Raw genomic sequence first — 72,089 nt, 5'->3', positions numbered from 1 at the left:
TCTTTAGTAACCCTGCATGAATTCTCATATTCTTTGCCCTCTCATTCAAGGTCATGTTCATTCTTTCAGCAACACCATTTTGTTGAGGTGTCTCAGGAATAGTTTTAAGCCTTCTAATTCCATTCTCAACACAATAATTAACAAATTCAATACTAGTGTATTCACCACCATTATCAGACTTTAAGCATTTAAATTTTAATCCTGTCTCATTCTCAATAGCAACTTTCCACTTCTTAAAGGTATTAAATACTTCTGATTTTTGCTTCAAAAAATAAACCCATACCTTTTTGGTGGAATCATCAATGAAGGTGACATAATATCGTGATCTTCCCAATGATGAGAGTGATGTTGGTCCGTACACATTTGTATGAACAAGCTCCAACTTCTCAACCTTGGGCATCCTCTCTAACTTGGCAAAAGTAACTCTCTTCTGCTTTCCAAACACACATGGTTCACAGAAATCAACTTCTACCTCTTTCAATTATGGAATCTTTCCCTTTGAGACTAGTATCTTCATACCCTTCTTGCTCATATGACCAAGTCTATGGTGCCATAGAGTCGAAGAGTGACCAACATCATTACTAACTAAATTTACTTCTTTTGCAGGTAATTCTACCATGTGAAGGGTTTCTTTCTTCCAGTTGCGAGCAACAACTAGATTACCTTTCACAACCTTCCACTGACCATCTCCGAATGTAACTCGATATCCCTGAACATCCAGCATACCCACAGAGATTAACATTATCTTGAGTCCTGGAATATATCTAATGTCCTTTAGTGTCCATACTGTACCTGCAAAAGTTCTAAGATTTATATCTCCCATGCCTACGATGTCTAAAGCGTCATCATCTGCTAGACAAACTTTGCCAAAATTCTCAATTCTGAAATTTTTCATCGAGTCCTTGTAAGGAGAAGCATGGAAAGATGCACCAGAATCCATGATCTAAGATTCAAACTTACTCTCAACGCAAAAAATTAACGCATCATCAATGTCTTCTTGTGTTGCATTCACTGTGTTGTCGTACCTCTTTTCTTTAGGGGCAAAAGGAGCAGTACACTAGTTTTTGAAGTGGCCATTCTGCTGACAATTCCAACAGATAATATCCTTGTGAGTTTTGGACTGTCCTTTCTTCTTTAACTTTGATCTATCATGCCCAGAACCTTGCCCCCTTTCAGGCCTTCTACCTCTACCTTTTGTGCTCAATAAGGAGCCTGTTGATTCTACGACGTTTCTCCTACGAACATCCTCACCAAGGATTAAATTCCTAATTCCTTCGAAGGTCAATTTCGTAGTTCCAGATGTACTAACGACTGCTGTGACAGTTCCTGACCAACTATCAAGCAACGAGGATAACAACAATAGGGCTTGTACTTCATCATCAAATTTAATATCCATTGATACTAATCTCGACAGTAAGGAATTAAATTCATTCACATGATCTGTATCACTAGCACCTTCTCCCATCTTCGTATTAACTAGTTGACGAATAAGAACTACCTTATTTGATGCTAATGGATTGTTGTACATGTTTGATAATGCCTTTATCAAACCATATGTTGTCTTCTTATTGACAATGTTATAGCTGACATTCTTCGCCAATTTCAATCTGACGACCCCCTGAGCCTATCGATCTAGCAAATTCCAATCTTCCTGAGACATTATTTTTGGTTTATTCTCGAACAGAGGCTGTACAACTTCTTCTAATAGAAATAATCTTCAATCTGCATCTTCCAAAATCTGAAATAACTCGCATCGAACTTGTTAATCTTCACTTTCCTGTCTTCTACCATTGCTCCCACTCGCATGAAACCCTAGGCTCTTGATGCTAATTGTTGGGGATTGCAAACACACTGACACACACAATTGCAAGAGAGAAAGTAAATTAACAAGACACAGAGATTTATGTGGTTTGGTTAGAATAACCTACATTCACGGCTGCACTAGATGGTATTTTCTATTTCATAATTAGGTTTACAATTACATGAGTATTTATAAAAAAAGAAAGAAAGCAAATGGGCCAAACCTAATAAACCCTTCAGACTCCACAAACTCAACATCATGGTAATAGCCGATCTTAAAAGTCCAATTTTTAAGATCGGATATTACAATGATCGATCTTAAAAATCCAACTTTTAAGATTGTCTATTACCATGACCAATCTTAAAAGTCTAGTTTTTAAGATCGGCTATTGGCGTAACCAATCTTAAAAGTCTAGCTTTTAAGATCGATTGATAATCGATCTTAAAAAGTTCAACTTTTAAGATCAACTCCTTTAACCGATCTTAAAAGTAAAAATGGTTGATCTTAAAAGTGTTTTTTCCACTAGTGTTATTTGGATTAAACTATTGTTCTTGATGAAGTATGATATGCTGAGATGTATAATTGGTCTTGTTTATGCTATATTATGAATCTTGGAGAAACCCTTAGGTTCCTATAAAAATTCTCAATTAATAAGACACATGAAGAATGAATAATACAAATAGAGACTGAGCAAATGGAGTATTAATTGAGTAACTAAGAATTCAAGAAAGTAGTATTAGGCTTTGATTTTTTATTTGATTGATTATAATGAATTGACAATTAAAATGATTGAATAATTGAGTTAAGGATGATATGCGTTGGTACCTTATAAGAAGAAAGATATACTAATTAATGCTAAAATATAAGAAGACTCAACAATTTCATTCCATAAGTTGTAAAAGCCAATACAAGGGATTATCATGAAATATATGAGGATTCATTTATTGTTATTAAATCGTAACATTTGACTAATATTTTTATAAGAGGAAAATAAGAAGGAAAAATGAAATGAACTTCTTCATAAGTTAAAACTAACTTAAACATAAGTGAAAAATAAGATTTTAAAGAAGCAAATAGATATTTTTTTTTACAAATTAGTCAATTTTAATTAAAGAAAAAGATCATTTCATTTTTTTTCTTCTTCTTTTTCATTCTTGTAAGTGTTTTTTTTTTTGGAAAAATTTATTCAAACAAATTGATTAACTAATTTTAATTTATAAAAAAACTTATTTTATTTGTCCTTCTTAATTTTCTTTCCTAAGAATATTTTTAGAGAAATTTCCTCGTTTACAAAATTTCACATCTATTATGTCAAATGAATAAATCCCTACTTATTTCTTTAAGAGTCTTTTTGAATCCAGAGATTTTTTTTAACAATAATAAACTAGACATCATCCCCTAAAATTCATGTAATATTAAGAAAAATACAACTTAAAATATTTAATGTTCGGAGGAATAATTTTCAAATTGAAAAAAACAATAAAATGTAGGTTAATACTCCGTAGTTTGATTCATCTTAAAGAAGTGTGGATTACATTGATGTTTTGTAAACTTCTATAGAATTTTTGGCACATTATCATTGTCGACTCGTTTGTCTTTTGTTTTGACCGTAATTTTTGAATTATTAGGTTGGCATATCATCACCAATTTGCATGCATGATGCAAATGTGTTTCTACCTAAACTATTTGAAATTCCTCATTATCACTCAAATCGAGTGCAGTGGCAATGTAACAGCATCTCTTGGGAGTACTTATTTAAGTTTTTATAAAAGAAATGTTTTATAGGAGAAAATATTGTTATTATATATAAAAGAGAAAGTTATATATATAATAAGATCCACAAATTAAAGTTAAAAATCCATTTGCATTGATGAGAATTTTAATAATTTATTTTAAAATTTGTGTGACATTGTAAAACCCACAAAAATAAAATAAATAACTCACTTACAAGCAAACATTAGAGATCCTCTAACAAAAAGCTGAAAACTAAGTTGCATAAAAATAAATAAACATCATTGAACATAAAGGATTTGCCCTAATATAAGTGTGTTAGGGTTTAGGGCATTACAAGAAATCAAATAACAGCCCTTTTTGAACACAAAGGATTTGCCCTAATATAAGTGTTAGGTATGGAAGGTATGAGAATATGCATAGACATTTCATGAGAAGATTTTTTTTTATTTTTTTTCTATTCTTACGAAAAGCATCTCCTTAAAGAAAGAGTTTATTCATAACCCACTAACTCTCTGAATTGTGGAGCTTACTCTCCACAATATTTTTAAAAAAATAACAGTCCTTTTCATCATAACACATACCAACTCAATTTAAAATACATATAAATAAAATGACATTTTATACCCGGGAATAGTCTTGTACATGTAACCAAGTAAAGTATAAAAAATTATTTATTCCATATATACATCAAACTATTAAATACTATAAAATTCAATAATGTAGATATTGGTAATGCGATTATAAAATTTGTTAAGTGAATTTCACTTGACAAATTTTATTATTTGTTGGTATTTATCAATATCTATATTAATCAAATTTTTATGTAGAAACAAGAATAAGAGCAAGCAGGTTCAGCCCAGTTTAAGATTAAGTAGAATTTAACATTATTTAAATAAAATTCTTAAATAATTTTAGAAAAAAATGAAATAAAATTTTCAATAAATTAAAAATAGTTTCTATATAAATTGGAAAAAAAAATATTTGAGAAGCTAATCTACAATTGGTAAACTAGTCTTAAGTTTTTTTTTAAATTTTATTTTATTTTTATTTTCTATTCATATAAATATTTCTTAAAAAAGATCATCTAAACAGACCTATATCATTATCAAAGAGTAGGTATTGAAATTTTCTACTAGTGATCTCATATGTCTTCTGTATTCTTAAAAGGAAAAGTTGCAAGTTATATATGATAGTGGGCCTTACGGCCTACCCTAAGGTTCATGATATATATACCTCTTTTTTTTCTATAAGTACATCTCTTTTTAAAAAAAAATTAATTTTTAAAATATTCTTAATTTTTTTAAAATTTTTTAATTTTACATCCATAACATTTAATTTTAGTACTTTTTTTTTACACATCATTCCTCTTTTTTTCAAATTTTACATGCACTCCCTTTACCTTTTTTTCACCCCACTTATTTTGATAGTATGTGAAAACTAAAAGAGAAAAAAAAAAGTGTGTGAAATAAAAGAAGAAAGTAAAAAATTAAAAGTTGGAGGTGTAAAATTAAAAAAATTAAAAAAAAATTATAATATTTTATAATTTTTTTAAAAAAAATAAAGGAGATGTACTTATAATATTTATCATGAGCCTAATCAGAGACTAACACTGTGGGCTGACCCAGGCCCAAAAAGAAGACCCAATAATCCTCCTGGCTGAGGGACTTTTCTTCTCTTTGCGACGACCCTGAATATCTTTTGCAGTAAAAGATTTATTTTTCTACCCTGGTTTTCTTTCTCTAACAGATGTAAATTTAAATATATTATTAATTAAATTTAAAATATTAAAATAAATAATAACCATGCAAATAGATTTTAAATAAAAATATTTGAATAATAATTTTAATTTTAAAATATTATATAGATTTTCTTAAAAAATTAACTACTTAAATAAAAATAATTTATATAATATAGTTAAAATTTTAACTTTTTGATTTAAAAAATTTAAGCAATTATATTAAAAATTATTTTTATAAAATGTGAAAATTTAATGTAACAGTTTTTTTTATTTGGACACAATTTACACTATATCTTATTAGTCTATGTTGAATACAAGACAAATGCATAATATAATGATATTACAATTAGGGATCACAAAATACCTCCACCCGCGGGTATCTGTGGACAAAATCCGCTATGGATAATAAATGTATAGGCTAATTGGGTACTTGTGGATAATTGGGACAAATAATTTTTTACCCATTTATAAATGGGGCGGGGGCGGGTATGATGATATACATACCCGCGGGTACCCGTTTAATATTATTTCTTAAATATCTTAATTATCCTTGCACCACATAATCCTAAAACTACACTCTCTCATCTTATTTTCTTACAAAAGTGAAGTTGATGAAGTTACCGACATGTGTTAAGCATGTTATAGAATTATGTTGGATGTAATTTGATTAATTTTCTAGTTTTGATTGGACCAATAAGATTTATATATTTTAAGTTGTTTATTTTTGTTTGAAATTATGAGATTGAACTATTGTAGCTTTGTGATGAGACTTTAATTTACTTGTGAGATTAATGTATTTTAAGTTATTGATTATCTTGCATTTTTATTCTTATTTCAACACAATTAACGTTAAATACGAGTCCAAAATTAACATTGAATTTTTATTTTTAATATTTCATTGACATTAAAATATAAACTTAAAATTATTTGTAATATAATATTTTTTAATTTCTTAAAAATTTTATAAATATCCATGGATATCCGTGGGTATTCAAAAAATTCATGGATACCCGCGCGGATATGGGGTGGGTATGAGACCAATTTTCATCCAGCGGGCGAGGGCAGGTTTACTATTACCCGTCCCCATGGGGCCCCATTGCCATCCTTAATTACAATTTGTATTATGATGTGTATTAATTGAGTATGATTAAAGTTTATTTTATTCTTATTATACCTTACTATAACTTTATGTAGGAGTGAAGGAATGAGGATTAGGGATGACAAAAATACTCGCACCCACGGATATTTACAGGTAAAATCTGCTACGGATAATAAATGAATAAGCTAATTGGGTACCTGCGGATAATGGGGACGGATAATTTTTTACCTGTTTATAAACGAGACGGGGGCGGGTATGATGATATCCATACCTGCGAGTACTCGTTTAATAATATTTCTTAAATATCCTAATTATCTTTGTACCACATAACCCTAAAACTACACTCTCTCATCTTATTTTCTTTCCATAGAATTATGTTGGATGTAATTTGATTAATTTTCTAGCTTTGATTGGACCAATAAGATTTATGTATTTTAAGTTGTTTACTTTTGTTTGGAATTATAAGATTGAATTATTGTAATTTTGTGATATGAGACTTTCACTTACTTGTGTGAGATTGATGTATTTTAAGTTATTGATTATCTTGCATGTTTATTACTATTTCAACAAAATTAACGTTAAATACAAGTTCAAAATTAACATGGAATTTTTATTTTTAATATTTCAATGACATCAAATATAAACTTAGAATTATTTATAATATAATTTTTTTAATTTCTTAAAAAATTTATAAATATCCATGGATATCCGTGAGTATTTAAGAAATTTATGGATACCCGTGCATATATAGGGTGGGTATGGGACTAATTTTCATCCAACGAACGGGGACAGGTTTACTATTACCCGCTCCCATGGGACTTATTGCCATCCCTAATAGGGACATGGACTCCTTTTTTTTAAAATGTATTTAAATGGCTATAAAAATATCCTTATGATCCCTAAAGTTTATAAAAAGTTATTAAATATTGATAAATAAAATTTATTATGTTAGTTGATACATAAGAAAAATAGAAGAAAAGAAATCATATAATTATGATTGATACATAATGTAATAAAAAACAGGACAGATAAAAAATTATAAGTGTTAGTAAAATATATATGATCTTGAAATGTTTACATATATTTTTTTTCTTCTTGATTTCAAGCTAAATTTTTAACTCCAGTCCTAATTGTATAATATTTAATTTCTTATTTTCCTATTATATCTGATCATATTGAATCATAACAATTATAGTTAATTGGCCATTTCTTTAAATTCGAATAGCTAAGCACTTAATTGGCCATTTCTTTAAATTATTATCACAAGAAATTTCTTTTTAAGTAAATCTGATATGCAATACGTGATGCTGTGCATATGATATCCGATATGTAGAGTTATTCAGAAAAATAAAAATAAAAATCAATATGTAGAGCAATTGACAATTAAGCCCATAACTTGGTTGTGCTTTACACTTATGACAATTTTTTTTTTTTTGCTGTATGTTAAAAGTGGTAAGAACTTGAAATTTTACATCGTGAAGTGTACACAAATAAAATATAATAATAACTATTAATTAAAAAATTAATGATAAAATTAATTATATATATAATAAAATTTAAAATTAACTATAATTTTATTATTATTATTATTTTTAAAATATTGTGTGAGAAGTGAAGTCCAATAACTTTGATACCAAACAAGCATTTATAAGGAGCCACGTTCAGATATAAAATTTGTTAACTCTGTAAAGGCAGCAATTATTACAATATTCAATAATGAATAATGACAACATAATTGCTTCAATACAGCAACAGATGTCACATTGTACAAATCTCAAGGAGGCTAAAGACAAAATTTGCTTGAATATAAGTTTAGAATTTTTAAATTTGAAAATAAAAACATTTTCGATAAAAAAAAAAGTTTTAAAAATACATATAATGTTTATTCAAACATGTTGGTATTTATTTTACATCTTATATAATTAATTCAAATGGAAACCATGCACAACATCTATTTTCCAACATGAAATGAAGTAGAAATAAAGTGAAAATAGTAAGTGATTTTACACTAGGAAAAACGTAAGCCACTTGTGTGTTTCATTTTCTGATTTTCCTCCATCTTTTTTTTTTTAATTTATTTTTTAGTTTTTTTCACTAGCTGTTTATTTGTTTTGAAAATGTTGATGACAGCGTTAATGGTTGGTGATAAAAGAATTAATCATTCACTCATTCTATCCACAAATAAATTCATTAAATAAGTGATTTATAGCCAACATCAATGACCTATTGTAGTAGGGTCATCTTGACATATAAGAGCTTAATTTTATAATTATTCTTTTTTATTTGCAAAGTAGTCCATTATTTTCCCATTATCTTAAAAACTGATGGATATGTAACGTAAGGTATTTTTGTCTTTGCAAGACAATATTACAAGAACTTTATAAATTGGTTAAGTGGGTTTGATCGAAAATTATGGGCAATGTCGTGTTTGGAAAGTTATTACTGAGACAGAAACATAGGGTTTGGATTGTGTTTCGTTGAATTTTATGGATATGCAAACACAAACTAAACATGTAAGAATAAGACAAGCATTAAAAGAAAAAGAAGATTAAAATTAGGAGAAATTTTTGACAAATATGTCAAAATTTAAATTGCCAAAATCAAACGTTTTAGGGTAGGGTAGTTTAGTTGAAAATTTAAAATTAATTTCCGTAGTTCAAATTAAAGAGTTGTCAAGCCTTTCTATTATGCACTAGTAGAAAAGAGAGACCCAATGTACATTGTTATGTTTATTTTTTTAGGAAATTTTGAGAAAAGATAATTTTTAAAATATGTAATATGTATTTAGGGATGATAGTGTTGATTAAAAAAGTGAAAAACAAAAGAAACTAAGCAAAATTTATGTTATTTATAATATGTATAAATAATAAATTCACTTATTTCACCTATCACCTCATGATCATCATGCATGAAGCACATTATCTTTCCTAACTCTTCTGCAATGTCAAGATAAATAGAAAGAAAAAAAAAAGCATCAAAACCCAATTAAAAATATATGTCCTACAGTTTTTGTATTTTTTTTTTATTTCAGGTGAATATGCAAAAGATTAATTGGATCAAGCAAAAAGGAAAATTTGGTTTGGAATCCTCAAGTATTTGTCAATGGTCGGTGAGTTTTAACTTCGAATCAATTTTGTTTTTCATTTTCTCTTTCCATTCTTTTGTACAAGCAAGTTAAAGAGAGTCGAGTTTAAGTTAAAGCTAAGTCCATTTAATTTGGTATTTGTTGGTGGGTTTTAACTTATAAATTGGGTTTATAAATACGTCAAGATCAAATCAATTTCAATTCAAAACATTTCCTAACCGAAACAAAAGGAAAGAAGATAAATGAAAAGAGGTTAAACTCAACTGCTCCACTCGGATAATTCACGCCAACTACGATTGATTTCTCTAAATTATTAACTTAAATGAAGTATTCTAATTATTCATGCATCCTGCTATGCTTTTGGGTTGACTGATAAAGTGTCACATAATTGAGTTTCTCAAGTATAATGATAAAAAAATATTTATGTGGATCGAGATGATTATGGTTGTAACTAATTTCTATATTAAATTAAAAAAAAAATTAATACATTATTTAGCGCTTGACTATTTTTTTAAAATTTTAATTTAGTTGCTAAACTGAAAAATCTGTAATTAGGCCTTTTATTTTATTTATTTATTTATTATATTTTTATAATTTAATTTTTAAAGTTAATTTGTTTAATGAAAGTTCACAAAATAATCTTTATTCCATTATACTTAGACTACCACACCATATTTTTATTTCATGTCATCGTCATTACACACGCATATAATGACCCGTTATATTATCTTTACATTTATTGAAATCGATGACTAGCAACGGAAACAAAACACACCTACTTAAGATTAATACAAAAATAATTTTTGGATATGCAAGAGATGATGTGTGTATGCATACCTACACACACATATATATATATATATATATATATATATATATATATATATATATATATATATATATATATATATATATGTATGTGCACAACTATAATAAACAAATATAGTAACTCAAAAACTATAAAGTATATTCCTAGATTGTTGGTCAAACAACATCTATACCAATAGTTATATTAGAGTAACCCAACAAAGAACCACAACAAGCCATCTACTAGCATGATTATCGCAATTCAATCACAAGGAAACATGTGAGGGTAAATTAGAGTAAAAAGAATACAACATGATACAAGTATAGAATAAAAGTATCAATACTAATAACCAATATATAAACCATACACAACATCACCTCGTAGATTATAACACTCACTACAAGAAAAACTGTTATTATCTACAGAATATTACCTACGAAATTTTTTCTGTAGATAATTTTTAGTTATCTATGAAATTTTTCTGTAAATAATGCTTAGTTATGTACGGATAAAATTCATATATAGATAACAACTTTCGTGGGTTATCTACGGGAAAACTATCCGTAGCTAACATTATCTACGGATAAAATCCGTAGATAACAACTTTCGTGGGTTATCTATGAAATTTTTTTCATAGATAATAACTTTCGTGGGTTATCTACGGAAAATTTTCTGTAAGTAACGTTATCTACGGAAAATTAGAAAATAAAACAAGAATAAATACATTTTTTGAATTTTATATCTTAGATTTAAGATGAATAAATATATTAAGTTAATTAATAATTTATTTAAAAAGTTAAAATTTAATTTATAAAAATAATATTTTAAAAGAGAAGGGTTATAAAAATAATATTTTAGATCTAACAGTTAGATTTACAAAATTCGCATTTAATATAAAGTTATTGAGCGATAATACTTAGTAAAAGTTACACCAGTATTATTATAACCCTTATCATTTTAAAATATATAAATTATTATTTAAACTTTTAAATTTATAATAAATAATTTAAATTGTATCATAATATTAATTTTAAATAGAAATAAGTAGATTGTTAATTATACAACTAAGTCTATATATAAATAAAGATTAATTAAATATAATATAATTATTATTATTGATAATATAATTATTATATTTTTTTCATATTTTTATAGCGGTCTGGACACACGAAAATGAGAGGGATCTAAAAATAGTATAAGTATGAGATTGTATAGTTGAAGATGAACTAAATGAATTAATTTGTACTACTTATACTAACAACATGCATCTGCTTTTCAGTAGCTTATCTCATCATAACTCCACAGTTAAACATGTTTGACTTAGAGTAATATAGGGATGGGTGACCTTCTGGGAAGTTTCCCAGAAAATGTGCAGTAAGGACAAAACAAGTTGAAAAGTGAAGTGTCATGAAATAACATCCTTGAGAAGCCAAATATGAGGGTTGTTACATTAATAAATTTATTAAAATTAAAAAAAATTTCTGAAGGTTATCTACAGATAAAATCCGTAGATAACAACTTTCGTGGGTTATCTACGGAAAAAATCCGTAGATAACAACTTTCATAGGTTATCTACGAAAAATTTTCCATAGGTAACGTTATCTAGGGAAAATTTTTCATAAGTAACATTATCTACGACCTTATTACCTATGGATTTTTGGCCGTAGATAATGAAGACTTATCTACGAATTTTCATGTTTATCTACGAATTTTGTAACAGCCCAAAATCGCTAGGCCAGAGGCCCAATTGATTGCCCGGAACGGGCCGTTTTGAAAGTGAAACGGGCCGTTCCGGAATAAGAAAAATGCCCAAAATTGGAGAAGTAGAACGAGCTGTTCTGGTTTGGAGAACGAGCCGTTCTGGTGAGAGAACGGGCCGTTTTGCTGGGATTGAGAACGGGCCGTTCTGGTTTTGAAACGGGCCGTTCCAGTTGAGAATTTTGCGTAGTTTTGAAGGGTCCAGAACGGCCGTTCCACTTTTGGAACAGGCCGTTCCGGTAGGTGAGCCTGAAATCCTATAAATAGCGCCCCTCACCTCTCATTTTCACACATCTCTCATTCTCTCTTCCTATTATCTTCTGTTCTCTCTTCTTTTTCTCTTCTTCTCTCTGAAGACCAAGGGGCATTTAGAGGAGGAGATCAAGAGATTCCTGTTTTAGTTCAACTGCTGTTTATCCAGGTACGGGGAAAAAGGATTATTTATATATAGAGTTACATAAGGAAATTGGGTAGAGGAAGAGTCCCTTAGGATCCCTTAGGATTATGAGTAATTTTATAATTATTTCTCTTTGGAGAATTATTGGTTTTATGTGATTCTGTATATATTTAGGACTACGAATATATGATTAATTTGTAAAAATGATGCTCTAGGAGAGAGAACGAAATTATAGAAAAGTGCCTGTATGTTAGGTTTTGGAAAAATTGGATTATTTCTGTTTGAGAAATTAATGATACCATTAGATTCTGTATGTGTTGAGGATTAGAAATATATATTTAATTTGTAAGAATAATGATCTGGGAGAGAGAACGAAATTGTAGAAAAGTGCCTATGAGTAGGTTTTGGAATAATCGAGGGTTTTACCATTTATGTTAAGATTATATTAATTGGTAATTCCATTGATTATTATATTAATTTATGAATGTTATTGTTATATTACTTGATAAGAATTGATGATCTAGATGTGAATTGCTTGAGGGGTGTGTAAACCCTTATTTTGTTAGACTTATCTGTTGTGTATATGAAATTGTGTATGTGATATGAAATTGAGATGAGATGTTGTATGGATGAGATTGTGATGTGATTGTGGTTCCTCAGATCAATGACTAGGGATGGCACAACCCCTGGGTAAGTGATGCTACAGGGAGGGCGTGACCCTGGCATGATGTGAGATGAGTGAGACAATTAACATGTATCACTTATGTCAGTTGTGGCGTGGCCTTGACATAGTGTTAATTGTAAGAATTATGTGGATTGTGATGTGATTGTGGTTCTTCACACCTATGACCAGGGGTGAGCACAGCCCGGGATTGTTACATGGGTATCGTGACCTTGGTTAACATGTCGGGGGTGAGCACGGCCCCGGGTTAGGGGTAACGTGACCTCGGCACAATGTTATATCAGGGGTGAGCACGACCTTGGATTGTTACGTGGGTATCGTGACCTTGAATAACATGTCGGTGGTGAGCATGACCCTGGGCTAGATATGCTACAGGGGAATCGTGACCTTGGCACAGTGTTATATCAGGGGTGAGCACGGCCTTGGATTGTTAAATGGGTAACGTGACCTTGGCATAATGTGAAGCGCAAGATTTGTGATGATTGGTGTGATTGCGAATTATGACGTGATGATGATGTATGATTGATCGAGTTATGATATGTTGAAATGTTTATGAATATTTTATTAAGTACATAGTCATAATGAGACGATATGTTCCATTTTCCTTATGTGCTTTATATATAGATGCTTTCTTTTCTCACCGTACAATTTGTGGATGTTTTAGGTGAGGAAGATTCGGCTATGAGTGGCATCTAGAATGTCAACAGTTGATTTATGGGTATGTTCTGATATTGTGACATCGGGGTAGAGAATTTCTAGGACATGAATTGTATTTGTACACAAAATACCACACCAATATATATCCACACTATAGGATATCCAACTTTTTAAAACACTCTCTCATCTAGTCCTAAGTCAATCAATATGCCTAAATGCATATAGTATTCTTGCCTCAACACCTCAACAAGTCAATAGTCATTCAACATATGATGCCTAAATGCTTAAAGTATTCTCAACATCAACACCTCAATAATTCAACAATCATAAACATTTATGTATATGTATATATATATATATATATATATATATATATATATATATATATATGTTATATTCCATATCAATATATATAAAACTAATAACATCCATCGACATACAACATGCAATAGATTCAGCTAACCTATCCATGTTCATCATTTTATCAATGAAACAACAAGAGTTTTCAAAACAAAACATGCTCGACGCCACACATCTAGCACCTAGCACCATTGAGGCATGGAGTCCTCTCCCTTGCTCACGTCCATTGCCCTTCAACTTGCACCTGACATGGATGAGTTAGGGGACCCCTACACACATAGGGGACCCCCACATACATCTAGAATTCTTATATTAGAGAGATTACAAGTGAATTTTGAACACATTTTGTAATCTCTTATGTTTTATTTTCCAAGTTTCATTTTAGAATATTTTGGATATTGAAGAATGTTTCTAAAGGTTTTATGTGAACCCTTTTACCTATTTTGAAAATTTGATTTCCTTAGTTTATCTATATTATTACAATATATGTGTTGGGGTAGTAAGGGTGTCACAGATTTCTTCCGTAGATAATCCTGATTTTTCTTGTAGTGACTTTCAACACCACAACAACTCAATATGGCATCGAGCAAGTTTGAAAGACAAGAAATTTAGGCATATCAAACTTATACCTCAACCATGTCATCTAACATACATCCTATAGCATATGAATAATCACCAAAACAACACATCATATGTATGCACCTCAACTAATGCATCTTCATACATTCACCTATAGAGATATCCTACACCAAGGTGTGCAGTTTAAGTGACTTAACCTTATCAAACCACCCTATCTTTTTACACCTGCTAGATCAGTAGCCAAATGGGATATCAATCCCTACAACATGATTTCTCAAATGTCATCACTTAAACTAAGAAAGTTTAGTACCATTGTCAAGTATAATATAGTTTGGTATGTACATCTCACAACTTTGGCATGCATGAACCAAGTCAATTATGAAATTAGTCCATTGAATATCCTCACAATACCACGCACCTCTCCAATAATTAGTTAAAGGTTTTAGCCCCTAACTTCATTCCTTACTCTAACATTAACTAAGGACTTAGACAAGATTCAACAATCCATTTTAAGAGATAATGCCTACTCAAGGAGAGATTTTCAACAATTAGGTTCACAAAGTACCACACCAATATATATCCACACTATAGGATATCCAACTTTTTAAAACACCCTCTCATCTAGTCCTAAGTCAATCAATATGCCTAAATGCCTATAGTATTCTTGCCTCAACACCTCAACAAGTCAATAGTCATTCAACATATGATGCCTAAATGCTTAAAGTATTCTCAACATCAACACCTCAATAATTCAACAATCATAAACATTTATGTATATGTATATATATATATATATATATATATATATATATATATATGTTATATTCCATATCAATATATATAAAACTAATAACATCCATCGACATACAACATGCAATAGATTCAGCTAACCTATCCATGTTCATCATTTTATCAATGAAACAACAAGAGTTTTCAAAACAAAACATGCTCGACGCCACACATCTAGCACCTAGCACCATTGAGGCATGGAGTCCTCTCCCTTGCTCACGTCCATTGCCCTTCAACTTGCACCTGACATGGATGAGTTAGGGGACCCCTACACACATAGGGGACCCCCACATACATCTAGAATTCTTATATTAGAGAGATTACAAGTGAATTTTGAACACATTTTGTAATCTCTTATGTTTTATTTTCCAAGTTTCATTTTAGAATATTTTGGATATTGAAGAATGTTTCTAAAGGTTTTATGTGAACCCTTTTACCTATTTTGAAAATTTGATTTCCTTAGTTTATCTATATTATTACAATATATGTGTTGGGGTAGTAAGGGTGTCACAGATTTCTTCCGTAGATAATCCTGATTTTTCTTGTAGTGACTTTCAACACCACAACAACTCAATATGGCATCGAGCAAGTTTGAAAGACAAGAAATTTAGGCATATCAAACTTATACCTCAACCATGTCATCTAACATACATCCTATAGCATATGAATAATCACCAAAACAACACATCATATGTATGCACCTCAACTAATGCATCTTCATACATTCACCTATAGAGATATCCTACACCAAGGTGTGCAGTTTAAGTGACTTAACCTTATCAAACCACCCTATCTTTTTACACCTGCTAGATCAGTAGCCAAATGGGATATCAATCCCTACAACATGATTTCTCAAATGTCATCACTTAAACTAAGAAAGTTTAGTACCATTGTCAAGTATAATATAGTTTGGTATGTACATCTCACAACTTTGGCATGCATGAACCAAGTCAATTATGAAATTAGTCCATTGAATATCCTCACAATACCACGCACCTCTCCAATAATTAGTTAAAGGTTTTAGCCCCTAACTTCATTCCTTACTCTAACATTAACTAAGGACTTAGACAAGATTCAACAATCCATTTTAAGAGATAATGCCTACTCAAGGAGAGATTTTCAACAATTAGGTTCACAAAGTACCACACCAATATATATCCACACTATAGGATATCCAACTTTTTAAAACACCCTCTCATCTAGTCCTAAGTCAATCAATATGCCTAAATGCCTATAGTATTCTTGCCTCAACACCTCAACAAGTCAATAGTCATTCAACATATGATGCCTAAATGCTTAAAGTATTCTCAACATCAACACCTCAATAATTCAACAATCATAAACATTTATGTATATGTATATATATATATATATATATATATATATATATATATATATATGTTATATTCCATATCAATATATATAAAACTAATAACATCCATCGACATACAACATGCAATAGATTCAATTAACCTATCCATGTTCATCATTTTATCAATCAAACAACAAGAGTTTTCAAAACAAACCATGCTCGACGCCACACATCTAGTACCTAGCACCATTGAGGCATGGAGTCCTCTCTCTTGCTCACGTCCATTGCCCTTCAACTTGCACCTGACATGGATGAGTTAAGGGACCCCTACACATTCAACTTGCACTTGACATGGATGAGTTAGGGGACCCCTACACACACAGGGACCCCACATACATATAGAATTCTTATATTAGAGAGATTACAAGTGAATTTTAATCGATAGAAATTAAAACCTGTTCACATAGAATAATATTTTTTATTTTATTACCAATAATTATTCCTTGTTGAACATGGAATTTAACCATTAAAAAATGTGAACGTAGTATATAGATATTGGTGGAAGTACAAGACTATTTAATATATAATTTTTCATTAAAAAAACAAAATTTATCGATACAGAATATATCCAATTTGATAATTTTAGGTATCATTTGAGAGTTGATAATTTTAGGTATCATTTGAGAGGTAATCTTGACGTAAAAAAATCAAGTTTTTTTTTTTTAAAAGTATATTTCGATTAGATTACTAAAAGATTAATTTTTCTAGTACTTTGGATTGAAATTACATGTATTATTTGAGTGCCTCACATTATGTTTTATCAATAAAAATATGAGATGTGGATTAAAATTAAAGAGCATATATTTTTTTATATTTTTTTCTGCATATCTTTAACCGTTACGTTATTACCTTTCTTGTCTTTCAATAAAGACTGTTAGTTGTCTTTTTCTTATGCACCAATAAAGACTATCAGTTACCGTTCCTTATGCAAATTAAGCATTGCCTAATTTCCATATTGCACTTCTACAATCATGCTTAATGAAATAAGCAAAATAAAATTTGAGTGTGGATGTGAGTTATTTAATTAAATTCCAAAGATGAAAACAACATAATTTGTCATGCTTCTCGTAAGTCACAATAACTTTCCAAGGCTATCCTTAAATTTCTAACATGAAAGCAACCTAAATGCTTCATATATAAATAATGGTGATAGTCACACGATTATCTTCATCTATTAGGAGTCGTGAAATGCAATTTATGTTAGAATAGTGGATTAAGCCTAACTCAACCGTACAAAACCGGCTTATAAGGTGAGGGTTGCTTTCACTAGTGCAAAAATTGGATTTAAAATCGGAGTTTTAAGATCGGTTATAAGGTAACCGATCTTAAAAGTGAGGCAGTGGCAATTTTGTAAATAATATGAACACTTTTAAGATCGGTTCAAATTTAACCGATCTTAAAAGTACTTTTAAGATCGGTTCTTTTATAACCGATCTTAAAAGTTCTGTCTGACACAACTTTTAAGATCGGTTATAAAAGAACCGTTTTTAAAAGTTGTGTCAGACAAAACTTTTAAGATCGGTTATTTTATGACCGATTTTAAAAGTGTTACTTTTAAAATCGGTTATTCTAGAACCGATTTTGTATGTAGTATACAAAATCGGTTCTTAAATAACCGATTTTAAAAGTATCGTCAGAAACCTTTTATATTTCTGGATATCCCTCCAATCTCATTCTCTTTAATCTTTCCCTCCATTCGTTTTTACACACTCTCTCGCTCTCATTTTTTAAAGAGGTAAATTTCGTTGTCGTTTTCGTTTTCGTTTTCCTCTTCTTGTATCTTTTTTCGTTTTCTCATACTCTTTTCTTGTCTGTATGTTCATTGTAGGTTCATTTTGAACAAGTTTCAAATCTGGAACGGCCCGTTCTACAAGGAGAACGGGCCGTCTCCATGTAGTACGACCCGTACTAAAAGGAGAACGGGTCGTTCTCCATGCAGTATGGCCTGTACTGAAAGGAGAACGGGTCGTTCTCCTTTCAGTACAGGCCGTACTGCATGAAGAACGGCCCGTTCTCCTTGTAGTACGGGCCGTACTGCGTGGAGAACGGTCCGTTCTAAGTAACGTTCTTCAATTTTTTCTTTTCACAATCTGGAACGACCCGTTCCAGTTTTGGAACGGCCGGTTCCAGTTTTGGAACGGCCCGTTCCAGTTAAAAAAAATTTTTCTCAGCCAAGTTTTAAGATCGGTTATATAATAACCGATTTTAAAAGTTGGACTTTTAAAATCGGATATTTTATAACCGATTTTAAAAGTAAACTTTTAAAATCGGTTATTTAACCGATTTTAAAAGTCCAATTTTTAAAATCGACTTTTTTAAAATCGGTTACGGAACCGATTTTAAAAGTTAAAAATAACCGATTTTAAAAGCCTTTTTTTCACTAGTTCCACTTATATACTATTCAATTGCCTAATCTCTAGTCGATGTGGGACTTGGGTTTTTTCCAATACACCCCCTCACGTCCAACACTATTGGGCTTGATACGTGGATAAATGGTGGGTGACCCTTTTTAATGATCTAGGATTGACGGGACTTGGGTTTTTTCCAATACACCCCCTCATGCCTATGAGACATGCATCAATGGTGGGTGGCCCATTTTTAAAGTGGATCTAAATGGCTCTAATACCATGTTAGAATAGTGGATTAAGCCTAACTCAACCCTACAAAACCGGCTTATAAGGTGAGGGTTGCTTTCCACTTATAATTTATAAAAATGAATTACAAAAAATATTTTGTCCAAAATAATGTTTATCAATTACCATGTAAAATAGTTCTACACAAGTTTTGCTTCCCTAATTACATAGTATGAAAAGGAAAGATAAAATGATGCTGCTAATATTCCATCTTTAAGATTGAGTATAGAAAGAGAGGATGAAACAAAGGGTAACAATGTAATTGTCAAATATATGTAAAAAAATATAAAAAAATACATTTTTTTAATATTAATCCATGTTCAAATTCTTATTAGTGAGATATAATGTAAAACACTTAAATGACAAGTGATTTGAATCTTAATATAACACTTTTGAATACTAAAATCTTCTCAACGATATTTTCTTATATGCAAATTGTAAAATGTAACCTCAAAACTATATCCTTAAAGTATGCTTTGTGTAGAGTTTTAGAAGAAAAAAAATAAGAGAAGAGAGAGCAAAAAATTTATTTGTAAATTAATAGTTATACAGTGTTCATAAAATAAACAAAAGATTAAAATACTAAACTTGTATTAATTTATATCATTTTATTTCATTTATTTTAAAATTTATTGAACTAGATGATATTTATTAAAAATATTTTTTTTATCCTTTTCCTTCAAAATTCAACTCTCAAATATACTAAAAAAAAAAAAAATCCGATTCCTTTACCCTCAAACCAACTAATGTTTGGCAATGACATTGACTTATTTCATGATTGGGATCCTTGACAAAGTGAAAGAGTGAGAAGATAACAACTAGTTCATGCTACTTTGCTCTTACCCTACCTCATAATTCACATCATTTAAATCTTTTGATGGAACGAAATGACACCTTAACCGTTTTCAGCATTGGATGCATGAATTAATGCACAAAAGAAACAAGTTTGATGAAGATTTTTGAAATCCAGATAGGGTTGGATGCAACAACCACTATCTACCTCTCCCACATAACAGCATAGCATGTGGGAGATAGTATACATGCAGGGTCCTCACTCCTCAAACCATTATTAGCAAAAGCATGCATGTTATAATGATATGTTTCTTTTAACAGTGCAAATGCTAAAGCAAAGAGGTAGCAGAATAACATTCCTCTGGTTGCTTGAAACAGAGTCTTCCTAGCAGATTTTGCCACTGCCTTGGATGAAACATGAGTGTGCCATTTCCAATTTAGATAGATGAAGGGTTCATACACAATTTGACTCGTGAAAGTTACAATTTGAGTTGTAGTCCTTGAATTTTATTTTATTTTTGTCTGTATATGTTAGCCCTTTAAGGAATGTTTTCGGAGTGAGGTTTTGGAGGAGAGAAAACAAAGGAAAATAAATTTTTTTATTTCTAATAAATATTTTCTAATTTGACAATTTTTTTTAAATAAAAGAAATAATAACAATAAGAGTCTTATTCTACTAAGTGAGGTTAATTATATGGATCGCATGACATCTCTTGACTTGATCAAATACTGAATTTTCATAAATATTATTCATCATGAGATCTTTCTTAGTGACTCTCTTTAAAGTCCTTGTTCTCTCTCTCTTCCTTTTTTCATGTTACTAAAATCCATATAATATACTCTTCTCGCCCTCTTTTTGGTATGTGTCAGAAATATTTTAACTGATTTTTTGACATATTTGCTTCAACCAGTATCACACCAATATTTTTCGGCATATAATTCACATTTTTGTTTGGTTATTTAAACTTTTTTCTAAAAAAAACACATTTTTATTAATAAAATAAGCACTCTCTTACATTTTTAACGTGTTAGTCTAAATTTTTTTATTTTAAAAAAATAAATATTTTTCTACTTATTTTTTAAGAAGCAACTCTTACCTGCTTGTTAAGAAATTGTTTTTCTTTTAAAAAAAACTTCTTTAAAAACTCTTCTCTTTAAATTTAATCAAACGAAATCCTTATCATTTCTTTGTATAATCACTTTAAAATAAAAGAGAAAAAAATTAGTACAAATCTAATATGTAATTTTATTTATAGATATTATATTACTGTCTTATTTTAAAAACAAAATATTCACCCTCCTCTTCCTTCCCCTTCAAATAGTTAACAATGCAATAAACTTATTAGCAAGTTATAGACATGTAGTTGCTAGAATCAAATCGGCACAAATTGTCATTTTAGAGACCAAATTATATAATTAACTCAATAATGAAGCTTCCTCAATTAATTAAAATAAAATAAAAAGATGAGAAAAAGCATTATATTGACATACAAAATATTTACTTCTCATCATCATCATCATCAAAGAAATGCACAATTTCTGTCTTATCAAAGTCACAAAAAATAAAAATAAAAATACAAAATCTAATTTCAATGGTTACTCTTTCTTCCATGCTTGCCAACATGGTGCAACCATCCAATGCCTTTGAGGGCCTTGGAGAATTTGAGAAGGTTAGGCCTCCCCATTCCTAAATTCATCTTCCCTGTTGAGAATTTCAAAGCTTGTAAACAGCACAACTTACCCTCCATGTCCTCTTCTTCCTCTTCCTCATCTTCCTCACTTTCAACCTCACTTTTCTTCCCCTTCTTGGTGCTGCTCTTCTTCATAACCTTGTTGGACTCTGTCTCATATGTCTCCCAAAGCATGTCCATTCCTTCACTCCCATCTGCATTGTGCCTTTCCTCAAAAAGCTTGCAAGCCAAGGTCCTCCTCCACTCTTTCTCCACTCTCATTGAACCAAAGCTTCCAAGATTAGAACAAAGTGCTTGATTGTTATTCCCCACACCTTTTCCAGGACTCCCAATATTTGCTTCTAGTCTTTGGGACAAGGACTTCACCCTCCCTGATGCAGCAAAAGCAAATTCCCCATCAATGTTGTTGCTACTAACTTTATTGTTGTATATGTCTCTATTGTCCATCACTTTGGATCCACTTCTCAAGGGCCATCTCTCTTTACTTTCTTCAACTTTATTGAACTCAGCAATCAATGGCTTTACTTCCTTGTGTTCCTTTTGGCAAGACAAATCTTCCAACCCTTCATTTTCTTGGAACAAGCTTCCTAGGCTCTTGACTTCTTCAATAGGCTTAGTGGCTTCCACTTTATCATTCTTCTCAACTGGGTTTTCATCCAAGTTTATTTTGTTTCTCACTAGTATCTTCTTTTCCATACAATCCTGTTCGAGATATGGTGAGACACTAAATGTAGACACTTCTTCTGTCAGAGATTCAAACCTTTGGTTTCTCACAAGAATCTTCTTTTCTACACAATCTTGTTCGAGACACGGTGAGACACTAAATGTAGACACTTCTGGTGTCAGAGATTCAAACTTTGGTTCATCATGTTGTTTGAGACACGATGAGACACTAAATGTAGACACTTCTTTTATTAGACATTCAAACCTTGGCTTGTCATGTTGTGAAGGAAAGTTTTCATCCCAGTTGACAATTGGCTTTGGCTCTTCCATCGGACAAGAACTTTCTCTTCCTTCAACCGAGCACTCATCATAAGCTGCTTCAAAGCCTTGTGAACATTCTTCAACTGACTTTGGCTCAAACACTTCAAAGATTGATGCTTGGAACATGACAAGATATGCTTCGACCTCACCAAGGAACCCCATTTCCTCATCTATCTCATCAGCTTTGGAATGCAGCCATGCTAGAAAAGATTGCAAGACAGAAAGAACAATGCCCCATTTGGACTCAGAAAGCTCAGAAGAACCACACTTTTCCTGAACAAGGTTGTTGGGAGTGAAAGTGAGAAGGGCAACAAGGAGAAGGGTTGTGGTGATGAACAAAGGGGAGAGGAAAGAGAGGAGCCTGAGGAGGTAAGGGGAGAAGAAGATGAAGTAGGAGAAGTATAAAGGGTGAGAAAAAATGGAGAAACAGAAGTTGAAGAAGAGGGAGAAGAGGTTACTAGATAACTCACTCTTCTTGGTGGAAGTGTTTGAGAAAGATAACTCAGTCATGTTTTGTTTTCTTTTCGGTGTGTGTTTTGGACAAAGCAGAAGAGAAAAAGAGAAGAAATGGTTTGGTTTAGTAGGAAGCTAGGAATGGTGTTGTGTAGTGTGTGGATTGTGTGATGATTTTTGCTTTTGGAAAATAGAGAAGAAAGTGTGGAATTGGAAGTGAGCACGGCGTGAATATAGGGGAAGAGATTGGTGAGAGAGTAACTGATGAAGGAGTAAGGAACACTTCGATTTATGAAGAAAAAGCAACTTTAGAAACTTTTCTCCTTTCTTGTCTATAACCAACAACCGCGTTACCCACCTCTTTATTTATTTATTTTTTTCATGTACAATCACCACTAGTAGCAAGAAGGATAACTAATCACGAAGATGTCACATATGAGTGTACTAATGCAATAAATAGTTGATACTTAATCACAGTGTAATAAATAATAATTAAGGAGCTGTACATGTGTATAATTTGATGTAAGAAGTGGACAAAATGAATTGGTTGAGATTTAATTCAAAGATCAATTATATTAGAGCTCTTGGACACACAAAAAAGAATCTTATATTTACTATAACAAAACGTGACTTTGTTGAATTCTACCTAAAAAATAAATTAACCCGGGCATGAAATAATTTATTTTGTATTCATTAAAGCTTATGATAAAAATCGAACTGAGATTTTTTTTGAAAAAGGAAATAATAATTTTATGAAAAAACATAAGTTAATTCAAACGAGGACTTTGAAGATATTTGGGTAAGCATGAATCCTTAAAAAAAAAGAGTTTATTCATAAATTTAAATGTAAAATTTACCAATATATATTATCAAAAGATTATAAAAGAGAGAAAAATATTTTCATAACCTCAAATAAATTCTTCCACATGTTCTTTATTCTATTAAATATAATGCATTATTAGATAACGTTTGGTATTTGGACATGGAACATAATATTGCTTAGAGGTCTACCTGTAATAAGGTTTTATTGACTCTATGATACAAAAGTATTTAGATAACGATGTTATAAGTAGGGAGTATTCACTATTTATCGTTGAATAATTTATTATTTAAGATAATTTGATTGATTATTTTTAATGAATTTTATATTTTTAATCTTGTTTTTTTTTTATGTATGTAGAAAATCCGACTTCAATGTCTAACTTGAAAAGATTGAGTTTAGTACTATTCAAACTAAAGAATTATTGGTGTTCCATGACATTATAGATGAACTTCTTATTTTTCTTTTTCCTTTTTGGGTACAAGAACGAAGGTTCTCATTTTTGTTCCACCAAAAGTAAACTGAACGATCACAAAGTCACCACCACTTGTGCGGGTGTGTTTGCTTAAAACATGCACCAAATAAGTGAATCATGAATCCGTAGCTAAAAGAAAGGGTCAAACAAAACACAGAGATTCTGAGGAAACAAATTAAGAAAAAGAAAAAGAGATGTGTGTGGTTTAGTTTATAGGTCCAGTTATAATAGAAGTTGAGTAAGGGGATTGGTTTGGGATGTGAATGGATATGCACATGGGAAACTACTCATGGCTACTCATGTGTATGCTATGCATGCTCCCCATCGTCCTAGTAAGCTTTTCTCCTTACAAGGCCCATGTGTCTGTGGTTACACTTTTACTTTATATATCTAAGTCTTCAAATACAATTTTTTTTATTTTACTTTTCTTTTAATGTTTGACCAGTAATTATTTCTCTTTGTTTCCCCTTGCTATAGACTAGTAATTTATATATAGTTCCTTTCTAAAGCAAAAGAAACAATAAGATTCTTTTGTTATCAAAAAGTGATATCACAAATCCATGAATGAATATGTGTATCCTCATTTTTAAGAATTAAATGACTTATGATAGAAAAATTATTCATGTTCCATAATTCAGAAATATTAGTTATTATATTTATTTTTGTAACACCATATGTTTTTATAATTGTTAATTTTATTAATATTGTTATCGTGTTGAATTGTTGTCTTGTTGAGAAATTCTAGAATTATGAAATTTCTTATGAGTTTACAATTGTTTAAGAGTATCTCTATTTAGAGGTCAAGTTAGACTTGTAAGAAAATAATATATACGACTTTTCTTTAGAAATGAACATCATAAGTTCACTTTTTCAGAGAACTTAGAGAGATAGTAGTGAGAGGAGCTGTGATTTTTCTAAACTTCTTCTCCCCAGATTCTTGAGGGCTATAGGAGCTCATTGTTGAGGGTTGGAGTGGGGATCTAAAGCTTCTTAGCTGAGGAATCAGAGTGAGTGTGGTGTTGTGCGAAGTCCCAAAAAGCTTAATTTTCTTTTTCCTCTTCTGTTTCTCAAATTGTGAGACTTGGAGGTAAGGAAAGTTAGAGTTGAAATTGTTTGTTAAGTGTTGAGTTGTTATGCATGAATGAAGTGTTATTTTGTTTGTTGGAAACAAATTGAATGACTGAGTTGGTTAAGTTTTGATATGTTGAATGTGTTGAGAAAAGATAATGATTTATGGTGATCTTTGGTTGCATGTTGGATTTCTTGTTGAATATGAGTTATTAGAGTTATATATGTTATTGAATGCTTTACATGCTTGAGATTGACTAGTTTTTAGGTGGGTTGAGTCAAATTCATGAGTTTGTAAGTGCGGATTTCACTATCTCGTTGAACACACCTTCATGGCATCGAGCTTGACTCATGATAAAAGCTCTCTGCCTCATTCACACAAAGTGTAGGATTGGTAGTGTCGGGCGTGAGATAAGGGAGAAGTCTTTGACTTGGTCACGTCGAACATGATTTGAACAATGTCAAGTGTGAGGAGAGAGAAACATCTCTAACTTGGTGATGTTAGGTCCTAGGTTAAGTGGCGCCCAACGTGGTTAAGCCAAAACTGTCTACTAAGACAGTGTCAGACACAAATATGGTGACGCTGGACATGAGTCAGGTAGAGACTCTTTGTTTGAAATGAGGTTAGGTGTGGGACTTTGTCATGCTAAACATGAGGTCCCAAGGGTCTCTACCTAATCCATGCTAGAGAAACATCTTTACTTGGTGATGTTGGGCCCTAGGTTGAGTGACACCCAACGTGGTCGAGCTAGAACTCTTTACTTAGATGATGTCAGACACAAGTATGGTGATGTTGGACGTGAGTCAAGTAGAGACTCTTTGCCTGAAATGAGGTCGAGCATAGGACTTTGTCATGCTAGGCATGAGGTCCCAAGGGTCGCTACCTAATCCATGTCAGGCACGGGTTGAATGATGTCGGATGTAGGCAAGGTGAAGAGCCCTTGCGTCATATGGCACTAGGCATAGGTTGTATTACTTTAGTTTATTGTTTTATGATAAAATTAGTGATCATGTATAGGATAGTTGAACCTATTACATGCTATATGATGATGAAGTCATGTTGTATATTGTTATAGGATGATGAATCTCTATACATGGATCTAGGATAATGCATAGTTGATTTTGTTGAGTTGAGTTTCATGTTATTTAGTTGAATGGTTGAAAGTTGAGTTGAGTTGTATGATGTTGTTGAATAATTATTTTAAGCATGCTTTAGGCATCAAAGTTGTAATGTGTTGATTGACTTAGGATTAAAAAAGAAGTTGTTTTAAAATTTCATATTCCATTGTGAAGATAGTATTGTGGCGCTCTAAGAGTCCAACTTTGTTAAAATACCCTTCTTAGGAAGCTGATCCTTGAAGAGGATATTTGAATCTCCTCTAGAACCTTAGTTGATGTGGTATATGGGTCAGATCGAGACATACCGACTATAAGCAACCAACTATTGATCTGTATATATGTGGGTAAGGTTGATGCATAATGTATGAAGCGACCAAATTAGAGTAAGATACAAGGTTAGGGGTTAAAGTCCCTAACTAAGTACTGGAAGGATATAGTATTTGGAAGGTAGTCGGTAAATTAATCTCACAGGTGAATTAGTTATGCTAACTAATGTCGTGGTAGGCTCACATCCAAGTTGTTCTACCTTGATAAGAATATTAGACTTCCTAGTTTAAGTGGTGGCACCCAAGAAACTATGTTTTTAGGGGTTGGTATCCCATTTCGCTATTGATCTAGTTGGATTGAAAAGATCGAGTTATTGATTTGGTATGTCAAGCCACGTAGACTGGTTAATTGTGTTGTAGAAGATCTTCTATTTGAAATGCGTGATGACTCATGTAGTTTTTGTGTTGATCATATGATCTGTTGATTGAGTTGTGTTCATATACAATGTTGACTCGTGATGAAATGTGTTATTGTGTTGTAAATTGAGATATTGATGTTGTGTTATGTGATGCATATGTCATGTTGTAGTGTTGTTTGAGTTGAATAATGAGTTGAACATGATAAGTGTTAATGTTTATGTTTATTCATATGCTATTTGAAAGGAAGTTGAGTTTGTTATGTTGATTCTTTTAACTCTAACTCACCTTTACATGTTTTCATATGATTGAATTGCAATGATCATACTTGGTAGAAAAGCATAACAGGAATAGGTTATGGTTGGAGACCTCTGGAGGCCATGCCTATTAGTAGAGCTATTGATTTTGGAGTACCTTTGTATAGTTATTTTGGTTGTATTTAGTAGGTTGGACCGGTTATTAGGATTATTTATTATCTGGATTACTATATATATTCATATACTTGTATAGAATTTTATTTGTTGAAAACTCTTACATATATGTACTATAGTACATTTTTCTTAGATATGTTTAGAATAATAATTCTATATTTAATTGATATTTTTGCTATTAATTGTGAATGTTAAGTGTAAGAATTATAGTGATTTATTACACTTTTCATCTCTCTTTTGTTATAATGAAATTTGTTAAAATAACAACATATTTAGCACTAGACAACATATAATCATCTTTTTGAAAGGTTATTTTTTATTTACTTTGAAAAATGTTTATATTAACTTATTCTCCAATGTACACACATTTTTTTTTTACTTTCTTAAAAAATTATTATTAACTTAAATGGAATCTAACAACGTGTTTGATTTGAAAAAATGAAAGGTAAAGAGTGATTTTTATATGTTTTAATTATTTTGTTCCATTTTTAAAAGAAGAAAGAAGGAGTATATAGGGAATTAAAATATATCGTCCTCTCCTTTAATATTAGGACAACTTGAAAGAGAAGAAAGAGAGTAATACATTTTAAATATAATAATTAAAATATTTTTATTTATATTTTGAAATTTAAAATCTGAAGGTAAAAAGATAAATTAATTTTTAAATTTCTTTATGTTATAAATTAAACAAGAAAATATTTCTTTTATTTTCAAACAAAATGTCTAATAAAAATTTCCGCTCCTTTCTGTCCTTTCCTTCTTCTCCTCTGTTTTCCTTTGTATCAGAGAAAGATTATTATAGAAAATTTTATTTATTTTTAAAGTTTAAAAATTAGCTTGTTGGGTGTGTTTTTCCCTTGCAATACCACCCTTATTGTTAGACGAAGTGACTTTTTTTTTTTTTTGTGTGTGTTTTTCCCTTCAATACCACGTCCTCTTGTAGATAGACACAACATTTTTATTTATTTTAATGTTGAAAAAATTGAAAACTGAATTGGTATATATGATTGAGATCAATTAAAGCTTAACAGCAAACTATCATTATCCAAGTTCGTATATAACATCAGTTATAGCATGGCCTTTCAAAAAAAAATTAAAAAAAAATTAAAAAAAAAAATCAGTTATAGCATGGTGGTGGTGTGGTGACTATGATAATATATTATGACAATGATGGAACAATGTAAGATAAACAGATTAATTAAAGTCGTACGAAGCTTCTTATCTATATCATTATATAATGACAATACATTTAAAAAAAAAACTCCTTAGTCTCCACTTTTGCTTAAAATCATTTTACTTTCTTATTAATTAATTATATTTTATTTTACTTAATTTACATAGTTACAATGATATTAATTTTACTTGAGTAAACAATTAATTTGATCACTGAAGAATAATAGAAATGGCTACCTAACAGGTATTCAAAGATTTTGTGGCAATTGAGTCCTTAACTTTTAACTTTATTATACATGTTAGTCATTTTATTATACTCAGTTATTAATTTTATTAGTTTCTTGAATAATCAACAATTAAGTGTTAGGTTGATACCTATTCTCCCTTTTAGTTAGTTGTTCTCTCTCTTAACCACCTAATCAGGCATGACAATCTAACCCGTCTCGTGGGTACCCGCCCGAACCTACCCCGATTTGGATGGCGAAAACCTGTGTTTATCGGGTTCGGGTTCGAGTTCGGATTTTTCCCGATTGATAAAATTGGGGGCGGGGACGGGAATGTTAATACCCACCCTGCCCCCGCTCCCGTACCCGCCCCCGTTCCGCTTAATAATATAATTAAAAAAATATTTATATATATATATAAAACCAAAATTAGAAATATTTATATATAAAAATTTGTATTATTTTATTTTTCTTTTATTTTTTTAAAAAATTTGTTCATATTTATTTAAAAGAAAAAAAGAAAGAAAAGAAAAAAAAGTAGGAGTGGGGGCATGGGCGGGGGTGAAGGTGGTTTAAATTTGTGGAGCCAGGGGCGGGGAAAGTAAAACCCGCCCCCGCCCCGCCCCGTTGCTATGCCTACACCTAATATAGATCATATTACAAGATTTTGGTACTTTCCAATCAACAACGAACACTTTGTCGTGTTTAAGTATTTTGACCATGGGTGTTTTTGTTAAAATGAAATGTCATTGTTGGTGTTTCATAGGATTTCTATAGTTGGATTATTCTCTTTTAGTCATCCTTACTTTTTCTTGTCTGTTTTAGCAATAGGTTTAGGATTGTAAACCCTAAATTATTGAATCTGGAGTTTAATAATATGAGTGGTCATTCTAAAAGATCTCAAACAAGGATGTGTTAATCAAATATGAATGTTTCTGTTATGTTTAATGAATCACAAAACTTCTCTAATAGAAGTGTGGAAGAATTTAATGATAATAGTCCTCTATATCACTGTGGAATACGAGAATATGAGTGGGTGAGAAGAAATAAATCATTCAAATGTCACTTTAATTATTTTTAAATTAAATTAAAAATTAAATCTTATTTTATCTCATGTCTAAATCTACTTAATTTGTAATTGTTGCATGTCATATGAGAGAAAGAATATATGTCAACATGACAATTAACTGTTGATTGATCATGAGACTAACATAGTTAGTAACTAAGTATAACGAAATGATTAATTTACATAACAAAGTTAAAATTTAGAGACTTAAATGTCACAAAAAGTCTTTCAAAAACCTATTGACCACCTCTATTTTCTTTCGGGGATCAAATTGGGTGTCTACTCAATTTTATTTATTGTTTTTTTACTAACCATCCACTATTTTTACGTTGTAGTTTTGGTATATATATTTTTGTCTTATTTTATACTTAAATTACTTAACCACTTATACTATTATTTGATTTCTTTGACACTCATGCGTACACGCACACATATATTATATTTTAAACAAAATTCACAAAGTCACTTATATTTTCACTAATCCCAACCCTAAATAATTAGAATAAACACATAGTACTAAGAAAAGTAATTATGGATGAAAATTTAAAAAAAAAAAAAAAAGTTCTTATATTATACACAAATATAATTAGATCTAGGGTGTATCATGATTTCATGTTGTCTATGATGCACCACAAATAATAACTTTTAAATCAATTTAATTTTTAATTACTATGATGCACCATATCACACCATAACAATTCTAGCTCTTTTCCTTTCCAACCATCCTCATCACTTGTCACTGTGCACTGTTGTTGGAGGCAATCCAGTAAGCATGTTTCTTTCCTTGCACTGCCATGGATGATCCCATGTTGTAATTTTTAACTCACATTAGTCTTTCTCATCCATTACTTCTTCATCATCGAGGGTCTCCTCTTCGGCCACGTCAACCACCTCCCCTTTACCCTCTTTATTTTCCCTACCATTGTGTTCACACCTTTGTAAAAACCCAAAAAAAAATTGAAATTGCTCTCTTCCTTCACTCACAAAACATGAAATTTTGGTTTTGGTTTATATATGACCTTTAGCAAGTATATGGGAAAAATGATGAAAGGTAGGCGTGAAAGTTGTGAGAGATGATGGACATTCATCTCTAATGTTGAAGGTGAATCGATTACGTTGTTCTTGTTCTTGTAGGAGTGAAAGAGTCGATAGTAATGGAGTGACAAGAGCATATCAAATTGTTGTTCTTAGAGGAAAGGATGAGGTGGTGATGTAGCGGAGCAAGTAGGGCATCAAACAATCAAGACATTGTTGTTCTCATAGGAAAGAAAAAGGCGACAGTGGTAATGGAGCGACCAAGGTGTTAAATGGAGGAAAGAAAGAGGTCATGAAGGGAGTAAAGCAATTAAGGTGTTGAATGGATAAGGCCATGATAGTGTAGGAGGAATGGATATCATGTTGAGTGTGCATGATTAGAATGTGAGATGAGATTAATCCAACAAATATTAATTGTGATCCACTATAAATCATTTGAGGAGGTAGACCAACATAGAACTTGTCTATAAACATGTACAAATTTTTATCATATGTCTCAAAAGGTATTTAGGCATATTGATAGGATTTGGTTCTTTAAAAGCTAGAAACTCCCTTTAGAGAGAATAGTACAAATCTCAGCTCAATTATTTATATATAAAAAATTAACTATTGGTAATAAAGGAAAATGCACTTATAATTATAATATGAAAGAAGTAGGTAATTACTAAAAGGAACTCTTGATTTTTTAATTTTTTTTTTCTTTTTCCTTAGTAAGAGGTGTGTAATGGCCTTAAAAAATGTAAAGATTATAAGTGGTTACCAAATGAAGCATCTTCTATATATAATGGTATAGAATACGTCGTAGTGGTCAACTGGATAGTAAAAGCGGTTATTAAACGAAGTATCTCTTATATACAATTGTATTAACCATTAAAATAATATACTTAAAATAACCAAATCCATATAAATATATCCTTTTAAGAATGTAGATAAAGATTAATTTTGGTAACTATTGTTATTGATGAGAAATATCTATTGACTAAGTTGATGACTAATCTGTTAAGAAATTGACTAATCACTTTTAGTAAGATCTTCTCACTTAATCTTGTCTTTTTTATTTACAAAACTTGAATTTAAGATTTTATTTAAGTGAATCGAACACAATATATCACTATAATAAACATATAAATAACAATTTAATTTATAACTCTAAGTAGAGAAGAAGATATTATACAAAAAAATATATATATAATTACTTTTATGGTTTGGATATATACTTAAAAAAAAAAATAGTCCCAAATTATTTACTGTTGTATATCTTTAGTGTGAAGAAAAAAACTTGTCAAAATTCTCATCACTTTCACCTTTAAATCCAATCAAACTAACCTGAATTAAACAATCATCAAAGGCTCATGTCATAATTCATAAAGCAGTCATTATATATATGTAGATGCTGCTGAACTCTTTACATAAACATGATTCCAAAGTAAATATCTAATTTTTAGCAAAATAAAATGCTGAAGAAAGGGACTGATGCAATATAGCACCAAATTGAGGAGATGAAAGACCAAGTCATAAAATAAAGCCCAAGAAGTAGAAGCAAGTAAATTAATAATAGAGGAATTGGGTGTGGGTGTTGGAGAAAATAATGAGGCAAAGTAATGATATAAAGGGTCCTCAACGTAGCAAATGTCAACCTCCAACAATGAAAATTATTGGCCTTAATGAAGCTTTTAGCCCGACAGAACAGAAACATAAAAGAAGCACTCATCAACCGATACAGAAAGTGCCATTTACACCATAGTTTCAACCCTTGCAAACAAAAAACACAATTCGAAAGGACCAACGCACTACCGATAAATAACTTCGAACCATATCATATTAACCACCGCAACTGACGCATTCTATCACTAAAGCTGATTTATAGCAAGTGTTATCCAAAGTAAGTTAATTAAGAAATTAAAACATGCAACAGTTAGTGCATTGATTATCGGATTAATTATTTTAGTTTAGTTAATAATCTTGAATTTAAATTATAACTATACAATTGTGTTAAATATTTAAGAAAAAAGTTTGGTATCTGTAATAACCTTATCTGATTCAAACATAATTACTCTAATACAAGAAATTAAAACAAAAGAAAAAATTAAAGAATTATATAAACGGTTAAAATGGTGGTAAAATTTAAGTTTAATTACTCTTTTGAGATATTTTTTTATAGTCTTTATAGTTAAAAAGATTTTGTTTTTCTCATATACATACCATTTTTCTTTTGTTTATATATAACAATAGATGACACAAACTAAAAGAAAAAAAAAGATATTTATACTGGGAGGATCCTATCAGCCACGTGACTTCCTCTCGGCCACCGAGATGGCCGAGACAAAGGCTGTTCATACACTAGTCTCGGGGGCTTGTGTACAAGGCCATCGAAGACTTGGCCATGGTAGCATAGCTAGCTGGGCCGATGATGTCTTGGCTCGGCAAAAGACCGAGACCCGAAAGGATAACTTCAGGCCTACACCCTTCGGCTCGGCCAACGACCAGGATGACTAAATGCAATGATTAAGACGACAATCATGATTAATAAGGACAAACACGTGATTAAGGCATAATTAGCTGATTAGCACCGTATTGCCTAATTTGGTAAATGTCAGAAGAGGTCCACCACGCTCAAGGCCCGTCATAACTAGTATAAATAGGTCACGTAAAATGAGGTATGTCACTGTTCATTTATTATCATCGAGATTCATGTTTGTCCTGACTTGAGCGTCGGAGTACCTTTTTCCGGTATCCTCCCTCTTCGAAGCATCCATCTGAAGCTCTCGTTCGGCCTTCAGACTACTAGAAGATTACGAGTGTGCCCTTAGACAAGTACATTTTTTTTGTACTGGGAGGATCCTATCAGCCATGTGATATGGCACGTGACGCCTTCTCGACCACCGAGACGGCCGAGACAAAAGCTGTTCATACACTAGTCTCGGGGGCTTGTGTACAAGGCCATCGAAAGACTTGGCCATGGTAGCATAGCTAGCTGGGCCGATGACGTCTTGGCTCGGTAGAAGACCGAGACCTAAAAGGACAGCTTCAAGCCTACACCCTTCAGCTCGGCCAACGACCGAGATGACTAAATGCAGCAATTAAGATGACAATCGTTATTAAAAAGGACAAACACGTGGCTAAGGCATAATCAGCCGATTAGCACCGTATTACCTAATTTGGTAAATGTCAAAAGAGGCCCACCACGCTCAGGGCCTCTCATAACTAGTATAAATAGGCCACGTAAAATGAGGTATGTTACTATTCATTTATTATCATCGAGATTCGTGTTTGTCCTGACTTGAACGTCAGAGTGCCTTTTGCAGGTACCCTCCCTCGTCGAAGTATCCATCCAAAGCTCTCATTCGACCTTCAGACTACTAAAAAATTACGAGTGTGTCCTTAGACAGGTACAATATCTAAGAATTAATTAAAATGAAACATCTTTACTTATAAGGGCTAAATATTAAAATTTATGAAATGATATGAAAAGAAGGTAATTAAATCTAAAATGTATAAATGTATATAATAAGATCATAAAATTAAAGTGTACCCTTTTAATTTCTTTCATTAACTCTTGATGTTTTTTCATTCATATATAGTTTTTTTTTTCTCATTTATGATACTCCAATTATTTAAAGGAGTGAAATGCAATTTAGATAATGCACATACTATAACCAAAAAATAATATAACGCAGATCTGGCATCACTTAAATTGCATGCAATTGTGACAAATAATAGTGTAAGTTACACTTTCCATTCCAAAACTAATGCACCAAGTGTGCTTGGTTAACCAACTAAGTTGGTTAGGGTATATCATAAATGGACAATCCTAATTAACCTAACCTTTTTTCTTTCATTTCTAGGGTTCGAAATAATCCTTATTATTATTATTAATGAGTATAAAATATTGGTCATATAATACTAAGCTAGAAGGGGATCAAATTGGTGAAACATAACATAATGTTATAACCAACCAGGTGACCTTATTAACTTTCTTGTCGTTTTCCTTCTGACACAGTATGCCAGTAATAATACGATAAAGAGGAGGGAAAAAGTTGGTTACGTCTACAAATAATTATGATTTTTATTGCAATTATATAATTCGATATTATACGTTCTAAATGTTGTAAAATATAAGAAAATGAACATTTCATAAGGTTGGTCGTTGTTCTCATGCATTATATTGGACGCTCCATTACAAGATTTATATTGAAATATTTTTTAGCTTTTTCAATAAATAAAACAACCATATAAACGAATATAATAAATTATAAGCGATACCCCCCATCAAGTAGGGGATAATCCTATCCTTCAACTCAATCCAAAAGTACTTTTACCATGTCTCTAAAAAAAAAAAAAACCTCTTATCAGTGCCTAATATCATATAACTAAAGTATCATATCAAGATGAATTATGGTCAGCCTACATGATATATTTTTAAAATTTTCGTTATTGCATCTAACTTCCATTATATTTGTCTATTTACATTTTTAGAAAATTTAATATATATATATATATATATATATATATATATATATATTAAGTTAATAAGTCGGTTATTATAACATTTCTTTTAGAAAATATTATTATAAATAGAGTAACATTTTTATTTCAATTTTTTAATAATTTTTAAAATTAAAGTTTTACATCAAGTAATAAAAAAATAATAATATATAAAAATTATATATATATATATATACATATATGTATATATATATATATATATATAAGAATTATATAGTGAAACTTAAGATAATTGGACTTTTACATTTGATCTATATTTAGAGGTGATTTATTTAGGATGTTTTCAACATGAGTCACACAGCCAACCCTAAGTTTCTTTTTTTTATGCTTTGAGTGAATAAAAAACTTGATGCTTTCATAAATTATTTGAATATTTCCAACAACTTTGATTATAAAACTCTAATATGTAAATAACAAACAATTAGACAAGCATTTAGTTAAAAAAAAATGACTAAAGTAGTAGTTCATTTTGTATATGAGACCAAAAACTATTTTTAAAGACAACTATGTTGTGTGAGAAAAGAATCGATAATAATGACACGTTATAAAGAAGTACTTTGTGATGACTAAGAAGTAAAGATTTGTAATTTGATTTTGAGATTTCAAATGAATAGGAAAGGTCACGATTCAAAGAATAAAAAAAAGTCAAAGAAATTAGATATAAAAGAAAAAAATATGGAAAGTTTTAGACAAACTTTATTTATAATTTTATGTTAATAAAAATTCATGCTAAAATGAAAAAAAAATTCAATAATATATATATATTTTCTTTATATTTAACATTATTGATTGATTTTTCTAAATTTATGAGTAGAGTTTTGTTGAAAAGTGAAAAATCATCTATCAATTAATTAGTTATTCATAATTAATTTATTTTCTATAATATTTTTTATATAATTTAATGATGTATTTTCTTTCTTATTACTCCTCCAAGATTGGGGTTGTGGACCATCATTTTTCTTACCGTATTCAAGGCCACCACTTATGTCTCAGTGGTAGATCTATATTAAAATTTTAAAATTAATTATCATTTTATAAAATTTATAAAACTTAAAAATATTATTAAATTATTACAAAATATCGCTTTGACAATATTTTTAAAATGTTGTTATTGATATATAAAAATGTTCTTAAATTTTTTTAACAACATAAATTACATATAGAATATTTGATAATATATTACAAAAGTAAATTAATAATATTTATACATGATTAAATTATATTTTTAAATGTTGTTGAAAGATCATTTTATTGTAGTGATTATTGAAAAAAAATTTTAATCATCTATCCATACTCTATTCACTTGCTGAAAATAAATACACTTACCTTAGGATTTTGCATCAAACTTTTGAAATAATACACTTACCTTATGATTTTGCATCAATCGTTTTCTCACATTTCCTTCTTCCTTTTTTATGTCCCCGTCCCATGTTCACTTCTTGATCACTTGTCGCCTTTTATTAACTTTTTAGTTAGAGATTTGAGGAAGGCTCATAAAATCGTTTTTTGGTCATTTTTTTACTTTTTATTTTTCATTTCCAAAATTAATTGGTTAGTTTACTCACCGACATTTTGAAACTCAAGTTAAATAATTAATAATACGTGTTTATATCGCTATTTTATTCTACTAATTAAGGCTAAATTTTAATTAAACTTAGAAAATCGATAAATTTCTTCATGTTTAGGATTAAATATATATATATATATATATATATATATATATATATATATATATATATATATATATATATAACTTGATAACATTAAGATCGACAAGGAATAAGTGGAACCCTATTGTAAACACTCCAACCATTAAAAAAAGAAGCAAAGAATGAAAAGTATATTCTTAAATTTGTCCATAGAAACAACCCATATTGATACATTAATTTCTTGCAAAATGGAAAATGAAGTTCCGGTTCTTAATCACAACCAATGTGAAGTGTCCCTTTTACATGTGCGTAAAAAAATGCCTTTTCAACATAGGATGCTAAATAAATTACGTCATTTTGATTTTTTTTTTATTTGAAAACCCAAAGTTTCTTTTACCGTATCTTTTTCTGTGGAAGTGGACATATTTGGAGTACCGAGTACACTTTTTTCTTTAAGAAAACAAGAAGCTATTTTGGTTTGTTTCATTCTATGTTATTGTCTTTTGATTATAATATAATTTTATATATATAAGTATTTATTTTATAATTTTTGTATACAAAATAAAAATTCATCGGGCACATTATATAGACTAAAATATTAATAAAACCAAAACTTAACTATAGAATATTTGTTATTTCCTTTTTAAATTTGTTATCATTGATAGTCATCGTTATGTATGTTTGGTTATTATGCGAGTGGTAATGAATGGATGCAGAAATAATTATAAAAGTGAGAAAATCTTAAAAGTGAAAAAAAATTGTAAAAACATAGAGGATATAATTAATATATTTATATTATTTAAACGTAAAATGGTCAAACAATAATATAGATTAATTATTTATACGTTAGGGTTATAATATCCTTTATCTATTTAAACGTGGATTATAACTTATACAGGAGTAATAACGGAGAGTGGAACATTACACTTGAGTAATACAATATATTTAATTTAATTTTTTACGCATATTTTAAATATCAAAAACCTATAAATCATTATTTTATTCATAGTCTTGATTAGCTCAATTGTCAATAACCAATCAATTTTAGAAATAAAAATAAGGGCATTTAACTTAATAAGCATTTGCAAAATCAACTTCCAATAAAATTCAATTTACAGAATCAGATTTTGTTAAAATTAACTCTACAGTAAAACTTATACTTAAATATTTACTGTAAACACAAATGTAAAACTTAATAGAAATTTTCAACACAACTTCAAATAAAATTTTCACCATAACATTATTTTTCTATCACTTAATCAACCAAAATTTGAACACACCCAATTTTACGTGACAATAACCAGACATCTATACCCTTGCCAAAATCACCTTTAATTTGCAACAAAAAAATATCACCCTTGATAAAATCTATTATTTTCCAAGTGAAACCAAACACACATTTTCATCTGAAACTTAAACACATGCCCCATGTTGCTCTTTCTTGAGGTTGAATAAAGAGAAATTTTATTTTTATAAGCGTAAACTAACAATGTCTCTAAAGCTGATATCGAAGTAATGGCACAGTATTTCAAACAAGTTTTAAACGAGTAGCTTCATTGCATGTGTGCATCAAGTTCACATTGTGTCCATTACATTTTTCATTATAACCACACATCCAAAATCAAACCATTACAGTAACAAACTCAAGAATCACCACATACCTCAGAACACAGCCAAAGAGGTCTTAATTTTGTAGTACCAACACAATACCTACCACCTATTTTCATTCTACAACTGAATGCAGCCAAGCTGTTATCACTCTGTCATAATAGGTTTGTTCTCACTGGCTTTGGGTTTCTGCTCTTTAGGCTTCAGCTCATCAGTTTTCCTGACACAGTTCAATTTTATTAACATTAACAACATAGAATCAGAAACAAGACCAAGATTATATACTAGGAAAAATAACAATCTATTGCATCACAAAAGAGAAATGAAGTTCAGGCATCATTAATGGACATCTATACAGGAGCATCTTTAACAACTTTACCTGTTATCCACACAGAAAAATGAGATTTAATGAAAATGGGAAGCATGTAGTTTCAGACTTGAAGTTCGTAATAGAAAAGTGTTTTGATGATTTAATTTTCTTTAAAAGTTTCTTTTACTCAGAAGTACATTATTGTTTAGAATTGAAGAATGAATACTTCATTTTTCATCCCCCCAGAATCATCAAATACTCCCTAGAATTGAATAGCACGCCTTCTAAAAAACAGTGCATGCATGAAGTACAGCAAAATCAACCATAGAATTAAATATAAGATGTTTTTGTCATTTTGTAACAACAATTGTTTAAATAAAGATAAAGCTCCCAACAATCATTTAGCAAACTTATAAGCTGCCCCTGCACAAAAATGAAAAAACTACTGACATTAAAATTAAAATGCAGACTTGTCATCAGGTCAGAACTATAGAGACAAGAGTACATGAAGTCAAATTTAACAACAATATCTGATCAAGCAGTTTACCATGATTATCAAGTATCCAATCAAACAAACAACACAAGTTATTTAACAAATCAAGAAGAATTTGTGCTGGTTGACATTAACGTACTTAATAAACCCACCAAATTATTGTGGAAACTGCACAACAGAATACCCTGTGATCAACTGAAAAATATAAACTGCAGAAAATCTACATACAATCTTACAGGCATCATAGTGTGCCACCAATAGCACAATAGGATTTCACTAATTTCCATGATTACAAAACTGTAACTCCTTCCATGGCAATGAAACCCAAACTTAGCAACCACATAATAAACTAAATTAGTTACAGCAAACAAAAAAAGTACCACTCATCTTTGTTAGCAAGTGTACTAGTCAGAAACAGACATTGAAGAGTATGTTCAACACGTCTATTTACCCAATGTATAATTCCATATTAACCTTTTCAAAATCTTGTTCATTAATTTGGAATACTTCAAGCAGCCCAACAAAAAAGTCCTCAGTGGATCCCAGACTCCGCATTCAATCATGTTATCTAAAACCTACCCCACCTTAGCAGGATAAGGCTTTCATCGTTGCTACTTGCTACATACACCATAAATAAACTTACTAATAAACCTATTCAATTGTCATTCTCATAGCATTCATCCGTAAGAGCCCCTTCACTCATCACATCCATCACAGGTAGCATAAAACCACAATGAATGCATTTCAAGCATAGTATTTTAATCAGGATACAAATTGTGTATCAGATGGTCTATTTTCCAAATCAAGAATCAAATCGTGAATCGTAATATCCATGATCAATAATAAAATATAGCATATACATATATAAGACATACAAAAGCACTCTAGCAGCATTTTATCATAAATAAACATATGAAAAATGACCACACTTATATGTAGAACCAGAAGATTACCACTTAAACAGTTATGCAAAGCCACTTGTTGAGGATTCAAATTTATTTATAAAAAAAAAATATTTTCGTAGCGCAAGTCAATCCAACACAAAACATTGTCCCACGAAGCATGTCTAAGTCTAAGTGTGTCTGTGTTCCTTCATTTCTTATCTTAAAGGATTAAGTAAGGAGAAGCATACGCCATAATGAGAAACTAAAAAACAAATATAAACAAAAAAAAAGTGACAATCATGCTAACTTCCTAATTCAAAAAATTCACAGAGTAACGAAGAACAAAACAAAATAACAACGCCAATCTCCCTTTTCTCTCCAGCAACTCAAAAACCTAGAGTCATTGACCCAGATAAAAAACAAAAACAAAAACAAAAACCCTTCAATGAATTACAGAAAAAAATCACAAGCAGATAAGAAAATATAAAAACTTGAAATAATCGCATTGGAATAATAGCCCACGATTGAGATTGAGATTGAGAGAGAGAAAATGAGAGAGAGAAAAAACCTCTTATCGGAGGAGCCTCCCTTCTGGCTGAGGAAGGATCGGAAAAGAGGAGAGTTAACGTCGTAAATCATTGTGGAGAAGATTCGATGCCAAAGATGAAACCCTAGTTTTTTTTTCTTTCACTGCGCTACACAGTTTCGGAAACCTTCAAGAATTTATGCTTCTTCCAGACTCCCCCAAATCCGTTTTCGTTGTTGGATTGGGTCATTTTTCACACTTTTTTTTTGTTAGGCCTTAGTTGATATACGGGCTTATGTTTTTTTTTTTGAATAATTGAAAATTTTGAGCATAGTATTTGATATATTCGTGGATCACATTTATAAGAGATGTTTGTTTTAAGTTATCTAATTTTATTTTTGGAAATAATATTTTTGAGAATAACATGTCCGTGTGTGTTAAAAAAAAGTTGTTTGGTTAACAATAAGATTTTTTTTATATTCTCAAAAATAATGTTCATAATATATATTTCGAGGAAGGTATGTTATAATTATTAAAATAACTTTATTATATAAAACGTTTTTTTTATTACAGTCCATAAAAATAAAAATAAAAATTATAACTACATTATGAATAATTTTTCATGAATCTATACCTATTATAAAGGGGATACAAGAATATGTAACCACTTTTGGTTTCCACTTTTAGTGGACCATTATACCCCTCAAATATATAAAAAAAAACTTATATTTTCTTTAAATAATTACAAACAACTTTTTAAGATTGTGTACGTATATAATTATTAGAGACACGAAGTTGCTTCGACCCCTCTTGTTTCTATAAATTATTTTAATTCTGTGGAAAGTATTGATATTCTATTTTATTTCGTTAATTATTACTTAAATATTTTTTCTTTTACTCTCACAGTTTTACAATCAAAATAAAAAGCCAATTAATATATTAACATAGAAAGCAGTTCAAGTGTTGTTATTACTTTTTATTATATTAATATTTTAATTGATGTTATATACTTTTCGTTTAACAATAGTATATATTAAAACACATGTTGTGTGATGATGTTGATGAAAAGGATATTCATGAGGTCATCATGTTTTAGACTAAATGAAGCAATTTACTAAAAGGTTAACCAATCCATTGGAAGCATTGTGAATGTGTAAATTCAATAAGCATAAAAATCTGAATACTTTGATGAACAAATGATAAATTAAATAACTTATATATATATATATAGAGAGAGAGGAGACTTATAATAATACCGTTGTAATTTTTATTAAGTATTACACTGTTCAATAATTTTGTATTAAATGTAAATTTTATAAGCAAGGCCCTTGATGCGATTAACAAGACGTTCAAACTCGATCATGTATTCATTGACAATGCCATGTTATACGAGTTTGAATAGAGTTCAGAAGCGTCATCATAGTAGGAGGGAGCAAAGTGAGACCCAATTGCTTGTATAGTAATCTAGGCCAGGAGGTGATATACCCATTTTGGAACATCTATTGGTACCAACTCAATGTTGGTCCATCCATGTAAAATGATGCAACTATAATACGTTCAACATCAAGAGTCCCTTGATAGTCAAAAAATTGGTTGATCTTAAAGATCCAACCTAAGGAATCATGACCATCAAAGCGAGGGACGTCTAGATTGATAGGTGGACAATAGGGAAAAGGTGGTGGGGTGGATGGCTGTTGGGTGGTTAAGGTGGCTAATTGATCAAGAATGGTATCCACTTTGGTGGAAAGGGCATGGTGATCGGTGGATAAGGTATTTTGGGATAGGGTGAGTTGCGTAATGGATTCCTCAAGGCGATTAGTGGTAGGTATGATGATCAGCCATGGTGGACAGCAGGTTAGACCAGTTGATAGAGTAGAGGAATAACTACTATTCTACTATTAATCTAAGAATTCTAAATGAAATTTCTCGTTGCCTTCTTTTATTCTCAAAGTGCTATTTAAAAGCAATACAAATGCCAATCATTGGCTGTTCGCACATTCCGGAAACAGAAAAGAGAATCTAACAATTTATAAATGCATAATCATAAAGGCCATTGCAACCAATTCACACATATCTCCCATGTGACTCATATCAGACAAAGTCATAAAGGTGGTTGGGCCTCTTGGTGATCCTTTTGGGCCTAAAAGTGTTAGTCATGTTGTTATCACAATACACTTTTTGTCTCAAAAATAAGAAGTCTCCTAATTTCACTAGTTTTATTATTTAGATTCCAAATATATATATAACACTCTTTATTCCTCTCTATCTCTTTCTTCATATCACCTCATCAATTATATCAATCACTTATTTCTCCTCTCTTTTCAAGTGTGGAAACCATCAAATATATACTTTTAAAATATAACTACAAACATTTATTCTTATCTAGATAATTGTCCCTGATCATCATTCCTATTCACTTGAGCAAACCAAACACATTTTGACTGCACTATTAATCAATTTATTATTGAAATAAAAAGAATGTCATATCATACACCACCTCCATACAGAGAAAATTTACAGGAAAAATACAAAATACATTCACAACATTCTGAAGCCTTACCTGTCATGATTCATCAACCAGCTTGTAGACGCTAAAGTGACTGACCCTGATCATCCACTCTCCTTTAAAGAGATTATATGATAGATGAGCACCTTGGTCCTCAGCCTTTCTCTTGAGCATTTCCTTGTATTTCTCGATCTTTGGTCCTTTTGTATACTCATGTACAGTTTTTTTGTCAAAATATTTTATGTTGAGTAGTGTTACCTCAGCAGGCTTATTCAGCCCTTCTCCAACAGGAGGTTTGTTTGAATCATCCATGTATACGAACACCTCCCCTTTGTTAAATTGAATGAGGGCCTCCAGATCAAGCCCTCCTACATTTGTCTCACACTAAAATCTTTGTCGCAACCCAAAAATTTCCGATCTTGCGACCTATGGTTTAGACATCCTTTTAAAGATCTCATCAATTAAGGAATGCCCGGACACTAGACTAATCCTTAATTGATGGTTTTGAAAATAGGTTTTATGGAGTCGCCACCAATATTTTACTCAAAACATTGGAAAAAGAAAAGGTTTTTTAAAAAAGTCTAATAATGGCCTTAATAACCAGAATTGGGTTCGGGGGTCGGTTACGTGTAGGGAAGGTATTAAGCACCCCTACAACGCCCTTAATTGGTACCCTATGACGAAGTTAACATTATAAACAATAATAATATAAATATTAAATCCCCTTTTATTAATGATTATTTACATGTTTGAAATTTAAATAATACAATTAACCCTAAAATGTCTACATGATTGTTTTTATTATAACAATAATTATTATAGATAAGAAATAAAAAAAAGAGAGAAAGAAATTAACTGAAATACCTCTTGAATGAGCTCTATTGGATCTTCAAAATAGAGAGATTTTAGGTTCTTTGTGGCATCCTTTCGCACTACAATTACCTCACAAATCTCAAGAAATACAACAGGAGGGAGAGAGAAGATAGAGATGCGACACAAATCTCAAGAAATACAATAGAGGGGAGAGATATAGAAAATTTTCGTGCTCAAAGGAGTCTTATTCAAAATTTCTCTGGCCACCTTGAGAAATGTGCCCAAGATCTCTATTTATAGGCATTAGATGTGGGCCGGAATGGCCTATTCTGGATTCGGAACGGCCTGTTCCAGATCCGAACGTTATATGTTAACTTTGCACCCTAAAACGGCCCGTTCAGATTTAGGAATGGCCCGTTCCAGACCAAATATTTTAGGCCCTTTGATTGGTTTGGAACGGCCCGTTCTGGTCTGGAACGGCCCGTTCCAACCTACAATTTTAGGCCTTTTACGAGTCTCGGAACGACCCGTTCCAATTCGAGAACGGCCCGTTCCGGACTTGAGAATGGCCCGTTCTGATTTTGGAACAGCCCATTCCGGGCCACTAAAAATAGTTGATTTGGGCTTTTGGGCCCTCTGATGTCCTATCTTGTTGTTTGTATGCCCCCCGAACGAAATTGGGTGTCTACAGCTGCCCCTCTTTACTTGTCCTTTAGAATAGCTGTGTTTCTTTTCGAAAGGCAAGTAAAGACGTAGACATTTCGTCCGGGTCTTCTTCTCATCTTTGTGTTGATGCTTCTACGTTGCTTCCCTTGGACAGGTGTATTCGCTCGTATCCTCACCCTTTAGAGCAGTTGAACATTGATTGTGTACTCTATTGGGTAACAAGGTTGACAAACTGTACACCTGATCTTTAGTCTTCGAGTAGAAGCTCCATTGTTTCTGTTGTGATAATGTGTCCCTTTATTTGTAGCTTGTTTAAGGGGAGTATTGTTATTATGGCTGGCCTCTCCAGGCTGCCTGCTGAACGGTGAGTATTATTATGGCTGGCCTCTCCAGGCTGCCTGTTGAACGGTGAGTATTATTATGTCTGGCCTCTCTAGGCTGCTTGCTGAACGGTGAGTATTATTATGCCTGGCCTCTCCAGGCTGCCTGCTGAACGATGAGTATTATTATGCTTGGCCTCTCCAGGCTGCCTGTTGATGCTGAGTATTATTATGCCTGGCCTCTCCAAGCCGCCTGCTGAATGTTGAGTATTATTATGTCTGGCCTCTCCAGGCCGCCTGCTGAATGCTGAGTATTATTATGCCTGCCTCTCCAGGCCACCTGCTGAATGCTGAGTATTATTATGCCTGGCCTCTCCAGGCTGCCTGTTGATGCTGATGATGTGATTGCCCCTTTTCTATGGGAGGACATCTGATGAAGATGAGGATTGTTGGTAGGTGATGCCCAATTGTGATGGTGGGCAAAGGAGTAAATGATGAGTATTATTATGACTGACCTCTCCAGGCTGCCTGCTGATGATGATGATGTGATTCCCCTTTTCTTTGGGAGGACGTCTGATGAAGATGAGGATTGCTGGTAGGTGGTGCGCTTGTGATGGTGGGAAAAGGAGTAAATGATGAGTATTATTATGCTTGGCCTCTCCAGGTTGCCTACTAATGATGATGATGTGATTGCCCCCTTTTTTTTTGGAGGACGTCTGATGAAGACGAGGATTACTGGTAGGTGGTGCCCTTGTGATGGTGGGCAAAAGAGTTGATGGGTGACAGGGATTCTAGTGTTGCCCTTGCCATGTGAGTATTGTGATGCCTCTCCAGGCGCAATGCTGAGTCCTTTTGATTCATTGATGATTGATTATTGTGGAATGAAAGACTGCCCCTAGGTGGATAGGCAGGAGATGTTTGTTGTGCCTCTGTGTTGGTGGGAAGAGAAGTGGATGGCTGGCAGGGATTCTAGTGTTGCCCCTGACACGTGAGTATTGTGATGCCTCTCCAGGCGTCTTTATTATGGGATGGTTGGTAAGAGTTTGGTGTTGTTCTTGGTAAGGTGAGTATTGTGATGCCTCTCCAGGCGTCTGCTTGTGATAGGTTTTTTTCTATTCGTTGATGACTAGTTGTTTATGCTTTTCCTGTTTGATGATTGTTGATGCCCCTAGTTTGGGCTGCTTTTGCCTCTTGTTGGGATGATATCGATCGGAACTTATGTTTCCCTTTTTGGCTTTTCTTGTTGAGATGAAAAAAAATGTTGAATGCTTATTTATGCATGATGGTAGTTATTGCATATTTTGAATAATTCCCTTTTAATAAAGAAAGTTTTCTAAGTGTGTGAGATGCCTGTTTTAGATGCATGTGATGCATATTTTAGTTTCCCCTTTTTTAGATGGTGGCTTTTCTTTTCTCTTTCACACGAATGGATTGCTTTGATTGATGTGTAACATTAGTCATATTGGCCGTTTGGTGTATTGAGTCATCTCGGGGCTCCTTTTTTCTTTTTGTTTAGAAACCCTAATTTTTGCCTAGGATGTATCCTAGCGGGTATTTTTTGCTCTTTTCATTTGCCCTAATTTTTTCCTAGGACATCCTTTACGAGTTTTCATCCCAGCGGGTCATTTTCATTTTTTCTTTGTACTTGTTTAAATTTTGACAACCATCAACAATATACGTCATTAAGATTGGACAGAAAAAGATGGTCAGTGGAGGTAGGATGATTTAAAATGAATGGGTAGTTGAGGTAAGTGAGTGTTTAAGTTTTTTTAAACAAACATTTCCTTGGATAATTATTATAATCATTCTCCTAATTATCTTGAACTACATATCTGAGTCTTCGGCAGAGTCTTCGTATTTCGGCCTCTTATAGAAGTATTCAAGCTGCCTGTTGGATTCCAACTTGGAGAGTTGTCACTTGCTATTTTTCTTTTTAGATCCCTAATTTTGGCCTAAGACGTGTCTTAGCGGGAACTTTTGATTTTGATTTTCTTTTTTTTTTGCCTAAGATGTCCTTTGCGAGTTTTCATCCTAGCGGTATTTTGCAAGTGATATTTTTTTGGCATAACACTTCTTTGCTTTAACAAAACCTCTTGCCATCTGCGTCTGGGAGGACCAGTGCCTTTGATGATTAACAATGCCCTTGTCCCATACACCAAGGAGAAAGATGCTGCCTCGGCCTACAGGTATTGGGAGTTCTTTTATGGACTGAGATTTGTGCTTCCTTTGTCAAGCGAAATTGAGTTGAAGATTTTGTAAGACTCCTTTTGTGCAATGAGAATCTTATGGTTCTACATTTGATCACTTTCTCATCTATGTGTGTTTTGAGAAAGTGATCTCCTTATCTACCTCAGACTCAGACAATGCATCGTAGATGTTCAGAGTTTTGATTAATTTCATTATCTTCAGTCATGTTTGTTTGTTTGTTTTTTTTTTTTTATGGTGATTGATTTTGGAATTAGAAGCATGACACAAGAGAGAAAATAATAATCACAAGAGATTTATGAAATGACGTATATTATTTTATGAATGCAAAAAAGACTTGTACAAGCCCTTATTTTGAACTCGTGACCGTGGGCGAAGGTTATGAGTTTGAGCAAATATATATATATATATATATGGAAAAAAAGAGAGCCCCTAACAACTATCGTTCCACGATGGCTACTCATCTAGTCATTCCTTGATGTGTGTTGTGTTGGCCTCAAACTTGAGCTGCCCAGCGTCAATAAGCTCTTGTACACGAGATTTCAAAGCCTTGCAATTTTCTATGGAGTGGCATACTGCCCCAGCGTGATAATTGCATGTTTCCTCTAGCCTATACCATAGCGGGTAAGGTGGTTGTTGCTTTCTTTGTGGTGGGGTTCTTACCAGCATGGATGCCTTCATCAATTGGGGAAATAGCTCTATGTAGCTTATAGGAATTTTGTCTAGTTTCCTTTCCGCTTTTCGTGATGCTTTGGTCGTTCGAGGAGTAGTGGAAGAGGTTAGAATATTGATTTCATTTCCCCCAAAAATCTTCTTATACCCTTGGCTTTCAGGGGATTTTCCTATCTTCCCACTTTTTAGACCTTGCTCGACTTTTTTGCCGATAGTGGCTATGTCGGTAAAGAGAGTCGAAGATTTCCCTATCATCTTCTCATAATAGGGTCCACTTAAGGAATTGATGAACATTGTCACCATCTCCTTATCAGATAATGAAGGCTCTACTTGCGCTGTCGTTTCTCTCCATCTCTGTGCATAGGTTTCGAAGGACTCGTCGCCCTTCTTGCTCAAGCTTTTCAAATCAGACCTATCAGGAATTAGGTCGATGTTGTACTTGTACCGACGAAGAAAGGCGTTGGCTAACTATTTCCATGTCTAGATCTTCCCTCCATCCAGCTGCATGTACCAATTGAGAGAAACATCTAAAAGGCTTTCCTGAAAATAGTGTATTAGGAGCTTTTCATTACTCACATAGGCTGCCATCTTCCTACAGTATATTGTTAGATGTCCTTTTGGACAACTGACTCCAGTGTACTTTTGAAAGTCAAGGATTTTGAACTTGGCAGGGAATTGGATATCCTGCACCAGACACATATCCGCAGCCTCTTGAACGTCAAAACTGTGGCCTTCCACAGCTCTCAGTCTTTCTTCCCAGGCGTTCAGATGATCTTTGGAAACATCACCGACGTTGCTAGTACTATTGTCGTGCTGCAATTTATTCATGGCCTCAAGCATTCTAGCCATTTGTTCCTTGAGTTGTTCAAGCTCCTCATTATGGACACAATTTCTTTCCTCTAGGCCTTCCATAGCTTTTATCGTTTAAGCTCGTGTGAGTATGGAATGTTGAAAAGCCACCTTTAAGGGAAAAGATAGTTTCCTATCAAGCTTATTTAAATGGTAAAGCATGAAGGGAGTTTCTATCAAAGACTTGATGGCTCATCCTTGTCGAGAGGTGAGTTATCAGTGTTCCTCTTCATAATATTTTATGATGTGACAGAGGTCACACTGATTTCTCATCTTTGATACAAATCCCCTTGTGATCCTAAATATATGATATGCATGTTCCCTTTTTTTTTTCTTTTTTATTATCCTTTTATTTATTATATTTTTTTATTTTGTAGAAAATGCATGATGCCCCCCCTTTTTTAAAAGAAGGAATGTATGTTTCTCACAAATCTTATTTTCATACTAGGTTTTCTCTCACATAATAATGCATTTTTTAATTTTTTGTGTTTTTCTTTACCTTAGGGGAATTATAAAAAATAAATGAATGATTTGAATAGAAAAAAATGCAACAAACATATGCTCATACAATCCACAAACAGTCGCATATACATCCATGGTCTGTGGTCCTTGTTAAGAAAAGTGCATTGTATAGGGCGGTTCTAATTATCCTCACTTTGGTCTTAAGGCCCCCAAGGTGCCCCCATTACAGGGACCCAGTATCTTTGTCGTTGTCACCTGGCAAACTCTAAGGTCTGTTGCAGTATTTTGGGCTAGAGTAACCGGTTATCACCTTGCGTGTGATTTCTGACAAGGCTCGCAGGCTCCAAGGCCAAACTTGGGCCAGTCGTACGTCAACCACTCCTTATGTTTAATACCCTCATGCCCTCGGGTGTAGGGGGACTGTTGTGTGCAATTCGTTAATTCAAACATGTGCGGAATTTAAGCAAGCATACAGATAATAAAGCCAAACAAATAAAGCAAACAAAGTAAAGGGGAGAAATATTATTATTTTTATTTTATTAACTTCATCAATTAAATGGGCCTGACCCTCTTTAAACGTCCCTAGTGGAGTCTCCATCTGTCGCAACCCGAAAATTTCCGATCTTGCGACCTATGGTTTAGACATCCTTTTAAAGATCTTATCAATTAAGGAATGCCCGAACACCAGACTAATCCTTAATTGATGGTTTTGAAAATAGGTTCTATGGAGTCGCTACCAATATTTTACTCAAAACATTGGAAAAAGAAAAGGTTTTTTAAAAAAGTCTAATAATGGCCTTAATAACCAGAATTGGGTTCGAGGGTCGGTTACGTGTAGGGAAGGTATTAAGCACCTCTACAACGCCCTTAATCGGTACCCTATGACGAAGTTAACATTATAAACAATAATAATATAAATATTAAATCCCCTTTTATTAATGATTATTTACATGCTTGAAATTTAAATAATACAATTAACCCTAAAACGTCTATATGATTGTTTTTATTATAACAATAATTATTATAGATAAGAAATAAAAAAGGAGAGAAAGAAATTAACTGAAATACCTCTTGAATGAGCTTTATTGGATCTTCAAAATAGAGAGATTTTAGGTGCTTTGTGACAACCTTTCGCACTACAATTGCCTCACAAATCTCAAGAAATACAATAGGAGGGAGAGAGAAGATAGAGATGTGACACAAATCTCAAGAAATACAATAGAGGGGAGAGATATAGAGAATTTTCGTGCTCAAAGGAGTCTTATTCGAAATTTCTCTGGCCGCCTTGAGAACTATGCCCGAGATCTCTATGTATAGGCATCAGATGTGGGCCGAAACGGCCCGTTCTGGATTCAGAACGGCCCTTTCTAGATCTGAACGTTATATGTTAACTTTGCACCCTAGAACGGCCCGTTCTGATTTAGGAACGACCTGTTCCAGACCAAATATTTTAGGCCCTTTGATTGGTTTGGAACGGCCCATTCTAGTCTAGAACAGCCCGTTCCAACCTACAATTTTAGGCCTTTTAGGAGTCTCGGAACGGCCCGTTCCAATTCGAGAACGGCCCATTCCGAACTTGGGAACAACCCGTTCTAGGCCATTAAAAATAGTTGATTTGGGCTTTTGGGCCCTCTGATGTCCTATCTTGTTGTTTGTATGCCCCCCAGACGAAATTGGGTGTCTACAATCTTATACTTCCATAAAAGTTGATGCCTTCTCAGAAGCTTTTCCTGGCCACTTTTCCATGGGACAAATGATCAATGCCCTTTGATTTTCCTAGGAATGAACAGAGCATCAGCCTTAGGTTTCGTTGGAGTATCTTCATCATCACTAAAGAATGGAACCTGAAAGAGAGCAGAGTAGTCAAGACATATCATTATCAGATCCATAAATGATCATGTTACTATAGAAACCTAGATTGATAGAGCTACAAATACTGATAGATTTAGAACAAATGTATAATGAGGTGGAATCAGTTGAAAAAATAGTTAAGTAAAAAAAGAAAGGATATTTGAAGGAACAGGGCACAGATTTTGTATTAAGTTGAAAAATAGTGTAAAATGTAAGATTTGGTAGTTAGGTGAAAGGCACTTAAGCTGGATTGTAATTTTCAGAAGTACAACCAATGCACGGAAGCTATGCCTATTTATAGGCTTTGAACCACCGACTATCAAAAGGTGATTTTGAGTTTTTTATCATTTACTTCGTTCTAGACATTTGTTTCTAGAATTATCTAACCTTTTTCAATATAAAATGGATAGCTTCCTGATGCTTCTCTTTATTTATATACGATTCTAGAATTTAGAAATTTGCAACATTTTAACACTCCTCCTTGCAAATTTCTATAACACCAAGCATAGTTCGTAGTTGTTCAAACTTTGCTCTCGGTAGTGCCTTTGTAAATATGTCTGCAACTTGATCTTCTGTTAAGCAGTATTCAAGTTGAATTTGTTTAGTTGTTTCTGCTTCTCTAATGAAGTGATATTTGATGGCTATGTGTTTCGTTCTTTGATGATGAACTGGATTCTTTGCCATTGCTATTGCTGATCTGTTGTCACAGTATATAATAGTCGGTCCATCTTTTCGTTCACTCATTTCTTCAAGTATTCTCTGTAGCTATATTGCTTGACTTGAAGTTTCAGCAGCTGATATATACTCTGCTTCTGCTGTTGATTGTGCAACTGTTGCTTGCTTCTTTGACGCCGAAGAGAAAAATCTTGATCCTAGTAAGAAAGCATATCCTGATGTACTCTTCATGTCATCTATTGATCCTGCCCAATCACTGTCGGTATAGCCAATCATCCTTGATTTGGTCATGGTACCATATACCAAACTCCCTTGTTCCTTGTAGGTATCTCAATATTCTTTTTCCTGTTCCATAGTGATTTTGACTTGGATTTTGCATGAATCTTGATAGAAGACTTGTAGCGAACATGATGTCTGGTCGTGTAGTTGTCAAATAAAGTAAACTTCGAACTAGACTCCTATATCGGGATGCATCAACTTCTGGTGCTCCATCCACCTTTTGTAGTTTCTCATTCGTCACTAGCGGTGTACTTATAGGTTGCATCCGTACATATTAAATTTCTTCAGTAAAACTTCTGTATATTTCTTTTGTGAGATGAATATTCCATCATTTCTCTGACTTACCTATATACCGAGGAAGTAACTCATCAAGCCAAGATCAGTCATCTCAAAGGTCTTCATCATGTCTTCTTTAAACTCCATCATCATCTTTGTATTGGTTCTAGTATAAATAAGATCATCTACATATAGAGAAAGTAAGAGAGTATGCTGACCTTGAGTCTTGATGTATAGTGTAGGCTCACTCTTACTCCTCCTGAATCCATGATCAGTGAAGTACTGGTCGATCTTGCTATACCATGCTCGAGGAGCTTGCTTCAGGCCATATAAAGCTTTCTTCAGTCTCAATACTTTGCCTTCATGGCCTTTCATCACGAATCCTGGTGGTTTCTCCACATAGATCTCTTCTTCAAGTACGCCATTGAGGAATGCAGACTTGACATCCAGTTGATAGATGTTCCATCCTTTATGTGCTGCAAGAGCTATTAGAGCTCTTATTGTGTCTAGGTGTGCTACTGGAGCAAATGTCTCATTGTAGTCCACTCCTGGTTGTTGTGAGTAGCCCTTAGCGACCAATCTTACTTTGTGCTTTTGTATAGTTCCATCAGGATTAAGCTTTGTTTTATATACCCATTTTACTCCAATGATATCTTTTCCATGAGGGCAATCTACAGGCTCCCATGTATTATTCTTCTCAATTATTTTAATCTCTTCTTCCATAGCCTTGACCCATACTTCTTGGTTTGCTGCCTCTTCAAAGCTTCCTGGTTCAAGTATGGCCAAGTTGCAGGTTTCATATATATCTACCAGTGATCTAACTCGTCTCGGAGTAGACTCAGGTGATGATTTTTCTTGTTGTGGAACTATTCTTGGAGATTCTGGGGAGATAACAATGTCTTGATTGTTGTCTTCTAGACTTGATGTAGTTGGTTGATTGATGGGCATATATATAGTCTTCTTCTCGATTCGCTCTTCTTCCCAATTCCAAGTAGCATTTTCATCTACTTCAATATCTCTACTGATTGTTAGCTTCTTTGTTTGAAGATTGTAGACTCGGTAGCCTTTTGAATGTGAACTGTATCCCAAGAATATGCCTCGTACAGTCTTGTCTTCTAACTTATGCCTTTTTCCATCTGGCACATGAATGTAGCAGATAAATCCAAAGACCCGTAGGTACTTAGTTGATGGTTTCTTCCTGCTCCAAGCTTTTATTAGAGTTATATCCTAAACTGCCTTAGTAAGACATTTGTTGAGTAGGTAGACTGTAGTGTAGACTGCTTCAGCCCAAAATGTATTTGACAGTCCTTTCTCTTTCAGCATCGATCTTGCCATTTCCATGACGGTGCGATTCTTTCTCTCTGACACACCATTTTGTTTTGGAGTATATGCGACTGTAAGTTGTCGCTCTATGCCTTCATCTTCGCAAAATTTGTCAAACTCACGAGATGTATACTCCTTGCCACGATCACTTCTAAGTACTTTTATTTGTTTTCCAATTTGCTTTTCAACAAGGGCCTTGAATTTCTTAAATATTCCAAAGACTTCTGACTTTGTCTTCAGAAAATAGACCCATGTCATTCTAGAAAAGTCATCAATGAAGAGGATGAAATACTTGTTGTTAGTGTGTGATGGTGTCCTCATCGGTCCACAAACATCTGTATGAATTAGCTCTAACAAGTCCTTGGCTCTCCATGCTTTGCTTGTCGAGAACGGCAATCGATGTTGCTTTCCGAGAAGGCATCCTTCACAAGCTTCATTATTTTCCTTTAGGCTGGGTAGATCTCTCATCATACCTTTCTGATGTAGAAGCTTTAAAGCATGAATATTGAAATGGCCAAATCTCCGATGCCAAAGCCATGAGTCGTCAACTTCTATCTTCATGGAAATATTAGTTCCAGATTTGAAGCTTATGGGAAAGCTTCTATTTCTCTTCTCCATTTTTACTTGGCCAACCTCTAACCTTTTACTATCATAAATTTTGCATATATCTCTTTCAAAGAGAAGAGAATACCCATTTTCCATCATCTGACCTATGCTTAAAAGATTTTCTTTAAGATTGGAAACTAGTAAAATGTCCTTGATGAGTCTCGTACCTTTCTTTGTCTCCATCTCCACCATGACAGTGCCTTTTCCTTGAGACTCCACCATGGTGCCGTTTCCCAGTCGAACTTTGACTCTGACGGAGTTATCAATGTCTTTGAAGATGCTTTGGTCCTTGGCCATGTGATTGCTGCATCCACTATCCAAGTACCAGCTTTCTTCTATGCTAGGAGATTCTTGATTAGCATAGAATAGATGTTGCTCCTGATTACGCTCTTCGGCAATGTTTGCTTGATGCTTATTTTTATTACGACAATACTTCTCCACGTGGTCAGGTTTATTGCAGTAATGACATATTGGCTTCCCACGATGCCAACAGTCTTTTTCTGCATGTCCTAGCTTATTGCAAATACCACACAAAGAATATTTATGAACAGGTACACTCCGTCAAACTACACTATCTAAGGAGAGAATTTGAGACCATTAAAATGAAGGAATTCGAGACCATTGAATAATCCTATGGAAGAATAAAAGAAATAGTTAATAAAATGAAATTATATGGAAAAGAAATTAAGGAGAAGAGAGTGGTAGAAAAAATTCTTATCACTCTCACAGAAAAATATGATTCCATTGTAGCTTCCATAGAAACTTCCTCGGATCCATCTTCTCTACTGGTGAATAAATTAATTGGTCTCCTCGGAGCGCACGAAGCAAGATTAAATAGCCGTGTCAATACAGATTCAGTTGAAAATGCATTTCAATCAAAGCTTAAATTACAGCCTAGAAATAAAGAAGATGGAGGAAAGAAAAATGTCGGAGAATGTTCTAGAAACAAAGAATATTTATCTTTTTTGTTTCCAGAGAAATTTCTAAAATCTTTGTTTCTAGAACATTCTCCGACATTTTTCTTTCCTCCATCTTCTTTATTTCTAGGCTGTAATTTAAGCTTTGATTGAAATGCATTTTCAACTGAATCTATATTAACACGGCTATTTAATCTTGCTTCGTGCGCTCCGAGGAAACCAATTAATTTATTCACCGGTAAGTTTCTATGGAAGCTACAATGGAGTCATATTTTTTCGTGAGAGTGATAAGAATTTTTTCTACCACTCTCTTCTCCTTAATTTCTTTTCCATATAATTTCATTTTATTAACTATTTCTTTTATTCTTCCATAGTATTATTCAATGGTCTCGGATTCCTTCATTTTAATGGTCTCAAATTCTCTTCTTAGATAGTGTAGTTTGACGGAGCGTACCTGTTCATTACCTTCAAATTCTTCTTCCAAAATATCCCATGCCTTTTTTGCAGTATATGCGTCCATGATCCTTCTAGCAATAGTTTCTCCCACAGCTTGTTGAAGAACAAACAGTGCTTGTGCATCCTTTTGTTCACAATCTTCTAGCTTCTTTTGCTCCTCCTTAGACAGAGTGATAGTATTATCTGGTCTTGTATAACCAGATTGAACGATATCCCACAGTTTTTATGAGATAAAAATGTCTTTAGTTTTAGCTTTCAAAGATCAAATTTTTCACCAATAAAAATTGGTAAAGGGACAAATGAAAAATTAACGGTATTAGAGGTCATAGATCAAAGAAAGAAGTTTATAAGTATAGAAGGGAATTTTAGAAGTAGTTAAATAATTTTTCTACGCCCATTAGATGACCGAATATAGCTCTGGTACCACTGATAGATTTAGAACAAATGTATAATGAGGTGGAATCAGTTGAAAAAATAGTTAAGTAAAAAAAGAAAAAATATTTGAAGGAACATGGCACAGATTTTGTAAAGTTAAAAAATAGTGTAAAATGTAAGATTTGGTAGTTAGGTAAAAGGCACTTAAGCTGGATTGTAATTTTTGGAAGTACAACCAATGCACGGAAGCTATGCCTATTTATAAGCTTTAAACCACCTACTATATATCAAAAGGTGATTTTGAGTTTTTCTATCATTTACTTCATTCTAGACATTTGTTTATAGAATTATCTCTTTTTCAATATAAAATGGATAGCTTCTTGATACATCTCTCTATTTCTATAAGTTTCTAGAATTTAGAAATTTGCAGCATTTTAACAAATACTCACCTTTGATATTTCCTGACAGGAAGTCTGATTCGTCTTTGTGACAGATACCATGACGTCAATCAAGATGATATTCTAACAGGAGCAGGTTTGTCTAGGGCCTGAAATAAAGTGTCTGAAACTCATTTGCTTTCATGAAAAATTCAAACCACTAAAATTAAATAATTTCTCCAAGTTAAAGTACAAAACCACAAAATCCAACAAAGTCAAAAGTTTAAATCAAGAAAGAGCATTTTACAAGCATGCTAGAGATTCCATATTGCATTGAAGGAGTGGTTCCAACTCGACCAATTGACATCTGAGGCAACGCAGTAAGTGTTCCAAATGGATTTGTATTAATAACTGCTTGTACAGCCACAGAACTTTGGGTATTAGACCTGTCAATCAAAAAAAATCCAAAATTGTGAAAAGAAAAACAAATACAATATCCAAACTCATTTAAAAATAAAGAAAATGTCATTATATTCCAGAGAAATAAAATGATACACTACATGCACGAGTCTGAAAAGCAATGAAGCCCAGACACTCCAAAAATTCCGAAGTATTAGTGTAATACTCGGCTCCATTACCAATATAAACGTCCTAGCTACATATCCAAGGAGCATCCTCTAATTTATTCGCTGATTTGTTTGGGATACAGCTCTTATACTTTGAATAAGATTAAAATTATAAAACTCTATCTTAAGCAACATAAATAGACATTTGTATAATTAATAAAAATAACATTTGTATAGAGCCGGCCAAGAATTTTTTCAAATAGGCCAAATGATGGTTTTTGGGATATTCTAACAAAGGATAGGGCAAATATGTAAATTCCAGTCACATGGTCATAGGCGAGGGAATCAATTTTGATATGTAAGGGAAGTAGACATAACTATGATTTTTGTTATGATCATGTAGTTGAATTGAAATACAAATCTTGTATCGGAAAACCTATTTTCCAAATTGTGAATCAAATTGTATTGTGAATTGTAAGACTCATGATCAATAATAAAATGACATACAATTAATAAAGACATACTAAAACATACATTCATGATCAATAACTAAAAAACATAAATCTATGAGCATGAAATGCGTGAGTTTTATTAAAATTTGTTAAAATCAAATGTTTCAGACAAGAAACACACTCCAGCAGTACAAACAGGTTCCACTGTGAACAGAGACAAGTAAAAACTGTGTCGTGCGTTACCCGACCTGAGGTCACATACTGTCTTGCAAGGCAATGGCACAAACAAAGGAGCAGCTGCAAAGCCTGAAAACCGCTACAAATTCGGCACCGAAATGTGCCATGATGGCCAGGCACAGTGGCAGGGTGCTGCAATGCAACGCTACCGTATGATAGCGCCACTATTGTGCATGATTGACTACATGTTTTATGTAAAGTAATTTATTTATAATTCATGTCAACATATCATAGCACCGCTATTGTGCACGATCGACTATGTTTTATGTAAAGTATTTTTTTAATTTTAATTCATGCCAACTTATATAGATCATCATATTTTGAATATTTAACAATTTCTTGTATCTGTGTCGCATCAATGCCTGATATTAAGTATGTGGGGCTTCATATGTAAAAAGTCACAACCCTAGGTCACTCCCAAAAGGTAAAAGCAATTTGAATTAAATGCAAGACTTGAAATAATTGTAACTGAAGTCCAAAATTGCACTAGTACAAAAGAGGTGTACTACGTCGGACATTTTCAGCTTTTTACGTCAAAAAACATATCGACGTAGAAGTGGGAGACGTAAATTTTACGTCAGATCTGCAAAATCGAAGTAAATTTACGTCGGACATTACGGCATCCGACGTAAAAAAGTAGGAAAAAAACAAAAAAAAACATAAAAATGCCAGCAGAACGGGCCGTTCTGCTTCGTATAACAACCCAAAAGAAAACGCCTACTACCTATACAAATAGAACAACCAAAAAATCAAATAAAACAGATAGCCAGAGTAGCAATGCGAAGTAGAAAAGTGCTAACGAAACCTTGATTCATACCTGAGGAGCAGCAACAATGTGCAAATGAGTAACAAAGAGTTCATCCCTCTGCAAAAGACAAAAAAAATGGTTCAGTAACAAAGGAGAGGGAGAGGGTTTAGAGAGAAAAAAATGAAAAGTGATGAAGAGTGAATGCGCACGGTGTGCCTCGCGCTCTTTTATTCAAATTTGCGTCCTTTTTTACGTCGGACCCTAGGGTCCAACGTAAAAAAGTTCGCAAAAATTACAAAAATGCCATCGCATTTTTTTTACGACGGATTTTTGTATTTCTGACATAAAAGAGGTGACGTAATATGCTAATTTTTCACTAGTGTTGTTCTGACCAAATATGCATGTAGTGCCACCAAAGCTGCTTGCACCAACTATTTAAGACCATATAATAAAACAGTCAGTTCAAACATTAAGCCTTCAATCATTGCATGAAACAAAAAAAATTATTAGTATAACATTAAAAAATATATTGAACTGACCAGGTTGTGTCTGGCCAAAGTTGCTAAAGCCATAAGCACCACTCGACTGAGCAGGTTGGAAAGGTGTTGAAATTGACAGCTACAGGTATGAAATCAAACAAACGTATAAGAGATCACAATGCTGTATAAGAGTATTATTTTCTCAATAGGGAAATCACTTTACATGCACAACACAATGGAAATTTGAAAATAGACAAAAAGATCATTAAGCAAATTAACATATAGAGATGCTAAGTTTAATAAGAGATACCCGCAAGTAAATTAGTTATTTGAAATGATCTCTAATTTTGCTCTTTAAGCCAACACATCAATAACACCTATAATTTAAAAGAAGGTGCAGTGTGCTCCTTGTAATGAAATAAACAATACTCTATGCTAAATCTACAGGTTGATAAATGTGAAATATGGTTGTATTTAGATAACAATTTTATTATTTTCTTAATTGTTTAATGGTGAATTAAGTTTTCTTTTTTATTTAACTTTAGTTTAATCTAATGAGTTGGTTTTCCTTGTAAATATTAATATATTTTAGGTGTTTGTTGTAGGAATCGAAGAAGTTTGAATCATGAATTTAATTGGAAAGCTTTTCCTGATGTTGGCGCTTGGCACGAGAAGCGAAGCTGAGTGCAGAAGATCCGGTGGCACTTAGTGCCAGTTTACTAAATGCCACATTAATAAAAAGAATTATTCAGTCTAGAGGTAATAATAATTAATAAATAAAAAGAAACTGGTCTTGAAGTGGGATATCTTTCGTGTGACCAGATCCAGGACATAAATTTAGGGTCGAGGGAATTAGAGCTTAGATAAAGAACTTAGGCTTAAGGATACGAAATTAGGGTTTGAAAAATATAGTGAGTTGGTGTTAGGATTAAGGCACTAAATATGGTGCAATAATTCTGATTAAGGTTGGTATGAGTACAGTCTAATCCCAACATATTTTCATACAATTTTTTAGTTGTTTTTGTATTCTATACATTTGATATAAGTCCAGAAAGAGTTTTCAATTGCTGAATTGTGATACTTTTCATTCATTTCTGTAGGATCATTTGAATCCGATTTTTCCTAATTGAACATTCACTTTTATTGCCTATATAATAGTTAATGTGTTATATGTTAAGTATTGAAGTCAGTTCCTTGGGAATCGATAAATCCTAAGTTTTGACTACTTGTTAAACTTGGTACACTTGCCAAGGGTAAAAATATGAAACACAGGTGCAAATCAATCAATTTGAAGCATGAGGCAATTGAAGTTTATTCAAGTATTGGAGAATATAAAAAATTTCAAAACCAACCTTCTGAATGCTCAGGCTGCTAGGTAGAGAGACCTTGGAATGGTTTTATATTTACCAGAAACCCTCAAGCAAGAAAGCTTGAAATGCACATACCTGCTTGTGCTGAAATTTAATTTTAATCAAAAGAATGGAGTAACTCTGGATTGAATCTTGGTCATAGAGACTCCTTGTCAAGGTTTAATTCTCACAAAAGCACAAGCTGGAGTGGTGGGTATGGTTTTATATCTTAACATGAACAATATCTGATTAGCTTAGTTTGCAAATAACTTGAATGATGTTTACATCGTAGAGTCTTATTTTGTACAGCCATTGTTCAGCTTGCAACAGTTCGTTAAATAATTTTAACAGCTAGTTTACAGATGGTTTTACCCTTTTACAGAAATTCTATTTTTTAATATATGGAGCAAAAGGGAGTTGATAGGTCCATTTAACCAATCCTGGCTAATAAGGCTTTAGCGTTGTTGTTGTACTTTTATAAATGTAGTATCTATAGAATACTTGCATAACTGTTCAATAAGTGTGTAAAGTATAAAGCTCAAATATGACTCCAATTTATCTTGGCTCATATATAAACAAACAAACAGTGACTTCAAAGAAAAATAAAAAAGATTGTATGTGAAAAACATTATCAAATTCAAATGTAGCTACCATGGTTTTAAATTGCAGTTGTGGGTATTACGATGCGGATTGCGGCTGTTGCGGTGTGAAATTATTAATTATTTGCACTAAATATAAAAAAAAAATTGTAATTATTGATATATATTTTATTTTTAAAAATTTATACATTTTTATTCCCTTTTTTAAACATTCTATTATTTTAATGAATAATTTATTTTATTTTAAAATTAATTTAAAAGTAAAAGAAACACAATGTGGTTAGATTAATTCCCACTTAATATTTGTCATAGTTTTTCAAAAGTAAATTGTCTCATTGACACAAATAAAAAACTTAAAGGTACACACATTTAGACAAATTTCAAATAGACAAGAAAGGAAAAAAGGAAATGGCTTGACATAAAGTAATATGATTGCCCACAAGTTTCATTGTCATCAATTATTTGAGAAGTAATGTCACCCTTCAAAGATGCATTTCACTACAACGAAAAAATATGAAATTTTTTATTAATATTGTAAAACTATAAAAAGCATGAATTTTTTTTCACAAGTAAAAAATTATATATAATAAATTTTTAACTCACATGATACTTATTACCACAGAGTAGAGTGACGAGGATGATCATAGCCTCCACTCTTGCTTTGGCTATCCCCTTGTGTGGCTCCTTGTCCAAAAACAATAAAAAAAATCCACCAATTTGTTGTTGATAATAAAGATCATTATAATTCATTGATGGTTGGTGGTATGAGGGAACTCGGTCACTTGTATATTGATTGTGTGCATTAAAATAAGGATATTGATAAACTAGTGGTGGATAGTACCCTTGACTACTTTCTGAAAAATCATCAATATTGAAGTCACTAAAACTTTGTTCAATATGAAAAGATGAAGAATCTTTACATGACACATTTTGTTTATTTTTTCCTCTTCTAACTTGTGAATTGTCTCTTCTATTATTACCTGAAAATGAACGATCAAGAGGAATCATACCTGGCATAGAAGTAGTGAAATCAATTACCAGATTTGTGTCACGTCTATTATATGGTATCTCTTGATATGGATCACTTTGTCTTTGTTCATCCTCATCATCCTCACCATCATTTTCTTCACCTTCAATATCAACACCATCATCACCATTATTATTACTTGGTGGGCTTAAGTCCACCACCATCATTATCACTATCTTCACCTTCCACATCTTCATCATCTATATCAATTCAAGGTAACCACTCTAAATTTTAAACTCCATCTAAAAGTGAATTTTCTCTTTCTTCTATCCATGGAGATAATGGGTCATCTTCTTGAAATATATAATCAAGATTAATTGTTGAAACTTGCTTCAATTTCTTGACTTGTTCTCATTTGATGCCTCATTTTCCATTTCATGTTGTAATGTGTAAATACAAGTTTTTGCAACTTTCTATACTTAAGCCTATTCCTTGTCTTTGTATGAATATAGCTAAACATACTCCAGTTTCTTTCACAATTTGTGGCTGAAGTTGTTTAACTTAAAACTTTAATAGCCACACGTTGAATTTCAGGAGAGCATGAACCAAACATCAACCACCATTCAGCTTTTTAAGAGAACAAGCAAAAAAATTTATTATTTATAAAAATACATTTATTTATTGAGAAAGGAAGAAACTATATTTTTCTGGATTCATTCTAGGCCAAGCTCTTTGAGCTTGAGGTGTAGCAAATGTTTCACCCATGTTTTTAAACAATACCAACTATATAACATTATATTATATAAGATATCAATACATAGTTATATAACAATAATTTTAAAAAACAAAATATAATTATTTATTACTAACTGAGTTCAAAGCTTCAATTTGATCATCCATGTTTCTCTCCAATTTCATAATGATCTTTTTGGTCCCTTCAAATGTCTCTCGATATACATCAGATCCATGTTCAACTCCATATTGGAATTGTGGATTAAGAAAATAGCCTAAAATATAAATAGCTAATCAATATGTATCTATAATTGTATTAATGTATTGCTTTATATAATAAAAGTAAAATTATAATGACATACCAGCACAGTGAAGATCAGAATGCATGAATCTCCAACGCTTGTCAATTATTTCTTAGCATTGAGAATAATAACAAGAACTTTTTTAAATTGATTGTTTTGCTCAATCAATTTCCTCATATATAAAACCCATTGTTGGTTTCTCATCACCATCAAGTAGCCTCAAAACTTTTACTAAAGGCTCAAATACCTTCAATATATCATTAGCCTTGCTCCAAAAATCATTGCCAATAACAATTTGTCTGGCTTCAAATGTCAATCCATTTTTGTCTCTTTCAAATTTAGATCGTCTAAATTCTTCAGAGTTAAACATGTTCCTCAAGCCTTTCTTTTGTTGCACAATTTCTTGAAGTTGTAAAAATTGTGTTGCAAATCGGGTAACACCAGGACGAACAATTTATCTACCTCCAATGTATTTTTCCATGAGATTTACAATCGATGTGTGATTGCAGATAAAAGTCGTTATCACTTAATAACTTTTGCACATTTTTTTTTCCTATATCCTCCAAACAAAGATCAAAACAATGTGTTGCACATGCAATCCAATATAAATGTTGTCTCTTTTCCATCAACTTTTGACTAGTTACTTTAAGTACTTTTTCATTATCTATAACAACTTGAATTACAAATTCTTCTCCCACTTCATCCACAACCTTATCCAATAACTAAAAGTAGTAATCAATATTTCTAGTGTCAACACTAGAAGCATTAATAGATTCCAAGAAAATTGTTCCCTTACTATACAATACACTAGAAAATTCATAATATGTGTATGATTTACACTATATGTCCAACCATCACACATTATTGTTACTCCTTTTTTCCTTCCATGCAGTTTTCAACTTGCTTATCCATTCTTGCATGCTTTTATATTCAGCTTCTAAATACACATCAGAAACTTCATAAGGCGTAGGGCATTTAACTGATGGACCTACCTCAACTGCTACAATAATCATATTATGCAACCATGGAGAATTTGATAAATTCATAGGTAAGCGTTCATAAATTATAAACTTGCTTACCACTGCTCCGAGCTTTTTCTTTAACGTTTTCATAAGACCCCTACCTATTTTTGGTTATTTCATACTTTTACTTATCACAAGATTCACATTTGTAGATCTTAAAGAAAAAGTAGCATCATCTTGTCTTGAAGTTTGACTAATACTCATGCGAGAGCTTCCACTTGATTCATAGATGATATTAGATCCCCCTGTTTGTTGTTTGAATAGTTGTCTATCTTCCCACTCACATTGTGATCTAATGCTTTGTTGCGAAGCTATCCTCATCTCTTCATCACTATCTTTTTCATCATCTTCTCTTAATCGAGATTCAAATTCTTCTTTTCTTTTTCTAAAGTCGATTTTCTTTTCTTTTTTATCTTTGAGAAGTTTCATCATATTCTCCCTAACAAATGACGTGACTCTTGGACAACCTGCTACTTGACCTTTATCATGTGCTATGTGTTGCTTCAATCATATAATGCCGCCCCTTATTATTTTTTGACAAAGTTTACATTGGACTTTGTTGTGATTTCCTGCTATAGGTACTTCAAAATGCCATCCAATATCGTCACTTGGAGCATGTACCTTCTAGTTTTCCTATAGAAAATTCTTCACTTGATGTCATTGTGTATATATATTTGTATAAAATTTTGAAAATATAATATCAATCAATAATTAAATTGTATTTCAAACTTCAGAACAGTGACTAATAAATTAACATAAAAATAAATATAAATATAAACAAGCTAATATTAATATGCATAAAATTAGGCTAAACATATTATTATATATAAAAATATCACAAAATATTCTAATAATCATTCACATGTATTATTATAAAAATAATAGTAATCTAATATAAAATTAAAATATTAATAATTTATCTTTATTAATATTATAATTAATATTAATCATTTTCATATATTTTAAATATGAAAATGTTGATCTAATGATTCTAATCTAAGTATTTATAAATATTAATTATTTACATATATTATAAATAAAGATAAATTTCAAATTTCAAATTCAAACCACAATAATTATTTAATCTAAATTTCAAATTCCAAATTTTTGATCTTTGCCAACAGCCCAACACAATATTGGAGATACATGTTAGGCCCACGACCCACAATTTGACAATTCTAAATTTATAATCTTTGCCAACAGCCCAACACAATATTGGAGATTCACATAGGTAAAATTAATATTAAAATTTCTCATTAAAGGCCACAAGGCCCAAAGGCCCCAAAACGTGCCAAATCCACGTTTCATGCTAATCCATTTTCATGTCACGCTACCATTGCAGATTTGCAATCACTCATTGAAAAATTATATTAAAATATTTGGCAAGCTATCCATCCGTATGAGTCGATGGTGTTAACCATAGATTCCAGATTCCCCATAGCAGTACAACCAAAATCACAGATTAACCAGTTGACCAAAGTCCACCTATTTCAAAATCGCATAAAGAGTGTGGCACCGACAACAACACTAACAATGCAAACCAGTGTTTTGAGAGTGCGGCACCAGCAACATCACTGGTAAGGCGACATCAACAACAAACAAAGAGAAACAAAGATAAGAGGCAGAAAACTTACAATTAACAAGTAAGCTTCCTACTTGGTACAGATATAAAGGATTATCCGCATTCCAGAGTTTCGCATGAAAGTGAGTTACTGACTTTCCAACCTTCTAAGTTCTAAGTTATTGTTTTTTACTTTTTAAGTCATTTTGAAGTTTCAACCAACATTATTGATCTGAATTCTGAAACGATTCTCTGTTCTCTCTGAAATGATTCTCCAAAGTTACTTTTTTTTTAAAAAAAGTTACTTTTTTAAAATGATCCTTTGTTCCAACCTTCAATTTGTTGTATTGCGGATTCATCACGGATGTGTTGTGAACGCAACACGGTTACGTTGCGGAAAAATGCGTGATTTACGGTCTCACCACAATTGCGATTCGATACCGTTGCGAACAAGGCCGCAATATGTGATGCAGTCCACAATTTAAAACACTGGTAGCTACATATCGTTATTTGACCAAAATTAGTTAGATTATTTGAAGTAAACGATGCACTTGATGATAAAATACTTCCAACAAGCCCAGAAAAAGGTGAATTAAACAAACTTGATTGACTAAAAGGTGTAGTCTGGCAAAAAGGGGAGGTATTCTGTCCAAACATAGAACCTATATGTGCAATTGTAGGGGCTGCAAAACTAAACAGTTGGAAAGACTGTGTGTTGCCAAAAAAGCTCGTGCCAAATGGTGAAGATGAACCCTAAGCCAAAACAGTATTAAATAGGGAGGTAGATTGACCAAAGCTGGGTGTTGAAGCAGAGTTAGCTCCAAATGGAGATGGGGATGAGCCAAATATTGAAGGTGTTGCTACTGATGTTGAAGAACCAAAAGCCGATGAGCTGAAGGCAGGCGCAACAAAAGTTCCAAATCCAGAAGAAAAAGGTGAACTCTTTGGTGCAAAGGGGTTAGAATTAGATGTTGTGGTAGAGAAAGGATTGACTAATAATTGACAAAACACTGGTCAAGGAGAAAAGGTATTTGTTTGAGTTGTAGAGGAATTAAAGCCTGTCAAACTAGTTGACTAAGCAAAGGGAAGTGGTCCACCTAAATTTGAATTATATATAGCAGATTAAGTCAAGGTCATCACTAATGCAATGAAAGTTAGCAGAATTAACAAATTATTACAAATCATAAAAATAAATAAAACCTTTATCTCCCAATTGATAGTCCTCCCATCTTAGCTTCTTATGACTTTTGTCTTTGTAAGTAGGGATGTCAGATATGGACTCCAATTTTGTAGTTTGTCCAAATGTAGCACTATCTGCTTTAGTTGTTGTTATGTAATTAGTTACTCTACTTTCACCCCGTTGACCTCCAAAACCTGATTGCCCAATACCAATATTTCCAAAAGTCGAAGTCGAAGCTTGTGATCCTGCAAGTAAAAACACGTGAAGATCACTTTCAACTACATTTACTTAAGATATAGAAGATCCTTGTATCTTGAAAATAGGCATATCACAGTCAAAATTGTGATTGTTCTTAAACTTACCAAATGTTGAACTCTGACCTCCAAAGAGTGAGGTTGTACTTCCAAATGGGTTATTGCTACCAAATGCAGCAGAAGACTGACCAAAAGCTTGAGCAAAACCAAAACTAAACACCGAGGTACTAGAGGCCCCAAAGGGAGAGCTTGAACTGCCAAATGCAGATGTACTTAATGAACCAAACATAGAATTACTTGAAGCCCCAAATGCTCCCCCACCACCAAATACAGGAGAACTTGACACCACCAAATGCATTACCTATGCTACCAAAACTTGGGCTAGAGGTCAAGCCAAATGCAGGGGAGCTAGTAGCACCAAATGCAAGGGAGCTTGTAGCACCAAAATAAGGAGTGGTTGTAGCACCAAATGCAAGAGTGCTCATAGCAACAAATGCTAGCTGAGATGATGCACCAAAAGGTGTTGAGGAACCAAATATGTTGCTTCCAAATGCTGGTTGTGATGGCTAGGTAGTACCAAATGGACTTGTCTGAGGAGTATATCCAAAGCCTTCAAAAGCAGGCTTCCGACAAAAAACTAATGATCCTAGAAAGCAAGAGAATTGTTTATTAGATTGAATTAGAAAATAACCAGATAACATAATGAACAATGGAACAATGGTCTTACAATATCTTAGATGTGTACCTCACATCACTATGATAAAAACATATCCAAATCACTTTTGTGTTTTTAAGAAAAATTTTTTGGGCAATATTGAAATTTTTTGTTTTCTTTCAAGGTTAAAAAGGTTAAAACTCTTTTCAAGAAAAAAATCTTTTGAAAGATGATTGTATTTCAAAAAGAAAAAAATCTTTTTGCCTTACCAAAGCAAAATATTTTCTAAAATAAGGAAAAATGGACATTTCAAAATTACAAAACGTGTTTATCACTATTAAAAAAGGAGAAATTGTTAAGTTAAAAGACAATTTTGAATCCCTTGAGTTTAGAGTTTTAATGCTAACAAACAAAAACATCTTTAAAAACATCTTTGAAAATGCTTATCAAATGAAATGTAAGATGTAGATCATTTATAAGATGATGTAAATTAGATGAAGCACACAATCTATCTCAAATACATTAAATTCTTATTATTTATTGAGAGTAACTACAAAGTTTGTTTTGAATTTTTTATTCTTTAACAGATCAAACTAGGAAGTCATCTTGGAACTCACAAATATGTTAAAGAGAAAAATAATGTTTTTCTTAATCAAGATTCTTAAAATCACAAAAAAAAAGCAGATAAAGTCACTGTTATAGCTACTCTGCGTTGACATTGCTTTTACAAGCTTCGTTTGGTATGAAAAGTTGATAAGTAGTCTCCTTAATCATATAAGAGGTACCAATTGGTGAAATATATTTAATGTTAATATTAAATGAGTCAAATGATTATCTATCGTCACAAGGAAAGATAATGAAGATAGACAAAGTGTTGCAACGGTCATCTTCTCCGAACTACTATATAAGAAGATTCAAAACTCAAGAAAGAAGAAAGAACACATATATAGGTACACTTGTACAAAAACATATATTCTCTGAAAAATACACTTGTGTATACACTTCATTCTTTCTTGTAAAAACTCATTGTTTTGTATTGGTTGAATAACTTCTAAGTGAGGTGAACACAAAATTTGTGTTACCTTCATAACCATTATTAAAAGGTTGAGCCTGGAGAGGCTTGTATGAAAAAGATCACTTGTTTTGAGTTTAAAGAAGCTTGACTATAAAAAAAATACTTAGTTATTGAATTTGAAGAGACTTATCTAAAAAAGAATAATTGTGTTTGAGCTTGGAGATGCTTGACTATAAAATAATACTTGGTTGTTAAGCCTGAAGACTTGTTAAAAGAATACTTACTTGGGTAGTTGCTTGAAGAGACAAGTCAAAGAATACTTAGGGTTGAGCCAAAAGTGACTTGTTGAAAGAATACTTGTATTTGTGTTTAAAGATAATGGAACTTAATCTATTTGAATTGAGAACTAAACGTAGTCTTGATAGTTGAGACGAACCAGTATAAAAATATTCAATGTTCCATCTGACCGTTTTTCGCGCTTCATCTAACTAGCATTACTACTTCACTATGAAGAACATGCAAGTTTTAGATATATACTATTTAACATCCTTCTAATGTTTATCTTTTCTCCACACTAGGTTATATGTAATCATGATTAGTTTAACTTGCATCATAAGCTATCAAACTGTATAAATTCAATCTCCCTCACCCTAGGATGTCACTTTTGATTATTTGTGAGAAATAATATTAAGATTTCTCTTCAAAAGTCTTAGTTCTCTCTCTTGGAGAAAGCCTTTTATTGTGAACTTTTATCAAGTAATTCTTCTTTGTAGTAAGTTCTTTACTTTTTTGTTTATCTCCACTTGAAGTGACGCACCAGTGACGCACCTTCATTCCTTCCTCCTCCACCATTTTTGAACTTCTTTCGAATTTTGGAGTTCACGGATAAAGATTGGAAGCACGTTACAACTAATTTAAAAGAAACATTCATCATCCTTCCACTAATTTCATCATATTTAAACATGATCATTCTTAAATTACGCTTAACGAGATAATATTTAAGTTGATAGTTTTAAAAACTAAATATGTTCCATAATGTAAGAATAATATCTTCGCTTTAAAACAAAGATAAAAAAAATATTATTTCATTTCTTATGCAGTTTGTTTCTTTGTTATAATTTTATATTTATATTTATATTTTATAATATACACTTTTTAACCAGCTATATCACCATGGATGTAAAGCATATGTACCAGTAAATATTAAATATATTTTATTAATTTTTTTTAATTATATTAAAGTAATATTAAATATTTTCTAATAATGATAACAATTTTTATTTTATTTATCAATCATTAAAAATAAGTAAATAACAATAAAAATATAATCCCAGGGTTGGAAAAAAAAAAAAAAAAAAGTTTTCCATGTTGGTACTAGGGTCTACGGAAGAGAGTTGTTGACCAGTAGACCAAAGTCCTTAACTGCAAAGCAGGTTACCACTACATCAGATGCACTTTTTCGTACTCGTTGGTTAGACTTGACACACTATTTTTTTATGCTTCATTTATTCACACTGGTCTCGTGACTTTTCATTTTCTCTTGTTTTTACTTTTCCATTTTTCTTTTCAATAATGCTATGTCTAATAAGAAGATAAAGTTATGGATTCTGGATGCCGGTTTGATTCTTTTACTTTTTAAAAAGATGATCAAACATTAAAATTAACTTATGATAAGATATGAGCTTTATTTAAGTTTTTTTAAAAGATGTTTTTCTAATAAAACAAATAGTTTTCTATTTTTGATGTATTTGTCTAATTTACTTATCTTAAAAAAAGTAGGTTATTTTTAATTTTTTCAACAACAACTTTTATCTGTTTTTTTTTTATATATAAATATTTTTAAATAAATTTTTTCATAATAATTTTTTAAAATTAAAAAAATTTAGCCTAATATTTCAAAAATTATTTTCCCAGGTTTATTATTGTTTATTGTCTTTATTTAATATTTATTAATGTTTTACCTTTAGTTTTCAAAATTTTTTACAAATCTAAAATATTAGTATGGATTATTTTATATACTTAAATGCATGGTCACATTTAGACGAGACGAACAATTTGAAATTTAAACCAAAATTATTGTAAAACAAAATAAATTTATTGCCATATAACCAACAAGCTGTTAATCATCATATAACTAACAACTTGTTAGTTCAATTGAACTGATCAGTCTTCTTAAGTAAAATTTTAAGTTTAAATCTTGTGTATCAAAAATTATAGTTAAAAAAGAAAATTTTATTAAAGGTAACTAATCAAGTCCCATAACACAAATTAATTAAATGTAAAAATGATAAATACTTTGTATATATTAATAATATGATTAAAAAAATTATTTTCATAAAATTCGAGTTTAGCATTTTCCATGCATTCATGCAGTTAATAATTCAAAAGTGTAAGACGAAAAATCAAGTAATTCATATTTTTATCTAGGTAAATTAGATCTAGAATAAATTTAAGTTGTACAAATTTTTATCTAAGGTTATAATGCAATAATGGAGTCTGGTCCCTCGCAGTCATGCAAATCATCCTCGTCGATCCCTTATAATCAACTCCACGCATAAAGGTGTAACATACACACTACTATCATTATTTTCACATGCATGTTGATTCTGCACCGTGACTAGTGGTTGTTGCATCAAGTATGTTTAGAAAATAGAGACGGAATAAGCAAAAAAGAGTATTGATGGCATTTAAGAATACAATATGAATTATTATTAATTTTTTTCACTAGTGTTCTAATACTTCATTTTAGATATATGATTTGATCCGAAGATAAATAAAGTCTAGTTAAGGATTATTTTTGTCAAGAACCAAATTCGGACAATACATTAATTACTTGTACCCAACTCCTTCGTTACATGAAC

General features: G+C 32.1%; 2 protein-coding genes, 1 long non-coding RNA gene and 1 pseudogene across 3 annotated transcripts; all 4 read right to left on the bottom strand.

The window, feature by feature from the left end:
• Positions 1-39,187: 39,187 nt before the first annotated feature.
• Positions 39,188-41,726, bottom strand: LOC109808578 (wound-responsive protein-like protein). Its single transcript, XM_020371630.3, has 2 exons — positions 41,525-41,726; positions 39,188-39,489 (listed from the first exon to the last, which is right to left on the bottom strand). Exons 1-2 carry the CDS (start codon positions 41,593-41,595, stop codon positions 39,417-39,419), a joined length of 144 nt encoding a protein of 47 aa, XP_020227219.1. The 5' UTR covers positions 41,596-41,726; the 3' UTR covers positions 39,188-39,416.
• A 9,238-nt stretch (positions 41,727-50,964) lies between these two features.
• On the bottom strand, positions 50,965-58,619 carry LOC109817160 (uncharacterized). Its single transcript, XR_014433115.1, has 3 exons — positions 57,418-58,619; positions 57,183-57,280; positions 50,965-51,819 (listed from the first exon to the last, which is right to left on the bottom strand). It is a non-coding gene; the product is annotated as an uncharacterized LOC109817160 (long non-coding RNA).
• A 3,201-nt stretch (positions 58,620-61,820) lies between these two features.
• On the bottom strand, positions 61,821-63,032 carry LOC145956826 (uncharacterized). The gene is made up of 3 exons (XM_083072566.1): positions 62,551-63,032; positions 62,144-62,394; positions 61,821-62,038 (listed from the first exon to the last, which is right to left on the bottom strand). Exons 1-3 carry the CDS (start codon positions 62,765-62,767, stop codon positions 62,036-62,038), a joined length of 471 nt encoding a protein of 156 aa, XP_082928692.1. The 5' UTR covers positions 62,768-63,032; the 3' UTR covers positions 61,821-62,035.
• Positions 63,033-66,857: 3,825 nt separating this feature from the next.
• On the bottom strand, positions 66,858-69,246 carry LOC145949281 (uncharacterized; annotated as a pseudogene).
• Between the last annotated feature and the right edge of the window lie 2,843 nt (positions 69,247-72,089).

Source organism: Cajanus cajan, chromosome 4 (assembly GCF_000230855.2).
Source record: "Cajanus cajan strain Asha chromosome 4, NIPB_CcT2T_4, whole genome shotgun sequence".
Taxonomy (NCBI): Eukaryota; Viridiplantae; Streptophyta; class Magnoliopsida; order Fabales; family Fabaceae; genus Cajanus; species Cajanus cajan.
This window is presented reverse-complemented; position numbering and strand designations above follow the sequence as displayed.

What these genes read in the sequence shown, in the direction of transcription:
- LOC109808578 (XM_020371630.3), bottom strand. Translation starts at nt 41,595, where the DNA reads ATGATTTACGACGTTAACTCTCCTCTTTTCCGATCCTTCCTCAGCCAG. An exon ending in GGAGGCTCCTCCGATAAGAG is followed by an intron (nt 39,490 to 41,524) that starts GTTTTTTCTCTC and finishes GAACTGTGTCAG; the next exon opens with GAAAACTGATGAGCTGAAGC.
- LOC145956826 (XM_083072566.1), bottom strand. Translation starts at nt 62,767, where the DNA reads ATGATGAAGATGTGGAAGGTGAAGATAGTGATAATGATGGTGGTGGAC. An exon ending in TTTCACTACTTCTATGCCAG is followed by an intron (nt 62,395 to 62,550) that starts GTATGATTCCTC and finishes ATGATTTTTCAG; the next exon opens with AAAGTAGTCAAGGGTACTAT.